We start from the raw sequence: 72089 nt of genomic DNA, 5'->3' as shown, positions 1-72089 counted from the left end.
TTGCCCAGAGTACAAGCAGTGTTGGACTCCAACTATAAGGCAGGTTTGACAGCCAACCCAAAAAAGTGTTGTCTGGGAATGGAAGAAGTAAAGTATCTTGGATACACCATTAGCAGAGTTTTCATAAAGCCACAGCTTAATAAAATTGAGGCAATAAAAAACTTGCCACAACCCCTGAATAAGAAGCAGATGAGAGCCTTCTTAGGGATTACTGGGTGTTATAGGAAGTTTCTACCCAATTTTTCCACCATTGCAGTCCCACTAACTGACCTTACCAAAGGCAAACAGAAAGTCATGGTGGAATGGGGTCCTGAATCAGAGAAGGCTTTCCAGGAGTTAAAAATAGTATTATGTATCCAACTAGTTCTGATGACCCCTGATTTTGACAGAGAGTTTGTTGTACAAACCAGTGTGTCAGATGTAGACATTGGAGCAGTCCTGTCCCAGAGCAAGGAAGGTGAGGAACACCCTATTTTTTACCTAAGCAGGAAATTAAATGTACATAAGAGAAACTATGCTACAGTTGATAAGGAAGCATTTGCCATAAAATGGGCATTGGAAACTCTCAGGTACTATTTGGTGGGAAGGAAATACAGGCTAATCACTGACCATGCCCCATTGAAGTGGATGTCAGAGATCAAGGACACCAATGGGAGAATAACAAGGTGGTTCTTGGCTATCAGAACTTAAAATTTTCAGTAGAACACAAGCCAGAAAGCCAGCTGGCAAATGCAGATGCTTTCTCACGCATTCATTGCTTGGGGGCTGCAGTTGTTCTGCCCCACAGTCGAAAGAAAGGGAAGGGGGTATGTTATAGAAGCACTGGAGCAGTTTTGAATGGCTTCTATGTCTTTTCCAGATTCCTGTCCTATGTGTTTTAAAACCCCCAGGAGAAGTCTGTTTGGAAAAACAGACTCGGCTTCTGAGAGTTAAACTCTCATGAGACTTGACGTCATCATCTCATTAGACTTTAACTGTTAGAGGCTGCTGAGGCTTCCACAGCATAGGGTAGATTCCCAGTGGCTCTGACTAGTGAAGATCCTCGGAGGCCGCTGTTTAGGGAACAGCTGAGCTGCCGAAGAAGACCAAAGTGGAGACAGCTAAATGCTGTTTTCTGATTTAATTTTTGTAACAGTTGCATGTCTGGGGACAGTGTGTGGGGGCCCCCTATGTGTGGGGGCCCTGAAACAACCACCCTAATGCCCCTCCTATAATCCAGCCCTGGCCATTAGTGAGAATTTACACAGAGGGGAAGGGAACATTGGCAGACTCGTTCCTCACACCATGACAAGCCACAGCACTGTACTGTAATGGGGCTGATGCTATCAACCACCAGCATCACATAAATGCTATTTTACAAGCAATGCCTGTAACAAAGAACTTTTTAATACCTCTTTCTAGGCTCATCAAGAGAAGAGTAAGTTCATACATATCTCATATTTACCAAGAATCTGCCTCCTGTATGTTGTTTAACTTGCTCACTGCTGCCTTTTCTATAATATTTATACAAGCAACTTTGTCTTCCTCAAAGGTATTTTAGCTTGTAGAAACCAAACCTTGTGTTATTGAGTCTCCCCACCCACCAAGTATCCTTACTGCTGGTGTGGGTGGTATTATTGTAATGTGCAGAGGTATTGATTTAACGTATAATGGGAGAGTTACCTTATTCTAAAATCTGACATATGCAAACCCCTTCCTCTAGAAATCTAGCTACCACCCTTCACAGCATTCTGCATCAGACCTTAGTGCATCTGGTTATTAATGTGTCTGAACTGCAGGCATGCCAGCCAGGAGGAGGTAAGAGTTGTTATTTTAATTTTACAAAAGTTAAGTTTAAGGGTAGATAAATGCATAATGGGGTAGTAGGGGCAGTAAGCTGTAACTTTTCCTTGAGCAGGGAGAAACCTTGCACTGGCCCTGAATGCTATGCTAATGTACGAGCATCTACACAGCCTTGGGTGAGACGAGTCAAAGTGTACTGCAGGCTTTGTAGTTGAATGCAAATTGGTACTGACATGCAGTATGGTGTGGTATGGAAAAGAATGCTGAACACAAATCAATGCCAGTGAAATACCTTGCAGGGTAGGTATTTATCTTAGCATCCTAAAACAGATGGTATGCATTTTAGGGGGTCTGGTTTCTTAATGTGGAAGATAGGGAAAATGGCTCCACTAACACATTGCTATACGATCCTTTATTCAAGAAGTGATTTGATAGAGGGAAAAATTCCCTTTTCCACTTAATGGGGGGTATCCACTTAGCGATTTAAACAAGCGATTGCACGATAATGATGTCGTTATCGTGCAATCGCTTGCAAATCGTGCATGCATCGAGCATACATCGGGCATGTTTTTGATGGAAGCGACCCACGATGCGCGTGCCCGTGGGTCACTTCAGTCATCTGACATCGCCTGTACATGCAGGTCAACCTGATGATCTCATCAGGTTCAGCATGTGCGGGGATGAGGAATGTGCCGGGACTGAACGAGTGAACATTTAGACCTAGCACATCACTAGCTATACAAATGACAGCACAATAGCAATGTCGCAATCGTGCTCTCGTTTGTATATCACTAAGTGGATACTCCCCATAAGGCTTCAAAGGATACTGAACAATGTCCGCTCGCAAGTGGGTTGATGTTCTGCACTGAGCATGCGCACGACGGAGGGAGCTCCGTCGTGCGCATGCGCCAGACGCGATGAGCGAAGGAAAGTCCTTCGCTCATTGTGTCTGATCAAAGGGGGCGTGCTGTCGATGTTGATTGACAGCACGCCCCCTTTGGTGGGCGTGCCGGGGGCGTGCCTCCCTGACGGGGGCGTTCCCACGGGAACGCCTCCCGTCAGAAGCCGGCCCACTGACATCACTAGTGATGTCAGTGGGAGTGATTTTGGCTCTGATAGAGCCAAAATCACTCCGGAGCTTGCGGTTGAAAACCTCAACCGCAGGCTCCGGCTCGCAGTTTCGATGGTCGCGATGGTCACGACCATCGCGGCCATCATACTGCACACTCGTATAGGCTGTGGGTGGTGACCCACAGCTATATGAGCGTCCAGGAGGATGCTCCATTTTTATGGAGAGCGGCCCTCATTCAGAGTGTGCGCTCTGCTCAGAGCGTACGGCTCTGAATGAGGGCCAATGTCGGATGGCTTCCTGCCTGATTGCAAATGGACTAAAACTGGCATGATTTCTTCCAACAAACAAATATACTGCTTATATGCAGCCCACAATGATAAAGGTACTTGATGTAACAGTTCCTTTCATATGCGAAGTTTGGTTTGTTTCAAATGACAACAAAAGAATTGGGAAATATTACATATTTTGCACAGTGGGTTTCTTAGCTTTGGGATAGCAAGAATTAGCCTATCTGCAGTTATCCCATCTGTGGTGCAATACACAGTATAATTTTCCCAAGCTAGCAAATCATGGCCAAAAAAGATTAGTGGGAGCATTAGATACTAATAAAAATACATGCTTATACTGCAATGGTCCTATTTGAAGATGACTGCCAGACAATATCAGCAATTGTATGTGTCCTGATTTACCCACAGCTTTAATGCTGTGTCCTGTGAATGTCTGTGAAGGTAGTGCAGTACATAGAACTGATTTGGCTGCTCTGTTGTCCACTGTCATTTACTCTGATAGTTAAGGTGCCCATCCAGACGATTTCATTGAGTGATTGAACGATAATGATATTGTTCAATTGTTCATAAATCATTTGCAAATCATTTACAAAAAGACATTTTAATGCATATCAAGAGAAAAAAGTATAGGAGTGCTGACCTCTCTTGGTCAACGCTCCTATACTGTTTTCTCTTGATTAGTTTATCTATTGGTGGGGTTTAGCACCTCACAGTAGGTAGCTGCAGTCCACATTTATTTTCTACAGTATTTTTATCAATATATTTGAAGCTATTGGTCATATTTAGTGCCAAAGTTTGTATTTTTTTACTTTGGATTGGTTATTTTAATGCATATAATTAAAAGAAGGATGTTACATTTACATCATAATACAGACATTTTATTGGTTAATGTATGGAAAAGGGAGTGAACATAAGAAACAATTAGTGGGCTTATGAGGGTGGTCTATGGGCATATGTAGGTAGCATCAGTGATGTCTGTGACCTTTGTGTGACTTGTGTCTAAGTTACATTGATAGATAAGGGTGGTGCTTGCTGTTCCTATACAATAAATGAGAACCAAGAAACTTGCTTGGCACCAGGCATCTTCCATAGTCCAGCAAATTAAATATATGTTTTTATCTCTAATGTGTTTAAAGCCAGCCATACACGGTGCGAGAGGACAGGGGATCCAACATCCGACATACCGGGCATGGATCGCACATTGCATCCCCTGATTGACTGGTTTTGCAGTACAACCCGGAGATGAGATGTACGAGCCATACAAGTAGCGATGTAGCAGCCAAATTGCACCAATCAGTCGGATCAGCTGCTTCATCACAACGTGTATGGGCACCTTTACTCTTTATCATTTTTGGTCAGCAATAATTAGCTGAAGATAATTTATTTTGAGCAGAAACATATCATTAATATGACAAGGTCATGCCTTAGGGTTGGAGTTGGTTGGAACAGACATGGAAGGCTGAAGTGGAGCCTAACGATGCATAATTGAATATGAGTGGCTTCTGCCAGAACTTCCTCATGCAATGATGGAAGATAGGAGGCAGTGGAACTGCTGAAGGTAATGAGCCTGAAGGTGAGTACAGTAGTGAACAACTTTATTAGACTGGAAATTGAATTGGAACTGTAGTGGGAGAATTGGATAGGTACCAATTTAGTAGAAATGATGATATGGAATTGTTGAAGCAGGATCAGATTGGAACCCATGTTGTGGAAACGATGAAACAGAATCAATGATATGGAATTGATGCAGCAGGATCGAATTGGAACAGTCGGATGGAACAGATGTTTAGAGTCAATCAGGTTGGAACTGATATTTGTAAATTGAAGAACTGGATCGGTTTGAAACCGATGTTGATAAATTGAAGTACTGGATCCGTTTGAGACCAAAGATAATTAATTGAAGTACTGCATCAATTTAAGACTGATGTTGATGAATTGAAGTATTGGATCAGATTGAAACCTAGATATCGGCTGGGACTGATAATTGGAGATATCAATTAAGACTGATGATTGGAGATATCGGCTGGGACAGATGTTTAGAGATAACGGCTTGGACTGATGGAGGTAGTTATGAACAAGTCTCTGTAGTACAATCAGACTGGAGTACTAGATGGAATTGGAGACTTGATAAACAGACTTGTAATTGGAATGATACGGACAGAAACCATTCAGATTCAGAGTACCTGGGAGCTTAGCACAGAGCTGTAACTCAGCAGAAATTACATTGTACTGGCAAAGTGGGCCAGTCAGGAAATGGAATTTGCAGGGGGGATCCCCAGAGATCAGCTGGTCTGGTAGGAGAGTCAGGTAACTAAATCCAACATGGCTGCACCCATACTGAGTTTTGGAGGGAACTCTGGTGTGAGAACTGAATGCTAGCATGCTGACTAAACACATTGAGTGCAGAGAGCAAGAACAGTGTAGACAGACCTCTGCATCATCTATAATTGATGTGTGGTCACAGCATGAGCGGACCCCAGTGCTAGCTGGACAAAAAAAACTGCAGAGGCAAAACATAGGAGAATATGGGAAAAATGAGTCAGGATCATGACAGAAAATTAGAAACATTTCAACTTAATTTTAACAACCCCCTCTGCCATCCCCCGATGCTCCCTATCTCTTCTATAGAAGTGCTCTCTCTTCCATCTTAGCTGTGGCTGCTATTATTCACTCCCTGCCAAGCTGCAGAAAACTCCTCAAAAATAAAAGATTCAAAACAGCGATCCATCTTCATCTGTTGCAGTCCAGATCTGGCTCCATGTCATCAATTGACTGTGGACTCTGGACCTGATTCACTAAGGATCGCTATTGCGATTGCAGCTGCAATCACACATGCAGTTCTGCTGCAAAAATATGCTAATGTCTGCAACTACTCATCTGCCATAGAGATGCCCACTACTGCTTTTGCACATCCGTAAGACCTCACAATCCTGCTTAAACATTGTAACATCGGACCATCACGCAGAATTACAGCAAGTCTGACTTTACTCAGAAATTGCAACTGTCATTGTATGCAGTGAGTACTCAAGTTGCATATACCATCACAGTAGCTAATTTAAGTAAGCCCAGGAAATGGTGGTCACATGGACAGACACACCTACATTTCTCCAACCTTTCTTCCACCACCACCCCAAGTGCTGACATCCCATCCGTCGATCTGTGATGGCTTTGTGTCTGCATAAATTATTGAAGTGCAATCATATGCTAACTGACACAGTGCACTGCAGTGCAATCATACACTAACTCACACAGCACACTGCAGTGCATGTTCATGTGCAGGGCTGGATTAAGGGGTGGTCGTCCCTGGGCCCCCACACACAGAGGGGCCCCCATTAGCAGCGGTGCAGCTGGTGGCTTCACCTACCGCTAGTGTAGTGTAGACCATGCATTGAGCGTGGCCAAACTACACAGTGACAAACACACAGCCACCACAGCAGCCGATGAGAGTCACAAATACTTTCAATGGCTGCTGCATCAAAAGAGGGAGCTGGATGGAGCTCACTTATGAGCTCCATCTTAAGGCTCCCCCTGGGTGATGATGGCAGTGATGTCATGGTGCTGACGTCTCTCCCATACTGCAGGAGAAGAGGAGCCGGAGCGGACAGCGGTGGTCACATCAGGAGCAGGCTTTCAGGTAAGCTGTGGTTTTTTTTGTGTGTAAGGGGCACTGCATAGGGGGGGCTGCTTCATGGGGGCACTGGGGGCAATGCATAGGACAACTACTGGCGGCACTGAATAGGGGTGGGCTACTACTGGGGGCAGTGTATAGGGGGGGACTACTTCTGGGGGAAAAGCATAAGGGGGGACTACTGGGGGCACTATATAAGGGGCACTGCATGGGGGGACTACTACTAGGTCTTGGGGCACTATATAAGGGGCACTACTGGGGGCACTGTATAGTGGGACCACTACTGGGGCATTATATAAGGGTCACTGCATAGGGGTGGGACACTACTGGGTCTGGGGACACTATATTAGGTGCACTAATGGGGGCACTGTATGGGGGACCACTACTGGGGCATTATATGAGGGGCACTGCATAGGGGGGACCACTACTGGGTCTGGGGCACTACATAAGGGGCACTTCTGGGGGCACTGCATAGTGGGACCACTACTGGGGCACTGCATACGGGGCATTACTAGAGGGGATGGAGGTATATAGGGGCCCCCACAAGTTTGTTGCCCAGGGGCCCCCACAGACCTTAATTCGGCCCTGTGCATGTACGCACCATTGGCTGATCTGCATACGCTGATGCAATTGCAATTTGCAGTAAATCAGGCCCTCTGTTCATTGTGTTACTGACTAATCCAGCCTCCCATTCTTGTCCCCTATACAGCTATGACCTAACATTAGTCCTCTGCCACCTCAACTGATGAAGATGGCAGGCTAGTTTCTTTTCATGGGGAAAAGTGCTCAGAACACTCTTTACATTTTGCAGGCTTGCTTCTTCCTACTATTCTTCCTGTCCCCTCTCTCCCAATAAGGAAGGACAAGAAGGGAACCTTTAAAATTACAACAACCGCCCATCTGATGCTCAGTCTCTTTTGCTTCAGACTATTTCTACACTTTGTTTGCTCTAAAACTATTATGGAAGGATCTCAGATGTTACCTCCATCATGCTCTTTGTCTTCAGATTCACTATGTTAGATGGAAGACCACCAGCAGTCCAACATGGGGGGAGATATGGATGAGACTGGAAGGGTTGCTGGTGTCTGGGGGTCGGGTATGCTGGGTCTGGGTGGGAAATAAGGTTAGAAGTGAGGATGGGTATTTGTGGTGAGTGAGGACACATTGTGACAGTAAATAATAATGGAGAAAGTGATAAGTTAAAGGGAGCAAATGCAGCAAAACTTAATACAATTCCAACACATTCAAAGTTGGTATTGTTGAGAGAGTAGTAGTGAGTACAGTAGATAGAGACAGTGCAATTAAATTAGATACATAGAACAGGGCAGGTAAGATTATACAGTAAGTACAATTACAATAGTGTATTGTTAAAGGGAAGATTCAGGATATGTTATGGGTGTAGAAAGAAAATATTAAGGTAACCAATGTTCAACATGCATAGACATAAGGGTGTTCTAAATATTTTTAAATTTAATTTTTTTGCAAATTTTAAAGGTATAGAGGACAATTGATATTGGTACAGAAAAACAAAAAGCAATCAGCAAGAGGATAATCAAGGTCATAAGTCAGGCAGGTACTGTAGGTCAGTAAGGAATGCTCAGGTATTTCAGCTTAAACAAAACCACTTAAAGATGGCAATTAGAAACAATTAAAGGTAAACAACAAAAAATAGGTGATTTCAATATAGTCTTAAGTATTCATTGTATATAGTAAAATCCTATGTAGGCTTGATTCCGAGATTTATGCAATGCCGATATTTAAGTGAATGTTAGTCATTGCGCATGAATGAATGCCGCACTGCACACGCTTGCTAATTGTATTGTAATTACGCTCATTCGGAAGATTCACTCGCAAACAGAGTAACAGGTAGTTTTTTGGGAGGTTGTAGGGGGGAAGGTTAGAAAAAGACAGGCATGTCTGACTGTTTAAATGCTGTTTCATGGGCGTGCATATATTATAATTAATTTACAATATGTAGAGTATATGCAGAACTGCATGAGATGATTGTTATAGATAACCCTAGAGCATCTTTGGGAATCACAAGAGAGACAAAGGAATGGTGTAATGCCCACATTCAAGACTGAGAGTTACATCCGGTGGCAAAAGGTCATGGTGCTTATCCCAGTGCAAAGAAACAAACTGCAGGTCACGTGGTAAAGACTGTGGACCTCATTCAGAGTCGGTCGTTGCGGCCGCTCAGTCGTACACAACCGATGTTCGCTAAACTGCGCATGTGTAAAATTTGCAATGCGCATGCGCAAACTAGCTATTACAATCAGAAATTGCTCTCTCCTTGAACACAGCCAGTTCATTAGTTTGAGTGACAGAATGAGCCGTTTGTGGCTGGTAACAGGGGATGGTGCTTGTGAACGGGGGTGTGGAAGTCCGAATGCAGGCGTGCCTGACTATGCGAGGGGAGTTTAATGGGAGTGCATAATTAACAAAGTAGTGTCATGGCACACGTGACATGGGTGGTTATTACACTAACTAGATCGTAGTGCTTAAGAGATGGTATGGTAAGCCTTTAGCTCTGCGATCAGCTCCGATGGGTCCCGATGGTCTCGATTAATCCTTATATCCCTGGAGATGACATGTGTTGCGATCGAGAAGGGGGCATGTATTTAGTCTTACGACCACTTCTTACCCTCGGTCGTTCAGCTAACAAACCCATCTTAGCGATGCAACTTACGATCGCTTCATTTGCTTATCCGGCCCCTTTCCCCTACATCCGAGCAGGCGCAACGACCGACTCTGAATGAGGTCCTGTATACCTTGCTATGGCGCACCATATATATATACTGACATCCTGAAGGACTGACCTACTGAATTAAGCATTTGTCACGCTGTTTTGGATTTCCATTGTGTCAGCTGCTAAAGAGACTCCTGCACTGCTTGCTGTCCACCTGGCTTATATATTGGCTACTTGATCTGGATCTCAGTGGCTACCTCGATTGCTAGATCGCAAGACTGTGCACACGCAGTAGCCGTAGTGTGCAGCATGATTTCAGGGACCTGTGATTTCATGCAGGTCCAGGTAAGGCAATAATAGCAGCTGACTCACCACACAGAGTGGCATTTCTGGTAGAACCTTGGAAACAGGATAGATATATCCTTAGCAGGATTTTCAGCTGCAAGTGACATTTTTTTCCCTAAACCATGGTGCCAAAAGCTGACTACTTTCACACAGAGACAATTCAATGAGTCTCAGCCAATATTATCCACACAAAACTATCCAGTTGTGAAATTTGTAGCAGGTGCTTGAGATAAGGCTACTACAAGTCCTTATTTATAAGTATGGATGTCTGATATCACATGTCTATATTCATTGTAATTTTATATGTGTATTTTATTGAAATATTTTTTTTCTGTATTTTTTTTTTTAAGTTTAGTTCTATTTGTCATTAAATGTACATTGTTTAAGATCAAGTTTTTGACCTTTTCAGTCTCTGCCATATTGCAATCCACATTTATGTAGAAGTGCAGAATCCATATGTATTGTTCAGTATAGGTATTTTTTATTTTCTGTGTAGTAGCACAAACTCACAGAGGGATTCTGCAGCTGTGAGCTAATTAATAAGCAACCCATAGTATTTATTTAAAGTGCATACAGACCTGGAGCAGTTTTTTCTGTTATGAGGAAACAAATGTAAGGCTTCACAGACCTTTGGGCCAAGTCAAAATTAAGAACTCCAACATTGGAACCATGTCTGTCTATTCAATTTAATAAGGGGGAATTATGAGAGGAGGCAAGGGACATAAACCTCCAGGACTTGTCTGCATGTTAGAAAAGAAAGAGTTAACAATAGACCCAATCTTGTGTTCTTAAATTGAAGCCCTCAGGGGCAGATGTATGAAGCTGTGGAAAGTGATACAGTGCAGAGTGATAGATGACCAACCAATACGCTACCACCTCTCATTTTTCAAACACAGCCTGTAACATTACAGTTGTGAGCTGATTGGTTGGTCGTTTATCACTCTGCACTTTATCACTTTCCAGAGCTTCATACATCTGCCCCTCAGTCTGCAGAAGTCTCACACTGGAAGCTTGCCAGAGGCAGACATGAAATGAGCATTCCTGTTAGAAAAGAGCTCCTCCTTTCTCTCTGTAAAGACTAACAACAGGGCCCACCAATCAGAGAGAGAGAGAGAGAACTAGAGAAGTGCAGCAGGAGAGAATTGTGGGGTAGTATGTGTGTATATATTTTGACTCTCTGGAGGTTGGGGTATCATCCCCTCTCAGTGTCATTGGGTAGCAGCCACTCTTTGTGCCCTTCTATAGCTGCCTTTACTGACCAGGTAGGGAGCAGGTATAGAGCAGCTTGAAAAGACTTTGCTGAACTCTGAGTGGACTTTATTGATATAACCCTGCTTGATGTCTTTAATGCATTGAATCAGAACTTGGCAGCTTTCATTTATCAATCACTAGAGTAAATTAAGTCCTATCATGTGGGGTTTTTGTTTTAAGTGGAGACCTTGACTGCACTATGGATCCACTTTTTGACACCTCACAGTGACTGTGCAGACTTTTACAATATAATGCACATGGGGGCTTGATTCAGAGTTTGCAACTAAATTATACAACCGGAGGCAATTTTTTTAAGGTGCCCAATGGAGCAGTTCAATTGTTGCTACATCTTAGCACAATAGCTGCTATCCCCGGCATTTCTGCTCACAGAAGGGTGCAAGCAAAAATGTGTGAGAAACCTGTGGTTAATGTGCCCTAACTGCAGTTTGGGAACCCTAACCAGGACTTTAGACAAGTTTAGCCATTTTAAATAGCTAAACCTAGCCTAATAAGACCTGAAGAGGGTGATAATTAATGAGCACCCAGAATACTTGAATTGCAAAACTGGGTGCTCATTAATTATCACTGCCACAGAACAATTGAATTGGCCCTGGAGGTGGATGCAAAAATGGCCATGGCTGAATATTTATACTAATGCTGTGACCAATTATGTTCGTACTGAGATGCTCACTTGCAGTGGCACTACTTCATCTCAACGCAACTTTAGATGCACTATCGCTGCACCCATGTTTTCAGCATCAAAGTTTGCACTAGTCCTATGACAGGTGCAATTTATCCATCTCAACATGGCATCATATGTCAGTGCTACTGTGTTTTGCAGTCAGTAACACACCCATGGCTGTTTAACCACCCCCATGTTATCTGCCAGGAGTATCGATTGAAATTCATGGCTTTTGAATTGTGTGACTGAACGCATGCACAGTACTTCCATCCTCCTCCATCTGAATTAATATCAGCATTGCATGCCACTAGCATGCACCTCTGAATATCCCAATATCTTACTAGATGTGGTTTCCCCAGCTATCTGAGGATGCCTGAGAGGCCTGGACCATTCTTTCACAACTCTGGAGCTAAATTAAACTATAAAGTCCTTCTGTAATGGTACCAGCCCTGGCCCAGATGGATCCTATATATCCTATTACAAAACTTTTAAAGGTACTGTAAACTTATGTATGCCTAGCTTAAAACATTCAGACCAGGTGGGTTTGTTCCTGGCCATGAGGCTTACTATAACACTACTATGATTAAGGATCTCATCCATAGTATTCCCAAGACAAGACCCATACCCTCTTTTTGTCTACAGACCCAGAAAAGGCCTATGATTGTGTGGATTGACAATTTCAGATGGGGGTGCTGGAGCACATGAGACTGGGTCCCTCATGCTTCAACAAGATTCTTACCCTTTATAAGTCACCGTCTGCTCAAATAAAGATAAATGGTACTCTGTCTGATCCAGTGTCCTTTGATAATTAAAATAGACAAAGTTGCCCTTTTTCCCCATTGTAATTTATATTGTGCATGAAAGCCTTGGCTAGGACAAATAGTCTTAAATATGACATAAAAGGGGTATGTTTGTGGGGGAGGAATTAAAGATGGCTGTATTTGCGGATGACTTGCTTGCTACCATCACAATCCGTATGGTGGAGTTCAAGACCTTTGGATACTTATAGGCTGAGAAACTTCAGAAGCGACCATAACCTTTTGAACAGCTATGTACCGGTAAAGCTCCTCCAAAATATATTATTTCTACCATAAACAAATTGCCTTAGGATGAGCTATATGTGTCGCCCTCAAATTACATAAAAGTATGGAAAAGGGAGCAGCTAGTTCTGTTGGACCAATCACTATCAGCTATTTAGACCCAATTTAAATTGATCTATGTAAGTGTTATAGAACACCTATCCAGCTACATAAATTTTAATGGAGTGTCTCTACATCCTACTAGAGATGTAATGCAGCACTGTTATCCATATTTGGTGGGAATGCACAAAGCTGTCATCCTTTTGGACTTCTGTGATATCCCGGTAAAAGAAAATCTGGGGGTGAGTATACCAACTACTTTCAACTCTTTTTAGAAATAACTGCTTAAACACTTGAATAATGCAGCCAGAATCTTGATTCTAACTTGCAGTAAATCTCCTCTATCCCAATCCATTAGGGCCTGGTTCAACTATATTGATTTTTTTTTCATGTCAATAGATTACCATATCATGTCAACAATAGATTCTCCGAGTTCCCTGCTACCTGGTTAGCATGGATGGAATTTAAATAGTTCCTTTCACGTGCTTCCCATTTTGGATGTTGAGCCAATGACTCATTGACCTCAGTGTTTATTCACAACTGCCAAATCATTCTCATTTTGGTGTGTATGTCGAGGTTACCTTGTGCAACCTGGTATTGTCCCTTATATCCCTTCTCCCTCCCCTGTCCTTTGCTCCTACCATTTTATTTTCTATTTTTTCTGTAATCTATTTTCTGTTCCTCTCAATTAATTATTTTACAGTGAAGTTACAGGTGCACTTGTAGTTTCACTGTAAAACACAATAGTTTTACATTATTTGCCCCCCCATTACCCCCATACCCACCGAACCAGGGGTATGGGGAAGAGCCCTGGGCTTCAGTGCAAGCCTGTGGTGCTCGGGAGGGGGTGGACCCTTCTTTGGGGGATCCCCAACTCTCCCGAGATCACTGGCTTGTGCTGACCGATTTGGGGTTCTAATGCTTTGGACCTGAAGCCCCGGTGATTGGGTCTCCAGGCTGTGGCGTTACACCCCGGTTGGTTGGGTCTGGTGCTGTTCTTAAATATATGGGGAGCCCCACATTTTCATCCCCCTATATTTAATGCCAGGACAGGTACCTGCAGCCTGGAGTTGTTTTCTAAATTATATTGGAACCGTACACATTTTGTTCCCCATATTTTTAGGGGACCTTATGTCATTTTTTTTGTAAATTTTTAACCCTTTTTTTACAGGTAAAAGACAACGGGATTTTTAGGGAAATATTACATGGACCCCCCTAAACATGTTTAGACAAAAGGTACCCTCATTTTTAACTCCTGAAGGAAGTCGGAGTTTCTAATAGCTACTGTAGGTGCATAAATGCGGCTTTGAATAAGGTGATGCAGAAGAGCATGTAGAAGTTTTTTAGGGCAAAACAACTATGCCCATCAAATTTGGGGTACTTGAAAATGGGGATCAGCATATTTTAAACTTGCTAAAGTGACTTAAAAAAATTGTGAAAAACCCACCTTCCGCAAGCACCTGCAATGAAAAAAACACCTGGGGCATACTTAGGGACCCCCCCAGAGTCAAATTCGCTAGTTTTAAACTTTGTTCCCCGAATTTTTTTTATGGACCCCAAATTCAAAGTTAATTTTTGTGGTACCCTTAAGTGTTTTTTCAAAATTTTTTGACACAGTTTACCTTTGGGGGACTGTCTGAAGGCTACACGGGGGTTCCCGCAACGTTGCACCCCAAAACCCCACTTCTGCACTTTTTAACGCCTGCCATTCATAGGCGATACTTTACCGACTATTACATTGCACTGACTTTCCGCCTAGGCGGAAAGTCTTTCAAATTGAATATGGGGTAAAACCAAAACAGGCGATAATGACATCATCGGCGGTAAATTACCACGGATCCGGACTTAATGCCTCAAACTGAACATGGAAATTTCTTATTGGGAAATTTCCATGTTTTGCCAGCTTTGGTGCTAGTTTTACTGTATTAGGTATGACTATTGTTTTTCATTGCTCCTTGCATTATATTGCACACTTCACTGGCTGTGTTTTTGTTTCTGTTTCTATATGGAAATTTCTAAATGAAGAATATATGCACTAAAACATACGTAATTACATACGTAATTGTAATGTAATGCTGAAGTCCTAGTACTGATCTATAAATCACACTCCTGTCAACAGTAATGTCTAACTAATACATATAAAATTTTATATTAATGAATATAATATATTATATACTTATATTTTTTTATCATACATATTGATAAATATTATGCGTACGTTTTATAATACTGTAGAATTGATGGTGCACTCACATTTGTCGTGTCCTGCAGAACTAAAATTTATTGAGCTCATGATGATACTGTGTCATTGCCTAAGTTATGTATGATTCTTTTAATTTATGCAGAAATGAATACTTAAACAAATTAATTATGTCACTAAACAGTCCTTCTCTGTAACTGGACATGATAACATACCCTTTTTAATTGATTTGAGATATAAGCTTTTGACTGGGTGTAATGGACGTGTACTGCAACCCCTACTTTTTAGTAGAGATGTGCACGGACCCTCGTGTTTTGGTTTTGGATCTAGATCTTCCCTGCTTTTGGATCTGGATTGGCTTTGCGAAAACCTTACCTCCATGTTTTGTTTTTTGGTTTTGTTTTTGGATCTGGATTTTTTCTTAAAAATCATAAAAACAGCTAAAGTCACATAAAATGGGCCTTTTTTGTTCCTACAGTATTATTAACCTCAATAACATTTTTTTCCACAAATTTCCAGTCAATTTTGACCACCTCACAGCTCACAATATATATGTTTTAATCTAGTTTAGGCCCAAAATTTGCACCAAGATAGCTGGCTGACTAAGCTAAGCTGCAGCAGAGGGTTGCACAAACACATGGCAGTTCAACTTCAAACATGGCACATCAGGAAACACTTTTATTATTCAAGAGAGGCCTGAGGGAGTTGGAGTATGTATGTAGTTGAAGGCAGGGCATGGACAGGAAGGGTTGATTGGTAGTAAATTTAATTTAGTCTTTTGAATCTGAAGAAAATTTATGAGGGAGAAGGGGAAGGGAAGAGGTATTTACAAAAAAAAAGTCCTTGCCACAGAAGAATCCTTGAGCATGGCTGCTGCTGCTGGGAGTTGATTTTCTCTTCCCAGAAGGGGACCAGGAAGATTGCTTTCCAAAAAATAACAATTTACTTAAATAATCATTTGCATACCTTCTATAAAGGCATTTCCCAACCTTTACAGGGACATAAAAAAAGCATAGTTAGTGGCCTCAAAATGCCACTTAACCAGCAGAGATATGTGGACAAGCATAAGATCTATGATTTACGGCAGGGTTAGCCAACCCTGGTCCTCGAGAGCTACCAACAGTGCATGTTTTTCAATTCTCCTTACAGAATTACAACTATAATAATTAACTCCACCTGTGGATCTTTCTAAATGTTTTGGTTAGTAATGAATACATCTGTACACCAGCTAGGTCATCTGGAAAATGTGAGCTCTCGAGGACCGAGGTTGGCTGCGCCTGATTTAAGGCCTTAATTTGTGTCTTTCTTGAGAATCCTGCACCTGCTTCTGTGGCTAGGAGTGGATTTTCATCCCAGAAGGGGACCATGATGAGTGCTTCCAAAAAACAATTGACTTAAATAATCCTTTGCAAACCTTCTCTAAAGGCATTTTCCAACCTGTACAGGGACATAAAAAAGCAGATTTAGTTAGTGGCCTTCAAACTGCCGTTGTTCCCACTGTCCACTTAACCATATCAGATATGTGAACAACCCGAACAGAGCATTAAATGCAACATTTCAGATTTAAGGTTTAAGTCTTATGTTGTGTCTTTCTTGGGAATTCTTTCTTGAGTGCCATGCCTGCTTGCTGGGAGTGGATTTTTTTCATCCCAGAAGGGGAAAAGGAACAGGAAGTGTGCTTTCCAAAAATAGATAAACCATTGCCTTAAATAATCCTTTGCAAACCTTCTGTTCTGTAAAGGAATTTTCCAACCTGTAGAGGGACATTAAAAAAACAGTTAGTTAGTTGCCATCAAATTGCTGTTGTTCCCACTGTCCACTTCTTAGATATGTGAACAAGCGAAATAGAGCATTAAATGCAACATTTCAGTTTAATGTTTAAGTTTTACGTTGTGTCTGGAGATCATTTAGTAAGCAGAAAAATAGCTCTGCCACAAGCGGCAGATAACTAAACTTACATACAAAGGTTTAATTGAAATAGATACAACACCAGATCAGATGTTTACCCTGGAGGATCTGTCTGATTCATCATGGTGCCCCCAAGACCAAGACTGTGCAAATTCTACCAAAAAAGAGACTGACAAAATGTCTAAACATAAGATTCACCTTCTGTATGTGAATTTTCTCATTTGCATGGGGAAAACCCAACCCTCAGATGAGATGGCTCTCAGCCAGTGGATAACATTGAAATCACCATTAAAAAATCACAATGGAAGTCTACAATGTGGAGAATCTTTCTTCACAGCCAGGAGAGGCCTCAGAAAACAGGATAAAAATGCTGAAGGTGCTGAACTTCAAGGGATTTCTCCATCATGTTCTGCAGTGTGGAAAGGTTTCATTCACATGTTTTCTATAAAGCAGTACAAAGTTACAGCCTTCAAAGTGTCTGGCTATTAGACCCACCTTTGAGAGGAATTACCAAAGATTATCACAAGCAAAGGATTCATCTGTCTGAAATCTGTCTGGGAATTCATGGATCGTATCTTGGCCCTGATTCAGAGCCGTTCATTAGAGGCAGTACGCTCGTTGCGTTCCGATGTTGACTAACCGCGCATGCGCCGGTGTTACACTGCGCATGTGCGTACGGCTGATTGCGAGTTTTTTTTGTGTCGTTCGTCAAATAGCGTACAGGAAGTTACATGTCAAATGTGATTGACAGAACAGGCCGTTTTTGGGCGTTGACGGGGGTGGAGATGGAAAAATGCAGGCGTGGCGAGGCGTTTTTGGGGCGTACATACATTAACAAATGCGAACGTCAAATGTGTTTGTACAAACTCATACGTCACTGGATGATCCTCTTTCCCTTCAAAATGCTCGCACAGCTTAGGGGCTGGATAACTCGACCACAGTGGCGATGGCCTTCTCCTCCGTCACGGCACTCCACGATGTTGCATTGATTAATCACGGCTTGTCAGAAACACAATTAGTGTTGGATTGAAAACCGGCTTGGTATGTGTTTGGAAAGCAGTTTTTTTGGATAGCACAAAACCGAACGCAGGTGGAAATCATAGCTGCTAATGTCAGGATTACACAATCAATTAGCGTACATTTGTGGGGGTGTATTTTGGCCGCAATGTGTTCGTTTTTGGACTATTGTAACAATAATGTCATCATGTTTAGGTTTGGTCCCTCATTTTGTGTTTGCAAGGTGTTTTTGACTCCTTAGGTAATGTTTAAAACGTTCCTTAACGAGCACTTTTTTTTCAATGTGTAATTTGTGTTTTTGAACGTTGTTGGCTTGTGGGCCCGGATTAAAAGTAACCCATTTTGTAAAGAATGTCACAATACAAAGTCGTACATTTCTGGAAAATGTATTTGTATCCACCCATAAAAAAAAAACATATTGAACTACAACATTTTGGGCAGTGTTCCTCAATGTTTATTAATTGTGTAAACAATAATTTTTGAATAAATGTAAAAATTAAAAACAATTCACAAGAAAGGAGAGGGAAGTTTTGGCCAGAAAGGAATATGAGGCAAGCACAGAAGGAGTGTGGGAAAAGTAGCCAATGGTGTCACCATTTTTTTGCCCGTTTGGCTGGGGGAGGGAGGGCGCCAGACCGGGTCCGGGATGTCATCGGGCTGGCCTGTCCAGAGGCAGATGTTGTGGCCTCTGGACTAGGCACAGGGCTAGGCACATTTGGAGGCTTGGCTGATGTTGTGCCAGAGGTGGAGGATCCTGATGTTCCGGCAGGAAGGGAGGTCGGCTCCACCATGTGCTGGCGAACGAGCTGCTCCAGGGCAGTGGCGATGCGGATGTTGGCCCTGGTATTTTCCGCCAGGGCCTGACCAATGGTCACATTGGCCGCAGCATTTTGCTCCAGGGCCTCAGCCACCCATACCAGACTGGCGTCCATCCTCTGCAGAATCTCCGTATGGAAATCCGATTTTAAATTGAGTTCTGTGAGGAAGGACACTGCCTGCGAGGGGGATTGCCCTGGACTGGTTTCTGCAGGGTCCTCAGCCGGATGTACTGGTTCCTCCCCTGCAGAGCCAGCAGAAATTCTGCGGCCAAGGCTCCCCTCTGGAGCAGACTCATCCACCTGTGTCTCTGTTGGAAAAATTAGAAAAGACTCACATTAGAATCTACATATTGGCACAATAACATTTCACAGTTGGTGACATCACAACATTTACCTGGGACAACATGAGGAGCCGCAAAGTCTGGCATGTCCGTATCCATGTTGGACACGCCAAACACCTCCACAGGCTGCACACACACCTGTGCCAGCTCTTCTAAATCTGTAAACTCCAATGACACAGGGGTGGGACCTCCACCTGTCCCCCTTGCATGCCTAGCCCTGTGTGCCATTTTTGTTTCAGCCGATATTTGAAGTCTTGCCATCTGTTGGTTAAATTGGAACCATTACTTTTTATTTGATTGGGTTTTTGGTTTTAGGGTGGTCAAGTGTTTACTTACCGCCGTTTGACATCCTGGGCTAGACGGACATAATCCCCCACCCTATTGACCTCCACGGCTACCTCTTCCCACATTCTCCACTTCTGGCTTGCACTCATATTCCTGTCTTCCTGTGGAAGGATGTCCACACACTTCTGAATCAAAACCTCCATCTCCTTTTCTTTTTGGCAGCTTTGCCCGGATTACTGGGCCCAGCAGCCTCTTCCATGTCATCCTCCTCACCTATTTGGGGTAATTTGAAGAAATCTCAACTTCCCAACTTGCACAATAATATGTTTAGAATTAATCATTGAGTCAAAATGCATGAAATACTTACCGCGGGACTGTTGTCCATTGTTTTCCTGGTCTGTATCCATGTGTGTTGTTCCAACTAGAAATACACCAGAATTGTGTTTTTGTCTCGTGACGTATTTATACATGCGTCCTTATTTTGCGGCCACATCATTGATTGTGCGTTCCTCTGATCCTTCCTTAATTTGGGCGGGAAACTAAACACTATTTATGGGTTGTGGCATTTCGACTCGAGGTGGCTTTTATTGAATGTTGGAGGTTACGTTGGTTGGAGTTGATTGTTGGCTGGTTTAGGAGATTGCGTTTATTGTTTTTTTGGGGGGTTAGCGGTTTTTCTTGGTTTTCAGTTCCTTTTTTTTCACTTTTGGTTTTTTGGCTCGTTTCCAGTTTTGGTAAGTTTGGGGAAGTATAACTTCGGGGCAATTTGTCTGTCATTGTGGTGTTGATTTTTCTCATATTTTTTTTCCGTCATTTCATCTCTCTAAGGTTTTTTTTTGGCTCTGCCCCAAAGACATTTTGGTCCGGTTTCTTTGATATTAGCTCTTGGTAAGTTCATGTGTTAAATTGTTTATGGAATGTTCTTGTTTGTCTGTACGCAACTTTGGTTGGCCTTCCACATGTGACGTTGTTTTTTGCCAAATCGAACTCTGTGTTTTTTGTTAATTTTTTTTTGCGCCGTTATTGTGCCCTGTATTTGCGATCTAATTAGCACATTTTTACTACTTGCTATTGTGCCCTGTATTTGCAATCTAATTAGCACATTTTTACTACTTGCTATTGTGCCCTGTATTTGCGATCTAATTAGCGCATTTTTACTACTTGCTATTGTGCCCTGTATTTGCGAAATAATTAGCACATTTTTACTACTTGCTATTGTGCACTGTATTTGCGATCTAATTAGCGCATTTTTACTACTTGCTATTGTGCCCTGTATTTGCAATCTAATTAGCACATTTTTACTACTTGCTATTGTGCCCTGTATTTGCGATCTAATTAGCGCATTTTTACTACTTGCTATTGTGCCCTGTATTTGCGAAATAATTAGCACATTTTTACTACTTGCTATTGTGCACTGTATTTGCGATCTAATTAGCGCATTTTTACTACTTGCTATTGTGCCCTGTATTTGCAAAATAATTAGCGCATTTTTACTACTTGCTATTGTGCCCTGTATTTGCGATCTAATTAGCGCATTTTTACTACTTGCTATTGTGCCCTGTATTGGCGAAATAATTAGCACATTTTTTCTACTTGCTATTGTGCCCTGTATTGGCGAACTAATTAGCACTTTGTGAAATGTGTATTCATCCCTTAATAATGTTTTTTGTCGCCTGGAGCTTTGGTTGATTACATTTTGTTTTGCTCTTGGGCCAAATGTGTGTGTGTCCCCTTTTATGTTTTGTGTTGCTTAAATTTGTGATAATGACATGGCCAGCATAAAATGATGACAATACCCCGGCATGTAAGCATCACTGGATGGTATTTGAAAGCAAAGTTACTTGTTTTTTATTGGGTGTTGTAAAAAGGCTGACCTTCCAATGTTGTCATTTCAGGTTGATTTGGGTCGGATTGTTCTGGCCCTGCTCCCGGAAGCCGACCAACCTCAATCTCGTCCCAGGCGTAGGCATCGTAGGCGTGCAAGGCCCCAGATATTTCGAACACATGTCACCCTTTTTGGAATGCCAGATGATGAGGTTTTAAGACAATACTGTCTTCCTCCAAAAATCATCATAGACACTCTCTCATTAATAGAGAGTGATCTTGAGCGGCAAATTGACAGTCCTACAGCAATTCCACCACTTACGCAATTAATGGCGGTGTTACATTTCTGTGCCTCAGGATCGTTCCAAACCACGGTGGGAATAGTGGCGGGCATCTCACAATCCTCCTTTTCCCGGATCCTGAGGGCAGTGATGGAGGAACTTTTCAAGCACCTCCATCATTTTATTAAAATGCCTTTGGATATGGGTGCCCTTAGTGTGGCCAAGGCCAATTTTTACCAAATAGCTGGCTTCCCACACATCATAGGGGTTGTGGATGGTACTCACATACCACTTCAGCCTCAAGCACGGCTGGAGGCAATATTTAGAAACCGTAAACACTATCACTCCCTCAATGTAATGGTGGTATGTGATGCCTCCCTCCAGATCCTGTCCCTGAATGCAAAATTACCAGGAAGTGCACATGACTCCTTCGTCATCCGGCAATCAGGGATATGGCACAAATTAACCAACCTACAAGCTGGTGATGCGTGGCTTCTGTGTAAGTGAATACCTTTAGTACATAAAAATGTTAAGCTTCATACAGAGTGAGCCTGATGTTGTCTTTTCGTTTTCACAGGAGACAGTGGCTACCCTTGCATGCCCTGGCTGCTCACTCCTTATTTGGCTCCCACAACAGGGCCACAAAGTGAGTATAATTCCACACTTACTGCCACCAGGCAAGTGGTGGAGCGCTGTATCGGCCTTTTAAAAGGCCGATTCAGATGCCTCCACCGCTCTGGTGGCGAACTCATGTATTTGCCGGATATGGTTTCGAAAATTGTGGTCCTGTGTGGGATATTTCACAACATCGCCATAAGGAGTGGTGTCCCAATGCAGCCAGAGGATGCCTTACCTGAGGATGGCCCCCCCGAGGTTGGTCGGAGGTCAGTATGTTGGGGGGCCATACGCGATGATGTGGTGTCCAGATTTTTTAGGTAATTATTTGCCAAAAACCAGTGTTGATACCTAATGTGGTTGGGTTTGTTTGAGAGCATCTAATTTTTTGCTAATTTGTTTCTCCCTCTTCTGTTTTTTGACATAATCTTTGGCACTCCAACGATGACTACTTCCTGCTACCCTTACAAAACCTGTATGTGGATATTTTGTGGCTATATTCTGGAACACTTATTGCCATGCCATATATGTGGAATCATGTTGGCATGGTCCTTCGTCAACCAGTTCTTGATTGTTTTTTGGGGGTTTTGTTTTTTGGTATGTGTTGTATTTGAGATTATCACTGTGTGTTTTGTTTGTGAGTGACCACTTTGAAATTTCTGTTATGTTGGTAATAAATGTTTTTAGAGTGAAATGTTGTCCCTTTTTTGTAACGTTACCACCAAGTGTAACCAGGTTCACACATGTAACATTTGACTAAGGGGTAATCCAGTACTGATGCCATTTGAGCAAAAATGATTCCTTTATTCTGGGTCCAAACCAACACCAAAATGAAGCCTGTACAATCCTTTTGCTTCGTAATATTGCCCTAAGCTGCTTGCACACCAACTAGGAACCTGGAAAATTTTGAAATATCTAATTGTGACTACACCAAAAAAGGGAAATCAGATTTGTTCTGTTAGGTGTTTCTTCTGGCTGTTTGACCCAAAAATACAACACACACTCTTATTGGCCCAAATGTGAAATCCATGCAGGAACACTATACTTATGTCAGGGTAAACAATATGTGGTTGGGACAAAACGAATGAGCCAGAACGTAACTTCAAACAAAACAATTTATTTACAGAATGTTGAACAAATAAAAAACTACTCCCTAAGGAGGACCGACATACGGTCAAGGACCACCAGCACCCCGATGATTTGGCTGTGCATCTGGGACACACATCCGGCTAAATTTGCACGAAGCCTCTGTTCCTCTGTGGGTGAGAAAAATTTGGGGATTAATACAACAATAGTGAAACCACATAAAAAAACAAATAAACCCCCCCCAAAAAAAAAAAAAAAACTGCATTAAAATTCATCACACTAAAATCAGTGTAGGGCAAAAATACAAGGCCTATGTCCAAATTCAGACAGGTGTGCTATGTGTATGTTGAAAACAGCAGTAACAGGTTTCGGCAAACGACCAAAACCACTTATTTTTGGGTTAAACAAACAAAAAACATCAAATTATAAACAAAAAACAAACAGTTTGTGTTGAAAAAAAAACAGGAAAAAAAAACATACCGGAAGACCCAACGCCAGCTACAGAAGGCCCTCTATCGTCCTCCTCGGAGGTGGGTCCATTCCCCAAAGATCGGGGTGGTGTAATGACCGACTCCGGGGAGGGGTCATTCGAAGAGGGGTGGTTGGAGGAGAGGGGGAATTGGGATGGAGGGAAAGGAGTCCAGAAAAATCTGGATGAGGGTGTAGGAAGGCTGGGGAGGAGGGGGGAATAGGGGATGGAGTGGAGTTGGAGTGTTGGCTGGGGGTGGGGAAGAGTGGCCGTGCTCGCCGTCTGGCGGGACGCTGATGGCGTAGTCTTCGCTTGGCCTCTAAAAGATGGTAAACAAATTGTGGTTAGATCCAACACAAATCCGCAAACAAAATCAATTTCAAATGCACCCCCAAACTCAAAAAAAAATAAAAAAAATAGAATGAATAAATATGAAAGACGGGGAAAACATGGCCATGCAGATATGAGGAGAATGAATAAATATGAAAGACAGGGAAAACATGGCCATGCAGATATGAGGAGAATTAATAAATATGAAAGACATGGAAAACATGGCCATGCAGATATGAGGAGAATTAATAAATATGAAAGACAGGGAAAACATGGCCATGCAGATATGAGGAGAATGAATAAATATGAAAGACAGGGAAAACATGGCCATGCAGATATGAGGAGAATGAATAAATATGAAAGACAGGGAAAACATGGCCATGCAGATATGAGGAGAATGAATAAATATGAAAGACAGGGAAAACATGGCCATGCAGATATGAGGAGAATGAATAAATATGAAAGACAGGGAAAACATGGCCATGCAGATATGAGGAGAATGAATAAATATGAAAGACAGGGAAAACATGGCCATGCAGATATGAGGAGAATGAATAAATATGAAAGACAGGGAAAACATGGCCATGCAGATATGAGGAGAATGAATAAATATGAAAGACAGGGAAAACATGGCCATGCAGATATGAGGAAAATGAATAAATATGAAAGACACGGAAAACATGGCCATGCAGTTAGGGCCACAAAGACAAACATGAAAACCACAATCAATTAAACTTACTCGCAGCGATCTGCATGCGAAAGCATGCCAGCAAGCGGGGCGTCCGCCGTTGCAGGTCCGACCACCTGCGCTCCAGCTGCCCGATATGGCGGCGTGAGCCGAAGGAGCGCAGGCGGGCCCGAACCTCCGCATATGCGGATCGCTTCTCCCAGTTGGTGATGGGTGGAGGCTGGCTGGTTATCCGCCGATCCATCACCTCCGTAAGCACCAGCAGCTCGCACCTGGTGAATGCGGAGGCTCTCATGATGGCAATGGAGTTTTTCCAAAAAATCATTTTTGATAAAGTGCTCAAAAATTTTCTGATTGGCTAATGTATTTAGGATATTAACAGGAGCAATTCGATTGTTTAGTGTATGAGTCATGTGTTCGACAGGGCCAGAAATCTGAGGAGACTTTTGATAGGCTTAATGCAGTGACATGCGTAAGCAAATTTACATTAAAAAATGAACTCCATGAAATATGCGGGGCTAAAAACAAATAGACCAATTATTTAATAGGGGTTAACATGTATTTTGACAAATAAAAGCGAATGTTTAAGCCGTACGTATTCTGCGGGTAAACACAAACACGGACATAAATAAAGTTTACTGCATTGTGTAAACAAAAAAAAAAAAACCAATTAAGCTAATTGATATATTGATTGGCATGTTACGATTGAGGGAGGTAGGCAGAATAAACGAGCAGTTAATCGAAATGTCTCAGGCCAACTTCCGGGTAGTACTTGTGTGTGCGTTCCCTTCAAACCACTTCGGGGATGTACGCTCGCTATTTGGCACGCTCGTTAGTTAGAGGAGGGGTCGCCTGAGTTTGGGGAGGATGTTTTGATGCGAACGAAAATACGAGCGTGTGCCTGAATTTAAATATTTCTTTACGTTCGCCCAACGTACGAACGGCCACTTGCGTCCGGGTCTGAATGAGGGCCCTAGTCTGAATGCACAAGACATTCAGAAATTCTGTGTTCTGTAGCCGACTTTGGGCCTGATTCAGACCCACTCGCGAGCGGCTGTACGCTCGCAAGTGGGTCGATGGTCTGCACTGAGCATGCGCACGACGGAGGGAGCTCCGTCGTGCGCATGCGCCAGACACGACGAGCGAAGGACTTTCCTTCGCTCGTTGTGTCCGATCAAAGGGGGCGTGCTGTCAATGTTGATTGACAGCACGCCCCCTTTGGTGGGCGTGCCGGGGGCGTGCCTCCCTGACGGGGGCGTTCCCACGGGAACGCCTCCCGTCAGAAGCCGGCCCACTGACATCACTAGTGATGTCAGTGGGAGTGATTTTGGCTCTGATAGAGCCAAAATCACTCCGGAGCTTGCGGTTGAAAACCTCAACCGCAGGCTCCGGCTCGCAATTTCGATGGTCGCGATGGTCACGACCATCGCGGCCATCAAAATGCACGCTCGTATAGCCTGTGGGTGGTGACCCACAGCTATACGAGCGTCCAGGAGGACGCTCCATGAAAAAGGAGCCCGGCCCTCATGCAGAGCGTGCGCTCTGCTCAGAGCGTACGGCTCTGAATGAGGGCCTTTATTCCTACCTGAATCACAAACTGAAATACGGAATAGTGAGCACAGACAACATGGAAGCCTTTGTTATACCGCTGCCTGCATGCCAACCAATACCTCCCAGACTACACCCACTGGGGGGACCAAGTCTTGGTAATGACCATCCCCATCTGTTGTTAGGCCTTCTTCTTCCAAACCATCCATCCTGGACTTCCTGTCCAAAAAGGGTGAGCAGGGTACAGAAAGAGGAGCTGGATGTCACCGATGACATTTTTATTCATCTATAATAGATGATATATAGAGATAAGAACTTCAGATGTTGGAACAGGGACTCCCACCTATTTGGCTTCCCTCCAGACAACAGAGCTCTGTTCCTCAGTAAGTGTCTATGTCTGAGCTGATAGGTAGTCTCTGTCTGTTGGTAAACACCCTTCAGGAGATGTTAACCCAAAATAACAACAACTATAACAAATAATGCGTCCACTGATAACCAGCCTGATCCCTTAACAGCAACATACCCCATATGGCCAACTCATAACATGACACCCAGTTTGCAGCCTACTCTTCTTTATGACACTAATTTAGTCACTATGGTTGATCAATCAGCCATGACTGGTCCACCCAATTTTCAGCCTTCTACATTCTAACATCATAATAACACACTATAACACACTAGACTTATAATCTTTGCATTTGTTTATGTATTTGAGTAGAACAGTTTTAGAATTTAGGATGTCCACTCTATAGAGGTTTGTAAATACATATAGGCTTTAGTTTTTTAGAGCATATAACTTTATAAGCTGTTAGGATAACATTTCTGCTATATTTAAGATGAAACAAAACAACTTTTTGAAACCCAATAACTTTATTCAAGCCCCTTGACAGATAGCAGCACAGCACCCCTGCACAGCTACACCGATGACAAGTGTGGCTAACATGCAATCAAAAACTATTGTTTATTTTTTTGGGTAGCAGCCCTTTGACAGACAGGAGCACAGCACCCCTGTGCACCTACGCTGATGACAGGTGTGGCTAATGCACACAAAAAAAAAATATTTAGTATTTTGAGCAACAGCCCCTCAACAGACAGCAGCACAGCGCCCCTGCGCAGCTACGCCAATGACAGTGACAGCCAGGTGTGGCTGACACGCACACAAAAAAAATGTTTATTTATTATTTTGGGCTGCCGCCCCTCGACAGACAGCAGCACAGCAACTGTGCACAGCTACGCCAATTACAGTGACAGCCAGGTGTGGCTGACACCTTGACACGCACACAAAAAAATTAGATTTTTTATTTTTGTCCAGCAGCCCCTTGACAGAGAGCAGCACAGCATCTCTGCACAGCTATGCCGACGACAGTGACAGCGAGGTGCGGCTGATACGCACACACAAAAAAAGTTTAATTATTTTTTGGGTAGCAGCCCATCGACAGACAGGAGCACAGCACCACTGCACACCAACGCCAATTACAGTAGCAGCCAGGTGTGGCTGACATGCACACAAAAATTGTTTTATTATTTTAGGCAGCAGCCCCTCGACAGACAGCTACACTGATGACAGTGACAGCCAGGTGTGGCTGATACGCACACAATAAAAATGTTTATTTATTATTTTGGGCAGCAGCCCCTTGACAGACAGCAGCACAGCATCTCTGCACAGCTATGCTGATGACAGTGACAGCCAGGTGTGGCTGACACGCACACACAAAAAAATGTTTAATTATTTTTTGGGCAGCAGCCTGTCGACGGACAGGAGCACAGCACCCCTGCACACCAACGCCAATGACAGTGGCAGCCAGTGGTGGCTGACATGCACACAAATTTTTTTATAATTTTAGGCAGCAGCCCCTCGACAGACAGCTGCACAGCTACACCGATGACAGTGACAGCCAGGTATGACTGACACCATGACATGCACACAAAAAAATGTGTTTTTATTTTTGGCCAGCAGCCCCTCGACAGACAGCAGCACAGCACCCCTGCGCACCTTTGCCAAAGATAGGTGTGGCTAACATGCCACACAAAAAAAATTGTTGTTTTTTTTTTATTTAATACTGGGGTGAACCCTTGAAAAGAGGCAGCAGCCCCTTAACATACAGCAGCACACCACCTCTGCACTAATGACAAGTGCGGTTAACACTATTTTTTTTTTTTCACACTGGGGGTGGGTGAAGAGCACCTCTGAAGGACAGAGCACCCCCTGGACAACACAGTGCTACAGCCAGACAGCCCCTATGGACAGGGTAAGTTTAACAGCAAGCCTCTATGGACAAGACAATGACAGCCAGACAGCCACTCTATAGAAGGCAACAGCCAGCCCTTATGGACAACAGTAGCCAGCCCCTAACACAACAGCACAGCACAGCTCCCAGCTCCCTCCCTCTTCACTCTCCACAGCCGAATGATAACTGGCAGCAAATCGCGGGACCTGTATATAATCCAAAACCCGAGAGAATCCGACAGTGGGATGATGACGTTTTGCCTTATTTTCAGATCTGAGTCAAGCGGGAAACCGAGCCGACTCGTATCTCCCTCGGATCTTCGTAATTCGGGTGGGTTTGGTTCTCAGGGAACCGAACCCTCTCATCTCTATTTTTTAGCTCTTCCCTCAATGGAGGTTATTCATTAGGATGTTAATATTATTAGCCATAAATGAGAGTTATTAGTTTAAAGTCAGTGGGTGGTGCTAATAACAGTGGGGTTCATTCAGACCCACTCGCGAGCGCAGGACGCTCGCAAGCGTGTCGATGTTACCCCAATGCGCATGCGCACAACGGAGGGAGCTCCATCATGCGCATGCGCGAGACCCGGACAGCCTCCCATTCTTGTCCCCTATACAGCTATGACCTAAAATTGGTCCTCTGCCACCTCAGCTGGTGAAGATGGCAGGCTAGTTTATTTTCATGGGGAAAAGTGCTCAGAACACTCTGTACATTTTGCAGGCTTGCTTCTTCCTACTATTGTTCCTGTCCCCTCTCTCCCAATAAGGAAGGACAAGAAGGGAACCTTTAAATTGACAAAACCGCCCGTCTGATGCTCCGTCTCTTTTGCTTGAGACTATTTCTACACTCTGGGTCTCATTCAGACCCGCTAGCGAGCGCAGGACACTCGCAAGTGGGTTGATGTTACCCAAATGCGCATGCGCACGATGGAGGGAGCTCCATAATGTGCATGCGCGAAACCCGGCTAGCGACAGCCAAGCTGTCACTCTGTGTCTCGCACCAAAGGGGGCATGCTGTCGATGGTGACTGACAGCCCGCCTCCTTTGGTGGGCATGCCAGGGGCGTGGCTGCCAGACGGAGGTGTTCCCATGGGAACGCCTACCGTCTGGGTCTGGCCCGACTGACATCACTAGTGATGTCAGTGGGAGTGATTTTGGCTCTGATAGAGCCAAAATCACTCCAGGGCTTGCAGTCACCGAGACCCTACTGCAAGGTCTCGTCGCAAGCCCGATGGTCACGATGGTCTTGACCATCGCAACCATCTTTTTGGCCGCTCGCATATGCTGTGGGTGGCGGCCAGGAGGCCGCTCTATTTTTAAGTAGGAAGGCACTGATTCAGAGCGAGCGCTCTGGTCAGAGCATCCGGCTCTGTATCAGGCCCAGTGTACTTTATGATGGTCCCACACAGCACCATATGTATCTGCACCTGGCAGACTTTAGCAAACTATGCATGTGTTATATCATTTATACACATCTTTGCATAGCTTCAGCCAATTTTAACTTGGATACATAAAAGCCACACAGTGAGTGAAATGGAAATGTTGGGTGGCAACTGTGTATTTGCATGGAAGAGAACAATCTTTTGGGAGTGGCATTGGCGTGTAGATAGATTTGCATCTAAAGCAGGGTACACACTCCAGAGATGTGCTGTCCCAGCAATTAAAATTATGAATTGGGTGAAATTGGTGGTACACACAATATGATGGTTGCTATCCGTTGTGGACCACAACATTGTGCAATATATTGTATATTGTGTATCCAGCTTTATTCTGAGGTATGCATATGCCTATTTCAATAGAATCTCTTGCAATTAGCATAAGGTAGAAGTGATGATGGCTGTGTGTGGGGTGGTGTGATGCGTACACATGAAGACATGCGTGGAGCAACATTAGCATTCAGGTAACAAAATATCCGCATTTTGAATGTGGGCGCATACTGACCTGTGTGTGATGCAGAATCAGGATCAGTATCTTCAGTCACTGTTTTTTTTTTTCATTTGCTTTCTCAGTAAAGAATGGCCACTTCCCTGGAAGCAGTGATATATATTTATGTGGACTAAAATAATTATAGAGGATCCAATTCTAATTGTATCCACCTATACTCAATAAACATTTCTTTATTTTAGATCACCTGCTGCTCTCCCCCACCAATAGCAGCCACTTTCCTTATTTTCCCTCACTCAACTGTCTGTTTTAACTGCTTCTCTAAACTTCTATAACATTTTTCCTTGAGTGCTCTTAGGGGGTGTAATTCTTTTGCCCATTTAATTACACTCCTCTCTGGTTCTCCTTTGAGTGCTAAACCTTCTTTCCCTTTCAAATGTCTACACCAGGTAACTATAAAAACCAAAGCAATTTTACTTGCAGTCCAGTCAGTGGTATGGATCACATAGTGGACACAGAACTACCATCTCTATGGTAACTGCATACGTAGTTTAATACAGAAGATGCCTTAAAGATACACTGCATGACAGATGCAGCTAATTTCACTGCAAGAAAAATGTTATTTTACAGTGTGTAAAAAACGACCATTTTTAAATATATTAATTAAGTCTGGGCCTGAATCAGAGGTGGATGGAATTACAACTGGCACAAATAAGCAATGTTTTAATTCTGATCATCTGTCCATGACACGCTGTGCATGTATCCTGATAGTTACCACAGGGGATCACATCGGAATTGCATAAAGATCCATGCAATTTCGATATACATTCCTGAGCAGTGACTGGGGGTGGCTAATAGTGGTGGGGGTGTTGGAGGTTTGGCGGTGTCACTGAAGTCCATGTTTCAAAGGTCATGTTTCAACAGTCATTCTGAGTAACCATTGGCACATTCTTTCCGTGTCTGACGGGCGTCTCGATGGGATGCCAATCCGCAATGGCATTAGCATAAGGATGCAGTAGAGGTTATTGATATTGTTACACCTGCAACTGCAAATGCGTCCCCCTCTGAATCACGGTCTGTGCGTGTAGATAACCCTTTGAAACCTTATTTGTACTTGGTAGGTACTGTCTAATAAAAAAACACTACTAAAAAGTGTCTATCTGGTTTATTGAAGCAGTTTATTTTAGCTTGCACCTAAATTCAGCCTATGGAAATCCCCCTTTTAGATATCCTGCATTTGCCATCGTGGGAGTTTAGGAAAAAATAATAGTAAGAAAAAATGAGTAGCTCTGCAAATACAATTACACTTGTCATTATCAAGCTTTTAGATCATATATAATGTACTGTATTACACATTTTGTGCATTTTGCAAAAATGCAGCAACACAAAAAAATGCATTATATTAGCTTGTGCCTCCACAAAAAAAGTCTACCTTTACAGTATACACAATTGCAAAATAGGAACAAACATAGGCAGGAGGCACACATCTGTATAATAAACAGAGAGATCATAGCTGAGCTGCTTTATTGTCCTCCAAGGTGAGGAAAGTACAGTACACAGCATAGCATCTCAGGGACCACTCTGCTCTCTTCCTCAGATGCTCCGTGTGTACTACAATGTCAGAATAAATAGTGCAGAAACTGCTGAAATAATGAAATACACCAGCTGTGTTTAAAGCAAAATGATGACACCTGTGATCATAAAATATGGAAGTGAAACTAAAGCACTAACAGTTTCACCTATCAATCTATAAACCATATTTTAAATGTACATGCAATATAAATATAACAAGCATCTGAAACATAAATTCTTGTGTATAAAATATAAACGTATGTGCACAGCTAAATGTGGCTCTTTGTTTACTACAGAAAACTATTAAGCATATCCATTGTTCAAAGTAAATTACAAATGTATTAATTAATAAAACAAACAATGGAAAATGCATGCTATAGCAGCATATGAAAAAAATGCACAAAAGAAATGTCAAATTTAAATCTTTATTGACCCCTTAAATCTACACGGATTGTAATTGAACTATACTTATATAGTAATGCAGACTTCTGTGTGGATAAGCCTTTGGACAACTTGCATCAGCTATAGGAGTGGGAAATGTGGTACATAGGGTTTTTTAGTAATTTTACCATAAAATAGTTCACACCAGCCTGTGTGCCTTCACACTTGACTTCTGAGTCAGACCTGTGAACTTCCAGCATTCTGGTAATTATTCTTCTCCTATCCATAACCCCAATCACCAGCCCTCCCTTTAGGGCCTAACCCTAACCTCCCCACACAGTCTTATCCTAACACTCCCACCCGCAGCTTAACCCTAATGTCAACCTTCTGTCATTGTCAAAAGACAATAAAATAAACACCTGCACTATAGGTACATAAATAGACACAAAAATATCAATAACACTGATGGACAATGGAATTAAAACTATATAAATGTTTAATACATGAAAATTGATATATTACTCTAAATAAGCATAAAAGGTGCTAAAAATAGTTAAAGGGCAAAATGCATTTAAATGACACTATAATTGTCCACTTGGATCCGCTCCTAGTGAGAAAGTAGTAAGAGCCTTTAGTGATTAGGACTTGCTCTCGTTCTCAAGGTATAATATAATTAAGCAGCAGAACTTTACCAATGATGGAAATGTAGTCCTGGGGGGGGAATCTTCTGGCATCCAGCACATAAAGCTTTTGTGTTGAAGCATAAGTACTGAAGGAATCCACTAAAGCTGCATCGCTGTTCCAATGCTGAGATAAATAAGTCCAATAAATGTCCAATAGGTCACTGGAGTCCGGATCAAGATATTAACTCAATGTGTTTCCCTGAGCAATGGTCACTCAGCTTCATCAGGAGTAAATGTTATGGGTCTAAAATAGCCCTTAATATACCCACTAATTGACTGGAAAATGCAGAGCACTTGTGACATTAAAGATACATGAAAAGTTGTCCATCAGTGAAAATACTACACATATTAATTGAAAAAAGGAGGCAATCTCATTAGATCCACTTAAGAAGCATAATAATATAACATATTTATTGAAAATCATAGCTAATCAAGTACTTACAGTGACATTGGGGAATGTAATTTCTTTAAATCTCTGGCATTCAGGTCACATGATTGTTAGTGACCACCTGTCTGGGAGTGATTTGTTTATATAGAGACATGTAATTGAAAATGTGTCTCCACCATGGGAAATGTAGTTTTTCCAGACCTCCAGTAGTCCGATCACATGATCCATAATGATCACATGTCTGGAGGCACTGTATGAAAACAGAGTCACGTCATAAAAGGACCTGTCCCCACATGGTGAGCTCAAGTCACATACCAAAAGAAAAACACGTTTTATAGAGCTTCGATCACATGTGTTCTAATATCATTAGTCGGAGATCCCCATATGTCACTATAAGAAATGACTATGCATAGAAAATCCTATCTAAATGTTGGCTTAAATCTATAGAGATAATTACATAATACACTCAATGTACGGAGGATGGATCAAAGCATTGGTTGGACATACATACTGAAAAGGCTAAATAATAAAAATACAATATATGTAATAAATAAAATAATGATGAATACATAAGTAATTAATAAATAAAACATAATACATAATAAAACAATTTATGAAAAAATAACCATAATCATGAAAATTGCAATATAGTGATGATGCTGTTGCTTGAATAATGTTAGAAAACCATAACAATTGGGACTACACATATGCTGTACAGATGTTCATTATCAGCTAATTACAGAATTAAGTTGCATAGATTAATTTAGACCGTCGGGATGTAGAGAGTTAAAGTTCAACATCCAGAAAATGAAAAAGTTCAACATCCTGAAAACGTCTCTACAGCATAATTTGTTGAATCTATTGCCTCCTCAGAGTGTTGGGGCAATAACTTCCAATCCTATCATTTTAAGGCACGTTGGGTCCCCGAAGGGCTCTGATGGTGTGCCCCACATAAAATAAACCACAGTCACATGATAATAATGAAATTATATATTTGGAGTCACAATTCATGAATGAATTTAATTTATATCTCTCCCCTGAAAATGGTATGTCAATCTCTATATATCTCCAAATATATCATTTATTGTCTTTTACTATTGCATTGTAGTGGGCCTAACAACCCCATACACCTGCAGCATCAGGTTAGCGTGTTAGATCTGTGTATATTTTAGTGTCTCTTCTGACATTGTCTACAGTACATTACACATGTCAATATTCTGACAATGTTGACGTGTTGCCAGTTTAGTCATTTTAGCAATGTCAACATCATAACTTTTGACATTGTGGTGTCAACAGTTATGAATGTCAACATTGTAAATGTCAACTTAATGACTACATCTCCACCAAAGCATCACATTATACACATACAAAAAACATTGCATCAGTATTTACTGCATTGAAAAAAATAAACACTGGTTTCATAAAAACAGAACATATTTTACCAATCACAAGAAAGTAATACATTAAATTACACTATCTAAAAATGTCACAACAATGATTACATTTCAAGCCTTCCTACTTGATACAAGAGCAAAAATGGATAAGAGACCACACCCGATTAGCTGAAAGTCTATTACATAGACAAACAACCAGCAAGTAACAATTTTTTGTGTTTGGGAGCTCCAGTGAGTAGTTCAATTATAAAAGAAAAATAATTTGATTGGCAGAATTTTAATTATTTATAAAAATAAATGGAAACATTATTTATAATAAATAAAGTACATTAATTTTGTAATACAATAAATGGGAAACATTTGTTTTTTAGTACAATAAAGGGGGATATATTTATTTATTTATTTATTAATGTATAATGCCACTTTTTTCCATATAGTTTTGGGCTAAAGGGGAGGGCAGTAATAGCTATTTCCTCTAAACCACCAGCAATATGACATTTAAACATTGCCAAAAAAAACAAATTAGTTGTTGGCCTAAATGCAATTTCTACCCACTATTCACTTAACAGATATGTGGACAAGCAATACTAGTCAAAGGGACGATTAAATGACTGTGATAGCCCACTGGGTGGGTGTGTCACCTTTAGCTGCAGTATCACACAACTCCAACTCATTCACAGGCAGGCTACTCTCTTTATCACCAGTTTCACTAAGAGGCACACTGGTGTCATCCTTTTAGAAAAACTCTGAGATGTCATAGCAAAATGGCTTACCGCACTTCTCATTAGGATTTGTAGTTTCCGATAATGCATGTAACATTGCGAGAGCATTACAACTGGGTGAATTTGAACACATCCCAAGTTTTGCCAAAACAATAAACTTGGAAGATGCTGTCTTTTACCAGAAAAAAATTTGGAAATTTTCGACGTTCAGCAAACACATGTAGGAGATTTCAGTGGGTGCAAGAACCGTTCAGTTTGCCATGCCTGCAACTGAAGCAAGAGGTAGTGGCCTGGTGTAATTCCACCCTTTATATGCTTCAGTGAAGGGAGGAACAGTAATAAGCCATTCAAATTTACACAACATGCCATGACATAGGGAAAGGAGGGAGAATGTACTTTAGTCCAGCACAAAGGAAAATACTCTCTGCAAGCTATTGCAACATTTGAAATAGTAACTAATGAAATGTGTTCAGACACTGCCAGCTTGAGTCAGGTGATTCCCTTACTAAAACTACTGGAAAAACAGCTAATTAAACTGATGGATGAGATAAAATGCAGTGATTCTGCTAAGTATGTTAGAATTGTAGAACAAGTTCTTTATTCACTTCACGAGGACCAAAGGGTTGTCAAGATCTTGAAATAGAATAACTACATTTTGGCAACCATGCTTGATCCTAGGTTTAAGTCATACATAATGTCTTTTTTGCCAACTGGCATTGATTTTAAGAGATGGAAAAAGCTTCTTGCCTGCAAGTTGTCAGCTCAAATGGCACATGACACAACAATGTTTCCTGTTTTAGTTTTTCAGGCAAATGCTGCTGCCAGGAAAAAAAACTGACATTTTCCAAGAGACACACCGGGGATGTTGATGATGATTTTACTTGGCATTTTGACATCTGGTCAGGCTTAAAAGAATTGACCACAATTATTGATACCTCTACCTTGATTCAATCTTTTACACTAAGCAATGGAATGGTGGATGATTATTTTAATGACATTGTAAAAATGAGCATGACACCCAGTCCTTTGGATTACTGGGGAGAAGAAAAGGCTATTTGGGGCCCCTTGCAAAAACTAGCTTTGATGTATTTAAGTTGCCCATCCATCAGTGTATACTTGGAAAGACTGTTTAGCACACCCAGGAACCTTGTGAACAATTGGCGCAAGAGGCTACTTCTACAAAATGTGGAAAACCTTACAGTATGTTCATAAAAATTAACTACAAATTCTATGAGAAAGAACCAAATGCAACAAAGTACAGAAGCTTCAGTAATGGTGGATTCCAGTGGGGATGAGCTAATATTGTGTAATGATGTTAAAACCGATGAGGGTGAGATAGATGAGAATTACATCCTCCCAGAGTAGAGATGATTAACGATGCTGTAAGCTGCCTTAAGTCCATTGGTAGCTTGTTTTTTGGGGGGGGCTAAAGCAAACCAATCACTTTAGTCAGAAAGGTGGCAGAACCCTGTTGCTGAACTGCTTGGTTTGTTAAACTGTGCTTGTCCTTTTTAATATACAACATAAGGGTGGGCACAAGAACAATTCCATCTTGCAGCCCTTTACTTTTCATTATGGGCTTTATTTTTGGGGGGCATTGATGACCGTCTATTTTGCATAGACATTTTTATTGGTAATTGCTCTAATACTTGTATTCTTTTATGCCATTTTCTGCAAAACAAGACCACATCTCAAATTAAGTTTTCTTAATTGATCAATCACAATCAATCAATTGTTTACCTATCTTCTAATACATAGTCATGCTACCTCCACCTCCATTTGCTTGTATTGCCCTTGGGCCTCTGATCTTTTTCTTGATTAATGAAAACATTCTATGTATGGGGTCATATAATTTATTAATTTGCCATCCTGTCTGTCACTGCAATGTTTCATGGATGTGCAATATTCTTTTAATCTGCCTTGCGTTTGTGCTGCTGCTCTGTTGCTTAGTTTAGCCTGCCAGCTTTTGGCCAATATTGGTGAACAATATTGTGAGCTGTGAGGCGGTCAAAATTGACAGGAAATGACTGGAAATTAAAGTTATTGAGGTTAATTATACTGTATGAACAATATCAGGCCCACATTACATAACTTTAGCTGTTTTTATACATTTTAAAAATAAATCCAGATACAGAACCAAACATATGAGGGTGGCTTTGCAAAACCAAAACACAAAGATGAATCCAGACTGAAAACCGAAACCAAAACACGGGGGTACATGCAAATCTCTAGTTCTAAATCATTGTATTGTTTTGGTTTTGTATAAAAAAAAACTTAAGTGTTTTGTTTTGGTTTTGGATTTCTTTAAAGCTTGCTAAAAACAGCTAAAATCATGTAACTTGGACCTGTTTTTATTTGTACAGAAGTAATAACATCAATAACATTAATTTCAAGTCAATTTTGAACACCTCACAGCACCTGATATCATGAGGGAGGGACATAAATGCAATCCAAAATATGCAAAATATATTTTCTAGATGCGAGTTCTGAACCTGTTGAGGAGACCTGATTTAGAACTCTGGGCCTGATTTAGCAAGGATCGCAACTGCTAATACATACTCAATCAGCTGATTGTTGCGTACTGTGTATGCATGTGCATCGCAGTGTGCGTTAGCAAGCCAGCCACTGTGATTGGGACTGTGCTCGCAGTGACTGTGCAGACCCATCACAGAGTGATTAACAGGAAGTGTTTGAGCGCCGTAGCATTGGCATGTATAAATTATTCACTGTGATTCCTTACACAGCCTGAGTACCCATAGTGTGCAAGGAAGTTAGCAATTTATGAGTAAGGTCAGAGCTTGTGCAAGTGTGCATGAGGCTGCGATGGTACCGATAGTTTTGCAGTCTTGCTAAGGATTACGGATGTGTGTAAGGTAAAGTCGGCTTCCTTATGTTGTGCTGTGGCAGCATAGTGATTGCAATGGATTAGCATACTATTGCATGAAACTGTGTGCATAATCGCTATTGTAGTCGCAGTTGTGATCCTTGCTGAATCAGGCCCTCTGTTCTCCTTTGAACCCCAAAATGATCTGAGTCAGGACTCTGTTTGACTCAGAACCTCACAGTTCAAGAGTGTTCAGTTTCCAGATAAACCAAACTGCTCATCTCTAATATAAATTGGTGTGAAGCAGTCATATGCAACTTCATAACATTTCCACATACAACTGTAGTAGTGTAAAAGGGTGAAAGCATGTTATTCACATGAGATCAAATCTCAGAGCGAGTATGTCAATGGAATTGCAGGTTATACATATTTGTGAGTATGTGCAATTTACCCTTCTTTTAAGGCATATATTTTGCACTTAGGATAGCTCTGGTGCAAATGGACACTGTTAATGATTGTGACTATTTCTGGGAAGTGAATATCACTACATGATGTGTGTACCCAGCAATTGCATGATGTGATGGAGCAATACTTTGCGCTGTCCATGTATCCATCCATGCAACATTTAGCAGCATGGCTTCATTCATTGCATCATCCCATTTGTTGTGCAGCACAGCAGATGGGACAGTACGATGACTGACCCACAGACAGGCACTATCAGGCAGAGCCGTAACTAGACTTTTTGGTGCCCTGTGCCAGAAAGAGCATTGGTGCCCCCCTCATTATTCAAAGGGACATAATGCACCCAAAAAATGGCCATGGCCTCATGGGGAAGGGCCAGGGAAGAGATAGGGGAGGCCAGGAGATGCTGGGGATGAAATAAGAGGAAGCTACAAACAAGAATGATAATAAACAGAAATTTGACAGGCCCAAACAGTGCTCCCCTGACCTGTGGAGGCCTGTGCGATGGAACCGACCGCACTACCCTAGCTATGTCCCTGCTATCAGGGGTACACACTATGTGATCCACACAATATATTGTTCCAATCCACGTCAGACCAATACATCATGCAATGGATTGGTTAGTGTGTACCCAGCTTAAGAAACCAAGCATGCAGATAGGAGTAATCTGACCGCTGAGATGAATTCAACTCTGAGTCAGCCCAATTTTATTTGTTACTAGAGATGGAAGAGCATGGACAACAGGTAGAGATCTGTATTTAATTGTAGTACTGAATCTTTTACTAAGGACACCAATTTAGTCAACTATAAAGTCTTTCTAAACACATTTTTTGGCATGGAAACATTTTGATTTGTTACGTTGTAACATTGTTAGAAACTTACCACCTGGTAACTTAGAAAGAATATGACCTTTGCATGTAAGTAACTACAGGACACTTGTAAACAGTCAGTCAGCATGGAAATGATAGGCTTTTTAGACAAAATTAAAGTATAATAATCTTACCCTTCTTTAAAACCCACTCACAGAGAAGTGAATATCACTCTAGCCATAGGGCAAACAGTGAAAACTCTGTGAAAATGTCATCACTCAAAACTATTACACATAATAGTATTAAAAAAAGAAAGGAAAAGAAAACTCTTTTGGCTGGGGGCACAAACTTAATGTAATCTATTAAAACAAAGTTTATTACATAATCTTCAACTTACGTACATAAAAGACATAACACCATATATAGACAGACAAATTACACAAAGGTTGTATATTTAAGTATCACACTGTTAATTAAACTATTGTTGGACAAATGTATCGTGTTCTGGTCACTTAGTAGTCATCTAAAATGCTTATTGTGATCCAGAATATGTCCTCCAAGTATGAACTGCCATGTTCATATGTCAAGGCAAAAAATATTTCTAAAAAACATATAGGATGAAGTATCTGTTGGGAATATCACCAGACTGCCCCCTAATAGTATGGGGTAATATCTGTCAATGATTTGGATTGCCGAAAAGAAAGAAGGAAAGAAAGAATAGTGGGTATAAAAGAATTGCACACTTTGAGGAGTGAACTACTGCTGTTAATTCATCTGCATGCATCAAATGATATTAATGAGTGTTAACCTTCTCAGTGTCAGTTATAACAGTCAGAAAATTAAGATGAGTAATAGTCATACTGAAAAGAAAGAATCAAGAATGCCATGCATCTGCTTTCAAATCTCTATGCTTCAGCGTTATCGTGCAGAGGAGATAATGATGAGAGTACATATATTGACAATAATTGATCCCTTTTAATAGATGCATCTGCTTTCGGTCCTACTGTGCCCGGCTCCTGCGGGCCAGTACCGATGAGAGTGCGAAGAAAGATAGTAAAATTCGGCTAAAGTCTGTAGTATTCCACATACATATTAAATAAAGTAATGTACAAATACATATGTGTACGTTTAGATACTTCAAAAAATATTGTTCCGTTCCAACATGCCATCTACCCAATAAGTAATTAAAGACATTTGCTAATGATATAATGCTCCATCCTCTATCATAGTATTCTCTCTAGTTTTATGTCTAAACTCCTAGCCAATGATATGTGCTGTGAGTGTTTATCCTGCTATCTATCCTGTGACTAGTGTCTTTCCCTTTACATAAAGTAGTAGGTGAGAGCTCATGCCTTGTCTTGTACAACTCAGAGTAAATATAGTCACAGCACACCTGAGGATCTAGACAGCATTAGGTATGATAGAAAAACTCTAACACTATCGTTTGCTGGTAGATAGTGGTCGGGTTGATTTAATCGATGTTTCTCCTTTGACAATACCTAGAAAAAATCATCATGATAGACATTCCCCCATTAATTGGGTATTTCAACAATCGATGGTAGTAATGTTGTACTAGGTATCACTCAATATTATACACCTGTTGTCACTGGCTTGAATATACGTTTCCCAATGAATTTGAAAGTATCATCACATTAGACATTTCCTTTGTGAAGGGTGTGGCAACAATTAATGGTAATAACGCTGTCTCAGATATCACTCAATATTAATCAACAGTTGTCACTAGCTTAAATACAGGTTTCCTTTGTTAGTAAAGTGAAAGACACTAGTCACAGGATAGATAGCAGGATAAACACTCACAGCACATATCATTGGCTAGGAGTTTAGACGAAGCCCGCATTTGATTGGACAGGCGAAACGCGTTGGACACGCACCCAGGAAGAAGCGCTACCCGGAAGAAGGGATCTGACGGTGACACAGGCGTGCACGCTCGCTGCCGGCTCTCCCTCACCTACAGCGGCCACTGACACTTGCGGTCTGGCTGCTGCATTGCGGGACCCACTGAAAACGGGTCTCCAACTTTACCAACAGGACTCGGTGAGTGACCAGACGGAGGCAACAGCATATCCCACAGACATCAACATTAAGGTAGGAGGTGCGCGCACCACCCCATTTATGCAGACAATCTGGAAAGTCCCACTTTAACTTCCAGACAACGGAGGAAGTTTAAAGTAAAGACTGGAGACTTTAATACCTGACTGTATTCAATTTGAGAAACCTGCATTTTTCACCATCCATGTATTCACCTGCAATGGTGATTTTCAATGACTGAGGGTACTCAAAACAGCTTTTGAATCATTTTTACGAACTCAAATAACTCAAAGGGATTATTACATGTGATGTTGCTGTTCACACATTGATGCCATCATTTGGAAAACATTGTACTGCCTTTCATTCCTGAGGCTCCTATATGTTTATGTTTATGTTTATTTCTAACACATGACCACATTTTATCTCATTTTATTATGATCCCATGTATCTAGAAATAAGCTGAAGTACTCATTTATTAGAAAATTTATGGACCTATTTCTTATTGTTTTTTTATTGTTTTTTACATGTGTATTGCCTTACTTTTTACCATTCTTAATATTTTTAATCATTAAAACCATTTATTCCTATTTTGCACCTCGTATGCATCACAAGTACTATTACTCATCTTAATTTTCTGACTGTTATAACTGACACTGAGAAGGTTAACACTCATTAATATCATTCGATGCATGCAGATGAATTAACAGCAGTAGTTCACTCCTCAAAGTGTGCAATTATTTTATACCCACTATTCTTTCTTTCCTTCTTTCTTTTCGGCAATCCAAATCATTGACAGATATTACCCCATACTATTAGGGGGCAGTCTGGTGATATTCCCAACAGATACTTCATCCTATATGTTTTTTAGAAATATTTTTTGCCTTGACATATGAACATGGCAGTTCATACTTGGAGGACATATTCTGGATCACAATAAGCATTTTAGATGACTACTAAGTGACCAGAACACGATACATTTGTCCAACAATAGTTTAATTAACAGTGTGATACTTAAATATACAACCTTTGTGTAATTTGTCTGTCTATATATGGTGTTATGTCTTTTATGTACGTAAGTTGAAGATTATGTAATAAACTTTGTTTTAATAGATTACATTAAGTTTGTGCCCCCAGCCAAAAGAGTTTTCTTTTCCCTTCTTTTTTTGATTCCATTGTATTATAACTCTAGGGGAGCACCGCCAATCGTGTATATATATAAGTTGATGGCATTAGAATTAGTGACATTTCCAACTACAATTTGAGATTGATCACTCACTGCCACACAACTGTAAACATTTGGCAATACTAATTTGAATTTCTCAGCCTGTGCGGGGACACTCTTCTCGTTTCTTGAATACATAATATTATTAGTCAACGTGTTATGTAAGTCTAGAAGACTAATATACAATTTTTAATCTACATTTATTTCTTGAATATTTTCTAATATTTTCAATACACTAAAATATCTACTTTTTCTTATTGTACATTTTAACAGAACTTCAATCTTTTGATGGGCACTGAGTCTTCAAACTAGAACTTTTGAAACACTCAGTAAACTCTGATTTGCTAGATGTGTTCTTGGTTCTGTATTTTTATCATAAACAGAGACTGTATATTGCATGCATAGAGTGAGCATGTATGACACAGTCACCTACTGTTTTGGAAATATCGGCTAACTGCAGATATCCCAGCTTTGGGAAATAACAAGAAACTGGTGGTGCTGGTCAGGATCAATTTCTGTTGGACACTAAGGCCCGTTTTTAGTTGGACACAGCCAGAATCAACTTAAGATTTTACAAAGATAGCGAATGCATCTAAACTTGCAAAGGTGGTCAGTGCATGCCTCAAATGAAGCATCTGCAGCTGGAAGGAGTTCTGTATGAGTTATATCTCAGGCAGACTTAACCATCAATAAACATTTATAGGCAACAACTGGGCAGTTTGTGTAAATTCACTAAACAGATGGGCCTCATGGGAGTATTAAGGGAGAGTCGTAGGCATTGGAGTATCTATAATGGGTGCATTGGAGCACAAACAGCACACCTAGCACTTATACAGGGGCAGAACTATGGGAGACAATGGAGGTGCCTGCCACCGGTTGCCAGCACTGAAGGGGCACCTGTTCCAGTTCACCCCATTTATGTCTGTAAATATGTACCCAAAATGTACCGTCACTGCTGCTCAATACATGGCACCTCTTTGGGGCACCTGAGACGCTACCATAACCATATACTAGAGAAGGGCTCTGTGTCAGACCATCATTTGCTGCTTACATCTATCTATATGGCCTGTCCCTGCTCATTGGTGTTGCTGCTCCTCAGCAGCTTCTTATGCAAGTGAGAAATGTTTGAAAAAAGGTGGTTTTGGGGATATCCTGCAAATTTACTTTGGTAAACAATTTTAATAGAAACATAGTCACATATTTGGGGGTGGGGAAGGGGCACCAAATGATAACTTGCCTCCGGGTGTCTGGGATGAACTTAGGGCCTGATTCAGACCTGGTCGATAGATGCGTACGCTCGCACTGAGCGAATGCAAATTTTCCAAACTAACGTCATGGGATGCGATCGTTCAGCAAGGCATAAGCACACCCACTTTGATTGTGTGAGCGATCGTTATGCGTATGCAGACACCCCTTAGCGTATGTAGAGATGCCCACTGGCACACGTCATCTCCCGGAAGTGTATGAAAACATTGGTACATCGAGGACCATCGGATGCAAATGCAATGCTTGTGGTAGCCTTACCCTACCGCAAGCTCTGCGAGCATTTCAGTGTAAAAAAAGCCAAGTGACGTTTACTATGATGCTGCCTGTTAATTATGCATGCCTCTGAAACGGCATTGAAACACTCAGGCATGCCTGCATTCGCATCGCCAACCCCCCGTTTTTACTGGACTGCCCCTGTTGCCACCCACAAATGGCCTCTCCTGTCACTCATTACACTGGGCTGTCTTTACAGGGCAAGTGAGTGGTATGCGATCGCAGTGAGTAGTTCACGCACATGCAGAATGAAGTGTGCGCATGCACTTACTCAGAACATCGGACCGCTTGGGAGCACACGCATATAGTGAACGGGTCTGAATCATGCCCTTAGGCCACTGCACCCATATAATTACATTTACTTCTCTGGAGACCTGCAATAGCCAGTGTTGCAGTCAGAAATCAATGGGAAAATGGCACTGCAGCCATTTTCAAGGAGATCTACACATGCACAATAGAGAAGTCTCCACGAACATAGGGGGTGATTCAGCAGAGGATAAAATTACAAAGCCACAGGCAAACAGTTTTGCATTTCCATACTTTCTAAAATGCAGCAGGAGTCTGACACCACCTACTGTATCTGCAATGTCAGTGCTGCGACCAAGGTCACAGACTGGGATCCCCATTGCAACCATCGGTCGCAATGTTGGACAGTGATGGCCTGCTGTGTAAGCCTCAGCTTGCGCAGGCTGGCCAGCATACGAGGTCAGGATATGGCATCCATGGACACAGATCCTGGACATGCCTCTCTTGGAAAACAAAGGTGATGCCAAGACACATCCTCATTTCAGGGCCGTCCCCAGCTCACACACCTCCTTGTAAATGCCTCTACCTGTCAATTAGACAGAGGCATATGGGGGCCTGCCTATGATCACACAGGACCCGTTCAGCACATGCACAGAATTGGTCCTGCGCACGAGCAGATTCTCGATAACAGCCCCTGATAATAGGTGTGTAGCCTGAGACCCGCAATAGCCAGTGTTGCAGTCAGAACTCAATGGGAAAATGGTACTGCAGCCATTTTCAAGGAGAATGCACAATAGAGAAGTACCAGGGAGAGGTGACAGGCAGTGGGTGACAGGGAGAGGGAAGAGGCAGTGGGTTTCTGTGAAGAGGGTGAGAGGTGACAGGGAGAAGCAGTGGGTGACAGAGAGGGGGAGAGGGTGACAGGGATAGTTGACAGGCAATGGGTGAAAGGGAGAGGGGATAGGCAGTGGGTGACAGGGAAAGGGTGATAGGGAGAGGTGACTGGCAGTAGTGACATGGAAAAACAATGGGTGAGAGGGAGATGTGACAGGCAGTGGGTGACCATGAGAAAGAGGGGCAATGGTTGACAGGGAGAGGGTGAAAGAGAGAGGTGACTGGCAGTGGGTGACATGTAGATGCAGTGGGTGCCCAAGACATTATACCACACTGTAGTGCCCCCTACATTATGTCACATTTTAGGGCCTCACACATTATGCCACACTATAGTGCCCACACATTATGTCACCTGTAGTCCCCACACCTTATGCCACACTGTAGTGTCCACACATTATGCCACACTGTAGTGCCCACACATTATACCACTGCAGTGCCAGCACATTATGCTATGTGTAGTGCCCACACATTATGCTACACTGTAGTCCCCACACATTATGCCATACTGTAGTCCCCACACATTATACCACTGCAGTGCCAACACATTATGCCACCTGTAAAGCCCACACATTATGCCACACTGTAGAGCCCACACTTTAAGCCACTTCTAGTGCCCGCACAATCCCACATTATGCCACCTCTATTGCCCACATATTATGCCACCTCTAGTGCCCATACATTATGCTACCTCTAGTGCCCACACATTATGCTACACTGTAGTCCTCACACATTATGCCACCTGTAGTGCCCACACATTATGCCACACTGTATTGCCCACACATTATGTTACACTGTTGTCCCCACACATTATGCCACACTGTAGTCTCTACACATTATACCACTGCAGTGCCCACATATTATGCTACCTGTAGTGCCCACGAATTATGCCACCTTTAGTGCCCACAGATTTAGCTACCTCTAGTCCCCACACATTATGCCACCTCTAGTGCCCACATATTATGCCACACTGTAGTCCTCACACATTATACCACCTGTAGTATCCAAACATTAAGCCACATCTAGTGCTCACACAATCACACATTATACCACCTGTAGTGCTCACACATTATGCCACACTGTAGTGCCTACACATTATGTTACACTGTAGTCCTCACACGTTATGCCACACTGTAGTCCCCACACATTATACCACTGCAGTGCCCACACATTATGCTACCTGTAGTGCTCACACATTATGCCACCTTTCGTGCCCAGACATTAAGCCACCTCTAGTGCCCACACAATCTCACATTATGCCACCTCTAGTGCCCACACATTATGCCACCTCTAGTGCCCACACATTATGCTACACTGTAGTCCCCACACATTATGCCACCTTTAGTGCCCACACATTATGCCATGTCTAGTGGCCACACATTATGCTACACTGCAGTTCCTACACATTATGCCACCTGTAGTACCCACACATTATGCCATGTCTAGTGCCCACACACTATGCTACACTGTAATCCCCACACATTATGCCACCTATAGTGCCCACACATTATGCCACACTGTAGTCCTCACACATTATGCCACCTGTAGTATCCACACATTAAGCCACCTCTAGTGCTTGCACAATCACACATTATGCCACCTCTAGTGACCACACTTTATGCCATGTCTTTTGCCCACAAATTATACTACTCTGTAGCTCCCACACATTATGCCACCTGGAGTGCCCACACATTACTCCACACTGTAGTCCCCACACATTATGCCACCTATAGTGCCCACACATTATGCCACACTGTAGTCCTCACACATCATGCCACCTGTAGTGTCCACACATTAAGCCACCTCTAGTGCTCACACAATCACACATTATGCCACCTGTAGTGCCCACATATTATGCCACCTCTAGTGGCCACACAATATGCCATGTATTTTGCCCACACATACTACACTGTAGTCCCCACACATTATGCAACCTGTAGTGCACACACATTATGCCACCTGTAGAGCCCACACATTATGCCATACTGTAGTCCCCACACATTATGCCACCTGTAGTACCCACACAATGTACTCACCAGCAGAATCCTCAGGCAGTCAGCAGAACAGCTGTCACAGCCTCAAAATGAGTCACACCCATGAGGCTACACTGCTGCTAAACTCCAGGTAAGAGGAGCATGTGATGGGCTCTTCCAATCAGAGCTCAGCACATTCTCCTCTGACCCCACTGCAGAGACTACTGGGATCTACTATCCAGTAGTGCACTGCATTGCTGAGCCTGGCTGCACTGTGCCCTGGTCCTATCTGCATGTAGCTGTTGGCCAGCTCAGTCACAGACTTGATGACTGCCCGGCAAGCAGCTACACTGCAGCCTGCTATTTACAAATGGAGCCAGGCAGTGTGATGCCTATATTGCAGCGGGCACTGCCCTGGGCTGATTACAATATGCTTGGGATTGTGTGAAATGCACATCAATTTTTATATGTTGACATCGGTCAAGGTACTGTACTATAAATGTTTCTAGTGGTAAAAGTTGGGATGTTCTTATCCACTATAACTACTCGTACTGTAGTCATATTTGCCAACTGTGTCGCAATGGCTGGGAGGCTTGCGAAAACTGTGTGGCACTCCAGGCCTTCCGCAAGAGAGGGCAAGTCTTCCGGTATGGCCACCAGCCCTTCCCCCTCACACTTAAATGGCACTCTGGAATGGTCCAATGCCATGATTCATACTAAATCACGTCCATAGTGGACCCATCACCTGCTTTACAATGCCAGAAATCTCAACATTATATAGTGGGGTCAGGACCGCGCTCATGCTCCAAGTCTGTCCAAGTATTTTAGTTTTCTGGAATTGCTGAATTAGAAGACACATCCTACCATGTCTTGCATTGCTGATATCTACTAGCTGCTGAAGCAGCAGCTAATGAATGAAGCTAAAATAATTAGCACATTAAAGAAGACAGGATTGGACAATAAGATAATGACTTCCTCTTATTGTCTGGTTTAGCAGTTGTACGTTCACTTGCCAGATTCATCCCAGGTTACTGTGCAGTGTGAAAGGGACAGGTTGAAATAAGCCCGGTCGAGCAACCCAGCATTTCAACAATGGGGACCCGAGAAGGGTTGAACGTGTGTTCAACCTGACTTGTGGTGCAGTGTGAATGGGTAAATTGGGTCGATGTGACCCAAGTCCTGCTCAATGCATAGGAAGAGCTGGCACTTGGAGATAAGATCATCTCCAAGTGCCGGATCACCACATGATGGCGGTGACATCTAATGCCTGGTCGGGCAGCCTGTCTGAAAGGTGTCTCAGCCAGGTTGCACCTGGGATGGGTGCATGAACAATATCCTGGGTGCGACCCAAAATACAGATGTGAAAGGGGTATTAATGAACACTTTAGTAGTGTGATCCTGGGGGCATGGGACTTCTGTAATTATTTATTAATCTGGCCCTGGTTCCAGTCATGCCCTACATTGTATATAACATTGGCAGTTGAAATTAATTTGCTGCTCAACAGGTTTTTCATGTACTTTAGTTTATAAAATACAGTATACTGGCAGCTAATTTTGAGTCAGATACTTGAGACAAGTGATTAGCTTCAGTGTCATCTTGCTGTTTGATTACTTGTTGTTTGCAAAACACATTATGATTAATAAAAAGAGGCAAAGTAAGATTGCTGATCCTGCGCTCACATAATGCATTTTCTCACCTTCAATCTGTCCACTAGAATTAAAGAAGCCTGTATCTCAATTCATCTAAGACCTTCATACATGCTCAAGATTATTTATGACAGATTGCTTTCATAGTGATCCAATTCAAGTTTAATTCCATAACACATCTGCTAATGCAAATTGGAATATGTACTGACAGTTCCATAATATTTTCAGGTAATGAATTGGAAGGAGTAGTTGAGTAAACACCGCCTACCTGAATATGTTTATCTGCAGCAGATGGCAGTATCTCCCAGGAAATGATCAGGGACATGGGATGAGCTCAGTATTTGATCTAGTGGCTATAATGAAGATTTGTTGCAGACAACAACAGATAGTCTGGAACTTAATTTAACAGCAATTATTAGCAGTGAACCGTGGCTTGGTAGTATAGCTTGGCACAGAACGCATCTAATTTCACCTGCTCTTCAAGATCATATATTTCTGTCTACATTTACCCAAACGAACTATTGACATGCAAACCCATTAAAAAGGACACATGTGATCCTTATAAATGTGACCGTTACATTAATACAAGTAATCCACATCTGTATTGCACTTAACACTCACAAGAGATCAAGGTAACTGCTGGCCATGTAAAATTAATTATGATTCCTAAACATATAATAGCACAATAATTAGCAACTAGCATCTGCTGCACTATCTTTGTCCCTTCTAATATATTTGGTTTGCAGTGCACCCAATGTCATGTATCAATAAAATTTCAAACTAAGTTTACATCACTGTATTTTTCATTTGGAATAAGCTGCTTTCGCTGCTGGCATAAGATGCTAGATGATCAGGCATCTCTCTCTCTCTCTAGTTTATTGCTATTGATGTAGGAGGCGTGCCATGAATAAAGGGAGAGTTACAGTGGTCTTGGATGTTTTACTAGCAAATGCACACAAAGCAAAAAGCAAGACTACCAGAGTAATGTTTGAGTTGCAGCTTTTATTTCAAGTATGTTACTCCACAACAAGAGCTTCATGACTGAGATAATTACTTATTATTCAGCTTTCCCAGCTGCTGGCTCATGTAGTCACTGCTTCCAATCTATACTCTGGTATCATATGCAGCAAATGCTGGAAAAATGGTTATTTACAAAGAAGTACTGTAAAATGTCAGGCGTCTTTGCCAAGTAGGTCTTTTGACAGGGCAGCATAGAAAAGTCTTAATTTCAATTATTTAGGTTATGTTTTATTGAGGTGCCAAGTTAGTGTCTCGTAGTGAATTTTAAATAAGGCTGTTTTTTAGTTTTTTTATGCCTTGTTTTTTCACTTAAAAAATACAGTGGTGTGCTGCTATTTGGCTATTAATGATGTGTATTATGTGTTTTCTTATGATAAGCCTATGTTTAGCAAAAGGTTAAAAACTAGAATACTGATTTAAAATGAATACACTGTTCAGTCTATAACAGAAAATGATACACACCGGGTGAGACCATGATAGAGCACCCCACTTGCACTACCCTCCCCAATAAGTGCAACAAGCAGGCAAAGCAGATGTGCTACCCTACAAAAATAAGCTTCTTTGACCGACTGCTCATTTGCTATGGAAGCATCTCTGCAGTGCGATCATGTCAGTCGTGTTCTTTTATAGAAGAACATAGTGCATAGATTACTAAAAAGAAACATGCTGAATATCACCTGTTTAGTAATAGTCACCATCAATGTGTTCCTGCACTTGGCTTATACTAGTTAAAAGGTAGTCCTCTTACAATGTATATTCACTTACCTGCCAGTCTGCATGGACTATAGTATTTATGTGAACATGAGCATACTATTTTTTCCCCATATGAAAATACTCCTTCACACCCCACAGGGGTGTATCTAGGGGTCCGAACACCCCTGGCAAAGTAAGAGACTGGCACCCCCATATTTTCGGAGTAATTGCACGCTGTTGGTAAAGCTGAAAAAATAAAAAAAATTAAAATAGAGATTCATTTAATAAAATAAAAGTATCCACCTTCAGTCACTAGTTTCTGCCTAGGGGTGGGCACACTGACCGATGTCAGTAGCTGCCCTGCCCCAGGGTGCCCCTGTCTGCAAGCCACCCCCCAGTTGTCACAAGCAGCAGACTGAGCTGCCCAGTCTGTCTCACTGTTAGTGTGTGTCACTCAAAGTTGTGATCCTGGTGGACGGCGTCAGAGACTGTAACAGCTTTTGCCAGGATCACTGCTGTTCGATGTGCACAAATTTTAAGTAATACACACTGAGGGCTCCCGATCCCATACTGTGCTCTCCTTCTCCCCTCCACATCCCATACTGTGCTCTCCTTCTCCCCTCCACATCCCATACTGTGCTCTCCTTCTCCCCTCCACATCCCATACTGTGCTCTCCTACTCCACTCCACATCCCATACTGTGCTCTCCTACTCCCCTCCACATCCCATACTGTGCTCTCATTCTCCCCTGCACATCCCATACTGTGCTCTCCTTCTCCCCTCTACATCCCATACTGTGCTCTCCTTCTCCCCTCCACATTCCATACTGTGCTCTCATTCTCCCCTCCACATCCCATACTGTGCTCTCCTTCTCCCCTCCACATCTCATACTGTGCTCTCCTTCTCCTCTCCACATCCCATACTGTGCTCTCCTTCTCCCCTCCACATCCCATACTGTGCTCTCCTTCTCCCCTCCACATCCAATACTATGCTCTCCTTCTCCCCTCTACATCCCATACTGTGCTCTCCTTCTCCCCTCCACACCACATACTGTGCTCTCCTTCTCCCCTCCTCATCCCATACTGTGCTCTCCTTCTCCCCTCCACATCCCATATTGTGCTCTTCTTCTCCCCTCCACATCCCACACTGTGCTCCCCTTCCCCCATTCCTACACTGTGCTTACCTCCACATGCCAGTCTGTGCTCCCCTTCACACACTGCGCATCCCTTCTCCATAAAGCCCCCACACTGTGCTCCCATTACCCCTCCACATCCCACACTGTGCTCCCCTTCCCTCTCCACATCCCACACTGTGCTCCTCTTCCCCCTCCACATCCCACACTGTGCTCCCCTTCCCCCTCCACATCCCACACTGTGCTCCCCTTCCCCCCTCCATATCACACATACTGTGGCTCCCCTTTTTCATCCAGCCCCCACTCTGCTCCCCCTCCCCCTCCACATCTCACACTATGTTCCCCTCTTCCATCCAGCCCCCACACTGTGCTCCTATTCTCCCTCCATATCCCAAATACTGTGCTCCTCTTCCCCTTCACACTGAGCTCCCCTTCCCCTATCCCACTGTGTGTGCTCCCTTGTTTCCCTTCCCACACTATATTCTGTGTTCCCCCTCCACATTGATACCACGTTTTCTGTTTAAAAGGACCAGATGCCCCCCGAGCAGTAGTTACTTTAAGTAACTTACTGATAATGCTGGTAAGGTGCTCCCTGCTGTCTTCTTATAGGAGTGCTGCTCACTGGCTCCTCTGTCTCTGTTAGTGACAGGCCAGCCCACTGCCAGATATCGCGTGGCAGCGGTAGAATCTGCAGTGCAGGGAGCTGGGAATCCAGAAGGTTTCGTGGTACACAGCAGAGGGCGGCTGCCGGCTGTGTTGAAGCTGTATCGTGGTGCACAGCAGAGGGCGGATGCCGGCTGTGTTGAAGCTGCTGTTCCTTTATCCAGTTGGCGGGCCTGCATAAGTAGGGGCTGGGCTGTCTGACTCCTTAGTCAGGTGGTCTGTCACACACAGCCAGTGTTTGTGGTCCGGGGCTCTGTACTGCAACCAGCGTCTCCACCATCACTAAATAAGTCCCTAGCCGCCGGTAAGCATTAGTGGCTGCTCGGGCCCAGACCACACACCAGTCATGATTGGAGACCCTGATTTCTAGCCCTTGGCCATGTGTGGCACCACTGGTTGGCGCCCCTCCTCAGGGTGCCATCCTCGCCAATGGTTAGATACGCCCCTGACACCCCAATACTTCCTCTCTGGTTGTAGTTGTACAGATGTTTTCAAGCGTGCATACGACATCTAGCTAGTTGCGTCTCATATGCATGCATCAAGGCGCATTGTAATGTATTCAGCTGCATCATAATGTATTATAGGGGTGTCTTTAGGTGGAGTAGCGCCTTGTGCAATCATTGTTAGTGCCCCCACTCCCCTCTTGGGGACGGCAAGGGGTGGGGCCTGATTTTTACATAGAACACGCCCCTGGATGACACCATATTGGGGGGTGCCCATATGACATGCCTCCATTTTTATGTCATACTATGGGGGAGTTCAGCACTCCATCAGCAGCTGGGCTGCCCCCAGCCATCTCCCTTCACTGAGTGGAGGCCACATGCATGCTCACGGCATCCATTAAGCTTCAACTTCACTGCTGCTCTCTGCTTATCAAAGCAGAGGTGTTGCGGTGCCTGTGTGTACCCAACCTCCTGACCGCCCAAGGGACACTTTGGCCCATTTGTGGAACATCGAGATAGTGCCCAAAAAATGGGCCTGTCCTGCAAAAATCAGGACAGTTGGGAGGACTGCACCTCTTTGGCGTGGAACCCCTGTTCAGCCACACTGGTCAAACAGCACAAACAGCCCTGATGTTTTCAGTCACAGCACAGTGTACTGAGATGCTGAAGAGTGTAATATTGGTTTCTGTCCACCAGATGTTGGTTTTGCTAATTGTCATTGTGCATGCAAGGCATAACTGCAGTACAAAGCACTGAAAGGCGGGCCAATAACCTACTGTACTGAATAGTGTAAAGTGTCAAGAGATCCGCTGCTCATGGAAGAATAAGCTATAAATGTATAGATGTAAAGTACAGCAAACCACTTGAATAGCTGTGCACAGGGAGGTTATCCTGTATAAAAGTCGCAAACTTCACAGCAGTCTTTAATAGAATGAAATGCTCTCATGATGAGACTTGTACTAAAGATAAATGCTGACACATCTTCGAACAGCTTACTATACAGTATCTTTTTGCTTGCAACATTGTTATTCAAAGTGTGAGCTTCCTAAAGGTGCCCATACACAGTGCGATAGGCACCTTGCGCTGCGACTTGCAATTTGACGGCCACCATATCGGGCAGTGCCCACACATGGAGTGATTGGGTGGCTGTCTGCCCGATATTCCGGCACCCACTCCCCCACTCGCATAGTGCTGCATGGGATTGTACATCGCATCCCAAGATCATATGAACATGCAGTAAGATCTGGAGGTGCGACGTACGACCCCATGGGAGTGCGCACTGTCCAATATCATGCCCACACATGGCACGATATAGCAGCAATATCTATGGGAACCTTTACACTGCATAAGCCCCTATGCAATAACAGTGAGAATAATGAGGACCATCAGAAATGGGGTATCCGGTTGCCTGATCAACCTCAGTAAGATCGACAATACATACATTGACTCCATCAAGGTTGACAGGTACTATAGGTCGACAAACTATTGATCGACCGCACCTCTATATTGACAAACACAAGATCGTCACAGACATTAGATCAACACTACATATGTTTGTAACATAGCATACCGACAATATGAATATCGACAACACACATGATGGACATAATAAAAGATCAAAACTAAATAGGTCATCAGTTCATAGATCAACATATAAAAGATTGACGAATCCAAGTTCGACACCAAATAGTTCAACAGTTAATAAATCGACAGATTAAAGATCGACGGTTAATCGATCGACAGATAAAAGTCGACTTGTCCAAGATCGATGCAAACTAGGTCAACAGTTGATACAGTATTTCGATAGATAAAAGATCGACACGTTACTTTTAGACTATAAAAAGGTATATATATATATCCTACACGCTGCCTGCTTATAGCGCATCCCCTGCTACTTTAAACCATGGAACTACAGGTCCCAGCCAGCCCTTTCATCCATGCTAGCCCCAACATACACATTGCAGGCCTTGTCCCTAATAGGTCTCAATAGGAGCTATTTAGCATCTTTGAGAAAGTGGTGAAGAATAGCATTTAGCAACTTTTTGGGGGCAAAATTTGTATTCTCATCAAATTTGGAGGTACATGAAAATGAGTGCAAGCATAGTTCAAAATCACTAAAATCAAGCTTTAAAGTGCACCAAAAAATGCACCTTCAGCAAGCACCTGCAATAAAAAAAACCCTTCCCCGTACTTGCAGACCCCCCCCCCCAAAAGCTATTTCTCTAGATGGCAGCATCTTAAGCTAGACAGCAGCCTGGACGCCTGGACCTGGGCGCATCTTCTCCCCGACAATACCAAGCCGCCTAGCTTTAGACGCTGCCCGGCAGCATCTAAAGCTAGATGGCAGCCTGGACCTCGGTGCATCTTCTCCCTGGCAATAACAAGTCATCTCCATACCTCTGCACCCCAAAACCCCAATTCTGCACTTTTCTCAGCCAGGTATTCATAGACAAAACTTTTTCGCCTATTACATTGCATTGGAGTCCCAGCAGTGTCTTAAGTAGAGATGTGCGCCGACCCCTGTGTTTTGTTTTTGGTTTTGGATCTGGATTGGTTTTGCCAAAACCTCACCTCCATGTTTTGTTTTCGTGTTCTGGTTTTGGATCTGGATTTTTTATTAAAACATCATAAAAACAGCTAAAATCACATAAAATGGTCCTGTTTTTGTTCCTACAGTATAACTAACCTCAATAACATTTATTGCCAGTAATTTCCAGTCAAATTTGACCACCTCACAATATTATTTGCTTCATCTAGTTAAGGCCAAAAGGTTGCATCCAGCTAGCTGGCTGACTAAATTAAGTGACACAGTGGGCAGCACTAACATGTGGCAGTTCAGTTTCTAATTTCCAACATGGATAGAGTGTGTTATACAGTGTGGGTTGGATACACCAATGGTGCACTTACTGTGACAGCAGTGTCAGCAGAGCGGGGTTGCTGACGGTGTCCTCAGTACATGCAATGGCAGTGCTGCGGTGCTGGCAATGTCCTCAATGAAGGGTACCCATGAAGTTGGCAGTGCGGGGGTGCCAGCGATGTCTTTAGTGCAGGTTTGCTGTCTGTGTCAGCAGTACGGGGGTGCCAGCGATGTCTTAGAGCAGGTTTGCTGGCTGTGAGGGCAGTGCGGGGGTGCCAGTGGTGTCTTTAGTGCAGATTTGCTGGCTGTGTTGGCAGTGCAGGGGTGCCAGCGGTGTCTTAGTGCAGGTTTGCTGGCTGTGTCGGCAGTGCAGGGGTGCCAGTGGTGTTCTCCTTGCAGGCTTGCTGACTGTGTTAGCAGTGAAGGGGTGTTCTCAATGCAGGGTGCCGGTGGTGATGGCAGAGCGGGGGTGCCAGTGGTGTCCGCAGTGCAGTTTTGCTGACTGTGTTGACAGTGCAGGGGTGCTGGAGGTGTGCTCAGTGTGGGAGTGTCAGCAGTGTGGGGGTCGCTGACTGTGTTCTCAGTACATTGGGCAGCAGTGCAGGAGTGTTGGCAGTGGTGGTGTCGGCAGCGGGGCATGCTGCCAGTGGGGGTGTCGGTAGTGTCTGCAACGGGGGTATCAGGTGGCGGGGGATGATGGGCGCCATCTTCTTTGATTCTTTTGTGCTGTTTTCAATGTGCTTAACGCTGATTGGCTGAGAGCCATGACAGACGGCTTTCTCAGTCAATCAGCATTAAGCCCGCTGAAAACAAAACCTCGCGACAAAGGCGTCGTGAGGTTTTGCCTCGGGTCAGGGATCTCTTTGATTTGTCTTAGATCCGAACCCGCTCATCTCTAGTCTTAAGCTAGATGGCAGCCTGGACACCTGGACCTGGGCACATCTTCTCCCCGGCAATAACAAGCCATCTAGCTTACGATGCTGCCCATACCCCTGAATAGCCCTGCTGAAGTTGTGTCCGATCTAATGATCCACACCCCAGAAATGGATGTGTGCAGCACCTGAATAGTTGGCCTCTGTGGCTAAGTTGTATGCTGAATGCTTAGCATGGTCTTAATCTGGGGTTTCAATTCCTGTTGATGGTATAACAGGAGTATAGGAGAATATATGTGTATTTGATTTTGTTATCAATATTAAATTACAGCGTATACAGTATTTATAAAATGCTAATTTTAGATTGCTCTGCAAGTGCACTATTGACATTCAATGAATAATTAAAACAAAATTGATGCACTCTGATGCACATCACTGCAAAAATAAAAATTACAGTAAGTTTAGTAAATAAGTATAGTATGCAGCGGCAGTTATTAAAACAAATACAGTATGCAAATGTCATAGCTTTATACAAATGCATGCTACTGCGACAGTCGCATACTTTATTATATTTTACTTGGTTTTTGAGTAAAAGTAGCAAACTTGACTGCTAATATGTCACAAATACAGCAGGCTTATTTAAAGCACAAGCTTCACATACTGGACAGGCCTCTATGCAATAAACAGCATTAAAAAGCAGGGTCTCAGAAAGGAAGATGTGCAAGTGCAAAAGTGTTAAAATGTAAAAAAAAATTAGGTGTATTCACCCCCAAAGAATTACCAGTCCCTGGACCTATGAGCCCGGTCTGATATTGGAAAATCAGGGGAAATCAGTGGGGGTTCACCCTATTTTCCTTAAAACAGCACCTAACTCAACCAGCTGGAAGGACTTACACTACAGCAGGGAGACACAAAGGGCCTGATTCAGAGCCGGACGCTATTTGCGGTCGTTCGTTCTGAAAAAAGGGGTGGCTATTCAAATGAACCGATCGCTCTCTGCGGTCTGTTCACGCCTCTATGTCTGAACGAGCGAACAAAACTTGCGGTCGTTTTTTTGGAAACTACGCCCCCTGGCCACACGCATCCTACGTCATGTCCGCTATTTATTAGATTAATCGAGTAAATCGACCAGCGTATGAACTGCTCACTATTCTTGTGGTTGGTTTTTCCTACCGCAATCTTGCGAGCAATTCTGACTATAAAATAAGCCAGTGACATGGTCAATGACGCTGCTGTATTAATTATGCACACCCATAAAACGCCCGTTTTGACCTTTAAGCACGCCTGCGTTCAGATCTCCACTCCCCGTTTTCAAGCACCTTCCCCTGTTACCACCCACATAAGCCTCATCCTGTCACTCAAATTACCAGGCATTCGCTATATAGGGAAAAAACGATTTTCGGCCGCACTGACTGGTTCGCGCATGCGTATTAAAATCCGTATGCATGCGCAGTTGGGCAAACATCGCTCGGAACGAACGAGCGGCCGCTTATGAGCGTCTCTGAATCAGGCCCAAAGTGTGGGGTCCCCCTTCCCTAATGTTAACCAGTGCCAGACTGGTGAGCCTAGGGCTGGCAAACCTTGGAAAGAGGAGGCCCCCCTCCTGAGCATTAACCAGCCATGGGCTGAAAGCCCCAGGTTCTTTCCTGCATCCCTGGAGGTGGTGGATGCATGGGTAATGGTTTAAATGAATGGTTAATATTGTTTTTCACAGTGGGACTACAGGTACCAGTGAGCCTGCCCTGCGGCACTTGTAGATCTACAAGTGCCAGCAGGCTGCTTGAACCAGTACTCCCACTGTAAGGAAAATATTACATAAACAGGACACTGACTGTTTTATTATTTTATAACATATGCATATAACTGTTGGTTTACACTGAAAGCGTGAACAAAAATAAATAAACCTGAGTATGCGTCTGACCTAAGCTGCATCTTTGTGACAATGACAGTAGCGTGTGTCTACAAATCTCATTATTGATAGCAATAATGGCAGAGAGGCAGTGTGCCTAGTCTAAGAAGGAGCTGCTTATTTTTGTGAAACACAGGGACAGGCCGTTGCAAAACAATAGGGCCTAGCAGCAGGCTTATTATTATGATGCCCAGAGCAAAATCCAGGCAACAGTGGACCAAGCCACTACAATCCGGTCACTCGAGAGGTGATGTAGTGCCCTGACACAGCACACCTGGGGCTGCAGTACATACAAGGGGGGGTTCTGCTGTGTCACTGTCATGTCAATCAAGGGGCTGCAGTACATAAAATGGGGGTGCTGCTGTGTCACTGTTGTCATGTCAATCAAAGGGCTGCAGTACATAAAGGGCTGCTGCTATGTTGTCTATAAAGGGCCTGGAGCTGCAGTATATAAAGGGGTGCCTCAGTACATAAAGGGGTGCTGCTGACATCAAGGGGCTAGGGCTGCAGTAGATAAAGGGGTGCTGTGTCATCCAGGGGTGCTCTGTCAATCCAGGGGTGCTCTTCCCCAGTGTAAAAAAAATAAAAATTAATTAAAATGAATAACCATCATTCCACAAAAAAGTTATATTTTTTTGTGTGCTAACTATGCTATTATTGTTCAGTGACACTGCCAGCCAGACCACATTTTATCATCAAAGTATTGTGACACTATAAGTCGTTGCGCAGTGTGTTATTCTTATTCATAAAAAATCTTGTGACACTGCAAGTGGTAGCACTTTGTTTTAATCATAAAAAATCTTGTAACATTGTAAGTGGTAGCACAGTGTGTTATATTTTTCTTATTCAGAAAAAATCTTGTGACATAGTAAGTGGTAGTGCAGTGTTTTACTCCTAAAAAATCTCGTGTCAATGTAAGTGGGAGCCAGTGTTTTTATAAAAAAAATTCTTGTGACACTGTAAGTGGAATCACAGTGTTTTACTCATAAAAATCTTGTGATACTGTAAGTAGTAGCGCAGTGTGTTATTATTTTCTTAATCATAAAAAATCTTGTGACACTAAGTGGTAGTGCAGTGTTTTACTTCTAAAAAATATCATGACATTGTAAGTAGTAGCACATTGTTTTACTCATAAAAATTGTTGTGACACTAAGTGGTAGCGCTGTGTTTTACTAAAAAAAATCTTGTGACAATGTAAGTGGTTGCGCAGTGCTTTACTCATAAAAAATCTTGTGACAATGTAAGTGGTAGCGCAGTGTGTTATTCTTTTCTAACTCATAAAAAAATCTTGTGACACTATAATTGGTAGCACAGTGTATTAATCATAAAAAAATCTTGTGACACTGTAAGTGGATCGCAGTGTTTTACTCATAAAAAATCATGTGATACTGTAAGTGGTAGCACTGTGTGTTATTATTTTCTTATTCATAAAAATATTGTGACACTAAGTGGTGGTAGTGTTTTACTATTAAAAAATCTTGTGACACTAAGTGGTATCGCAGTGTTTTACTTATAAAAAATATAATGACATTATAAGTGGTAGCACACTGTTTTACTCATAAAAACTGTTGTGACACTGTAAGTGGTAGCGCTGTGTTTTATTCATGAAAAATCTTGTGACACTATGTGGTAGTGCAGTGTGTTATTCTTTTCTTATTCATAAAAATATGTTATGACACTGTTAGTGGTAGCACAGTGTTTTACTCATAAAAATTATTGTGACACTGTAAGTGGTAGCTCAGTATTTTACTTCTAAAAAATATCATGACAATGTAAGTGGTAGCGCATAGTTTTACTAAAAAAAAAATCTTGAGACACTGTAAGTGGTAGTGCAGTCTTCTACTCATGAAAATATTGTGACAAAATGTGGTAGTGCAGTGTGCTATTCTTTTCTTCATAAAAAAATCATGTGACACTGTAATTGGCAGTGCAGTGTTTTACTTATAAAAAATATCATGTCAATGTAAGTGGTAGCACATTGTTTTACTAATAAAAATTATAATGACACTGTAAGTGGTAGCACTGTGTTTTACTCATGAAAAATCTTGTGACACTATGTGGTAGTGCAGTGTTTTTATTCATAAAAAATCTTTTTATGACACTGTAAGTGATAGTGCATGTTTTATTCTTTTCATACTCATAAAAAAATCTTGTGACACTGTAAGTGCTAGCATAGTGTTTTACTCATAAAAAATCTTGTGACACTGTAAGTGGTAGCACAGTGTTTTACTCATAAAAAATTTTGTGACACTGTATGTGATAGTGCATGTTTTATTATTTTCATACTCATAAAAAATCTTGTGACACTGTAAGTGGTAGCATAGTGTTTTACTCATAAAAAATCTTGTGACACTAAGTGGTAGCACAGTGTTTTACTCATAAAAAATCTTGTGACACTGTAAGTAATAGTGCATGTGTTATTCTTTTCATACTCATAAAAAATATTGTGACACTGCAGGTCATTGATACTGCAGTGTAATATTTAAAATGCTACAAATTGACATGTGTGCTATACCCCACTTCATTTGTGTTTGATGATATGAAGAGCGATCGGTTGAGGGGAGCACAGTAACCACATACTATGGCTAGAGCTGCTGCCATTCCCACCAGTCATGATGATACTAGTCAGTCTATGTCATCTACTAAAGCCGATGCCCAAGGCCATACAGGGCTTAACTCAAGGCATCTAAAATTGAGGAACCAATTGTTTACATTGGTAAAGAAAAAAACATCAAAGGGAAATTTAGCAGCAAAAAGACATACAATTGGCAATATGCCTTTCACCACATGAAGTGGCAAGGAAAGGCTAATATTTATGACTGGTGGTTCTGCCTCTTATGATGATGTAAGTTCTTCTCCTGGTAGATGTTTCAAACAATGAAAATCGTTAAGGCACAGGAGTCAAATGTGTACTCATAAATGTTTCAAATACCTGAGGAGAGTCTAAGGGGTGTATTTACTAAAGATATAGTTTTTAGAAGTAGAGAAATTACCCATAGCAACAAATTATTATTATTATTATTATTATTATTATTATTATTATTATTATTATTATTATTATCATTTATTATTATTATCATTTATTTATATGGCTCCACAAGTTTTCTGCAGCGCCTTACAAAGCACATAAACAATTTGTAGACAAGCGACTTACAGAACAATACAATACAGGACCAGGACATAGATAATATATATTGCTACATTAGTGACCATAACACCTAGATAAGCAACAGAGTATAAGCTGCCAAGTGTTAGGTGCCCTAGTGGTGAGTAAGAAGTAGATGAAACTAAAGTAGGGAGAAGTACAAGAGTTTAGAGGGCCCTGCTCATAAGAGCTTACATTTAAGGGGAGGGGAAGACAAACAGGGGTGACACAGATGGGGAGGAAGGTGTATGTATCAGGGAGTTAGAATGACAGCTGGAAGGCTTTGATGAAATAATGGGTTTTGAGAGCCCTTTTGAAGGATTGCAAAGAGGTGGAGAGTCTGATGGGGAGTGGGAGAGAGTTCCAGAGGTGGGGAGCAGTGTGGGCAAAATCTTGGAGGCACGAGTGGGAGGAAGTAATCAGCTGGCATGAAAGGCGGCGTGCATTAGTTGAATGAAGAGAGCAGAGGGGAGAGTGAAGGGAGATGAGATCAGAGATGTATATTGGGGAAGATTGGGTGAGGGCTTTGTAAGTGAGTCTGAGAACCTTAAATTGGGTTCTAAAAGGGAAGGGGAGCAAGTGGAGGGCTTGTAGGAGAGGGGAGGCAGATGTGGAGCATTTGGAGAGGAATATAAGCCATGCAGCAGCATTAAGGATAGACTGGAGAGGAGAGACATGGGATTTGGGAGGCCAAATTGGAGGAGGTTACAGTAGTCCAATTTGGAGATTACCAGTGAATGTAGGAGGGTTTTTCTAGCATCCTGGGTGAGATAGGGTCTGATCTTAAAAATATTTTTGAGATGGAAACGACAGGACTGTGAAAGGTTCTGGATATGTGGTTTGAAGGAGAGGAATGAGTCCAGGATAACTCCAAGACAGCGCACTTTGGGGCTAGATGAGATAGTTATACCGTCAATTGATAAAGAAATAGTGGGAGGTGAGGTTATGTGGGAGGGTGGGAAGACGATCAGCTCTGTCTTAGACATATTAAGTTTAAGAAATCGCTGGGACATCCAGGAAGAGATGGCAGAGAGGCAGTTGGACATAGGAATCAGAAGAGAGGGGGAGTGATCAGGGGAGGAAATGTAGATTTGAGTATCATCAGCATAGAGATGATAATGGAGGTCAAAAGAGCTGATGAGTTCACCTAGAGAGGAAGTATAGAGGAAGAATAGAAGAGGTCCAAGAACAGAACCTTGAGGAACACCTACTGTAAGAGGCTGTGGGGGGGAAGAGGAGTCATGAGAGGAAACTGAGAAAGATCGGTCAGAGAGGTAAGATGACAGCCAGGAGAGGGCAATGTCACGTAGACCAAGGGAGTGAAGGATATGCAGCAGGAGAGGGTGGTCCACAGTGTCAAAAGCAGCAGAGAGATCAAGGAGAATGAGAAGAGAGTAGTGGCCCTTGGATTTGGCAGCAAGGAGGTCGCTGCTGACTTTCGTGAGGGCAGATTCAGTGGAGTGGAGAGAATGGAAGCTGGACTGAAAAGGGTCAAGGAGGGAGTGGGAGGAAAGAAAAATAGTAAGGCATTTGTAGACAATCCACTGAAGGAGTTTGGAGGCCAAAGGGAGGAGAGAGATGGCTTGGTAGTTAGAAAGAAGGTTAGGATCAAGTGTTTTTTTAAGAATAGGTGAGACAAGGGCATGCTTGAATGCAGAAGTAACAGTGCCTGATGAGAGGGAGAGGTTAATGAGGTGGGCAAGATGGGAGCAGGCAGAAAGAGAGAGGAAGTGGAGGAGGCAGGAGGGGATAGGATCAAGGGGGAGGTGGAAGCAGGGGAGGACCTGATGAGGGCCATGACTTCCTCTCCAGATACAGGGGAGAAGGATGTTAGAGTTGGTAAAGTTGATCTGGGAAAGGAGAAGGTGGAGAGCTGGTGGACTGGTTGGATATTATGTCCTGACGTATGGAATCAATTTTAGATGTAAAGTAGGTAGCAAAGTCAAGAGCAGAGAGCAAGGAGGGGAGACGAGGAGGGGGTGGGCAAAGGAGGAAGTTGAAAGTGGTGAAGAGACGCTGGGGATTAGAGGACTGAGAGGAGATTAGGATCTTGAAATATGACTGTTTAGAGAGGGAGAGAGCAGCACTATAAGATGAGAGCATAAATTTGAAATGGAGAAAATCTGCCATAGAGTGTGATCTTCTTCACTGCCGCTCGGTGGTTCGTGAACACTTTTGCAGGTATCTGGTGCATTTGGAATGCCAGGGTTGAGGAGTAGATCTGTGAGTGTGAGTAGTGATCGCCGGAGCAGCAGAGTCCATAGCAGAAGTAAGGGAGGTATTGTATAGGGAAGTGGCTTGGTCAGGACAGGAGAGAGACAGGATAGGGGAGAGAAGAGAGTCAAGCAGGGAAGATAAGGAAACTGTGTCGATAGCATCAATGTTACGCTAAGTGATGGTTTCTTTTGGAGGTAGAGAAGGGGAAGGAGAGATTGACAGGTTAAAAGAAAGAAGGTGATGGTCAGAAAGTGGGAAAGGGGAATTGGAGTGATCAGAAATATCACATCGGTGAGTGAAGATCAGATCAAGCAAATGGCCACTCACATGAGAGGGTGATGAGGTCCATTGGGAGAGACCAAGTGAAGATGTGAGGGTGAGGAGTTTGGAGGTAGAGGATTCTGTGGGGATATCAATTGGAATATTGAAGTCACCTAGGATAATGGAGGGAAGGTCTGATTAAAGAAAGTGAGGGAGCCAGGAAGCAAAGTTGTCAAGGAACTTGGAGGGAGGGCCAGGGGGATGGTAAATGACAGCTACTCTGAGGTGTACTGGGTGGAAGAGGCGTAAAGGACAGACTTCAAATGTAGAGAATGTAAGGGATGGTTCAGAGGGAATGGGTTGGTATGAGTAACCAGGGGATAGGAGGACCACAACACCACCACCATGGCGACCCCCAGGTCGTTGGGTGTGGGAAAAGGTGAGGCCCCCAGACGAGATAGCTGCAGGAGAAGTGGTGTCAGATGGTAAAATCCAGGTTTCAGTAATGGCTAGGAGATTCAGAGAGTTGGAGATGAAAAGGTCATGGTTTGGGACAGTTTATTACAGACTGACCTGGCATTCCAGAGGGCACAGGATAGAGGGACAGAGTTTTTTTTAGAGATTTGGATGAGATTATCAGGGTTGCTATAGTGTGGAGGTGTGATTAGTTTGTGGGACCAAGATGAATAGAGTGCAGCGATGGTGCGGTCTCCATTGCTAGGGGGGTAGCCAGCAGAAGGTGGGCAGGAAGGGAGATTAATGCTATATGGATGGATGTGGGGTGAAGTGACATGGAGAGGGGGGTGGGAAGAGGGATTAGTAGTGAGGTTGTAGGACCCCGGTGGAGTATAAGAGAATGAAAGTGGAGTAATGGGAGAAGATGGGGAGGAAGGTAAATAGAGGAGAGGAGATAAGGGGAAGAGGAAGTGGAGGAGACAAGGGGGAAAGGATAAAAGTGGAAGCAAGGGTCAGAACAAAAGATTAGGTAGACACTGTGTGAGGGTGGGAGTTGAAGAAAACATGGTAATAGTAAGGATGATGTGAATAAGGGAAGAAAAAGTTGAAAGTAGGAATGAAGAAAGAATGTAAGAGGGCAGATTTCCAGAAATGCAAGTAAGAGTACAGTGTGGGAAAAGTGTGTATGTAAAACAATAGTTTATTATTGAGTATAATAAAAGTGGAGATTTGGTGGAAGCAGAAATGAAATAATAAAATAGACAGTGGTTGGAGCTAGATGAAATAAGACTTAGAAACAGAGCTAAGGTAAAAGTACATGATCATAGAGGTAAACTGACATAACACAGATATGTATGCATCAGGATTATATGTAAAGCACAGAGCCAGCAGCAATAGTAGGAAGGGAAGCACCAGGTTTATGTAGCCACCAGACAGGGAGTTCAGTGATGAAAGTCCTGGTTATGTGGTCCACAGGAGCTAGTAGTATGGAGAATGTGAATTCATAATTGTTCATTCCACTTTGTCCAAGTAATGTTTGGCTTGCTGTTTGATTGTAGCTCAGTGGGTTTCCCTCTGTTTCACTTCTGTTTAACCCTGCAGGTGAGAGAGAAGGATGCGTCAGTTCACAAGCAGTAGCAGCTGTAGATATATTAGTAATGCTGATATAATGTCAATAATCGATTTAAAATTTAATTGCCACTTTTAAATCAGGCACTTATAATATAGGGCACCAGCCAAAGGCTAACCAGCCTTACTATGAACCTTACATAGACCAATTAGATTCAAGCTATTATCTTCTAGAAAGTGCTAGTTAAATGTTAAGTAGAATTTGAGTGGTTGCTATGGGCATAATTTCCACTTCTAAAATCTCTCATTTTAGTAAATATACCCCTAAGTGTGTCAGCGGGTGCCATGTGTGAGCCTGACCTTTCCAAAACTGTAAATTGTAGCGCAGTGTTTTACTCATAAAAAATCTTGTAACACTGTAAGTGGTAAGTGCAGTGTTTTACTCATAAAAAATTGGCAATATGCCTTTCACCTCATGAAGTCACAAGAAAAGGCTAATATTTATGACTGGTGGTACTGCCTCTTATGATGATGTAAGCCCTTCTCCAGGTAGATGTTTACAAAAATGAAAATCGTTAAGGCATAGGAACCAACTGTGCACTCAGAAATGTCACAAATCCCTGAGGAAAGTCTAAGGGGTATGTTTTCTAAAGTGAGAGTTTTGGAAGTAGAGATGTTGCCCATAGCAACCAATCAGATTATAGCTATTATCATCTAGAAGGTGCTAGTTAATGATAGGTAGAATCTGATTGGTTGCTATGGGCATCATTTCCACTTCTAAAAACTCTCACTTTAGTGAATATACCCCTAATTGTGTCAGCAGGTTCATTTGTGTGAGCCTGACCTTTCCAAAACTGTACTTTTGAGGAGCCTCCTTCCACAACTTGTGCAGCCTCTGCAATTGTGGGGGATGAGCAGCACAAGTCAACATGCTGACATAGAAATTGAGGATGCTTCTGTGGAAGTGCACCAGGATGAGGAGGATATTTGTGTAGATGATCCTAATAAGGATGTTGTTGATAAGGATGTTGTTTATGTAAATCAGGTTCAAGTGTTGCCCATGATAAGGAAAAACCCATTGTCATGGCTGGGCATAAAACAAAAAAATCCACTTCCTTTGTGAGGAATAATTTTTACCCAAATCTGGACAACAACTGTCAAGCCATCTGTACCTGTTGTCATGCCAGAGTAAGTAGAGCTAGTGACCCTAACCATATAGGAACCTCCACACTGTTACATCAACTACAGTGCATCCATCAAAAGTGTTTGCAAAATTCAGAAACTTTGGCTAAAAAAGTAATAACAAGCAGTCTAGCGTCAGCTAGCTCTCTTCTTTCTTCTAGATCTAAGAATCTTCACCACCAAAACCTTCATCAATAATATCTGCAAACATGATCTGATGTAGTCCTGCATCCAATTTGATAAGGCTAACTCAGTCCTCCCCTATCCTTGATGCCTCAGAAGAATCCTTGAGCATTATGCCTTCTGTTGCTGCTGGGAGTGGATCTATATCCCAGAAGAAAACCAGGAAGACTAATCATAGTAGTTCTAAAAACAATTGACTGTTAAACAATCCTTTGCATGGGGAAGCAAGTATGACAGCAGTCACCCAGTTGCACAGTGGATCACTGATGCTATTACATCTATGCTGGTATTAGATGTGCATCCAAAATCTGCCATTAGTGCAGTGGGTTTAGACAGTTAATTTAGGTCATCTGTCCCTGCTACCAAATCCCATCTAGGTTTCACTTCACTAGAAAAGCAATTCCCAGCCTGTACAGGGATGGCAAAAAGACTTAATTAGAGTCATCCAAAATGCTGTTGTAACCACTGTCCACTTAACCACAGATATATGGACAAGTAGAACAGGGCAAATGCAAGAATACATGACTGTAATAGCCCACTGGGTGGGTGTATTGCCCTCAGTAGCACCACCAGCAGCAGCATCAAAGAAAAAGCAGCTTATTCAGAGGCAGGCTACTCTGTGTATATCCAATTTTACTAAGAGGAATACTGCTGACAACCTCTTAGATAATCTCAGGGAATTAATTGCAAAATGGCTTACCCCACTTGGACTCGCTAGGTGAATTCCAACACGTCCCATGTTTTCCTCACACTATTAACTTGCTGGTGCAATTTTTTTTTTTAATAATTAAAGGGCCATGCAGTAGATGCTCTCTGTGGCACCAACAATTTCTACCCATTTTCGCCATTCAGCGGTGCATGTACAAGATTGCAGCACCTGCAAGAAATTATGAATTTGTTCTGTCACCAGCTGAAGCAAGAGGTATTTGTGAGGTGGAACTCCACTATTTATATGCTTCAATGGATGGAGGAACAGCAAAAAGCTATCCAAAGCTACACACGAAGTATGACATAAGTAGGAGAGGGTGACTATACCTTACTCAAGCTCAGTGGAAAATACTTTACGTGTTGTGAAAAGTGCTGAAACCCTTTGAAGTGGTCACCTGTGAAGTAAATTCAGACACTGTCAGCTTTAATCTGGTTATTCCCCTAATTAGACTGTTGGAAAAGCAGCTTGAGAAAGAAAGAGGAACTGAAACGAAGCGACTCTGCTAAGCATGTTGGAGTTGTAGATCAAGTCCTTTATTCACTTCACCAGGATCCAAGGGTTGTTAAGATCTTCCAATTGGAGCAATACATTTTGGCAACCGTGGTTGATCCTAGATTTAAGTCATACATTGTGTCTTTCTTCCCAATGGATACAGATCTGAAGAGATTCAAATATCTGTTTGTAAGAAATTTGTCAGCTCAAGGAGCATATGATGCAGAGAGAGCTCATCCTTCTGTTTCTCCAGCAAGTGCGGCCACCAGGAAAAAAACTAAACTTTCCCAAAAAAAGACCCACTGGTGATGCAGATGAGTCAACACAACCAAGTTGTGACATATGGTCATGTCTCAAAAAATTGACTACAATTAATGAGACCTCTACTGTGACTCAATCTGATATGGTTAACACTCAAAGAATGGTTAAGGACTATCTTAATAATAGCATCCAAATAGGCATGTCAGACAGTCTGTTTCATTACTGGAAGGAAAAAAAGGCATTATGGAGGCCCTTGCATAAACTGGGTTTGCTTTACTTGAGCTGCCCACCCTCTAGTGTGTACTCAGAAAGAGTTTTCAGCACAGTCGGGAACCTTGTCAGTGATCGGCATAGGAGGCTACTTCCTCTAAATGTGGAAAAGATGATGTTCATCAAAATGTACTACAAATTTCATGAGAAAGACATTTACCACCAATTATATACACAAATTACAGAGGCATCTCAGGCTGTAATTGTGAATTCCAGCAGGAAAGAATTAATATTGTTTGAAGATTATGAACACACTGATGAGGGTGAGGAATGAGATGATGATGGCAAAAAACATCTTGTCTCTGTAAAAACAGTTTGTGCACAGAGAGATCAATGCCAGCAATGTTAACTGCTCATTGGTAGCTTGTTTTTTATGGGCCCAAACAAACCAATCGCTTCAACCACAATTGGAAGTCCCTGTAGCTGAAGTGATTGATTTGTTAAACTGTGCATGTTCTGTATACAACATAAGGGTGGATGGAATGGCCCAAGGACAATTCCATCTTGCACCTCTTTTCTTTGCATTATGTGCTGTTTGGGGCATTGATGTCTCACATTTTTTATTTTATAGTTTATGAAACTGCCATCCTGTCTGCCACTGCTATATTGCAGAAGTTTAATAGATGTCCTATAATTGTTTGGTGCTTACTTTTGTTTTAGAGTTTTATACTTTATTTCAACTAAAATCACAAATACTGTTAGTATACTTGCAAAATACTCATATTCCATTTTTCAATCTTGATTTGTAGATACCAACCTGGTGGGCTTGGGTTTCCTTGATCATAACAGCCATATTTGGTCAGATGCAACTCAAACACCAAATGGAATGGCGATTTTGTGATGGTATCTGGAGATGTTCTCTCTCATCCCCTCCCAGCCTTCCCATCCATAATCCCAAAAGCACAATGATAACAGATGTTAAGTACCAGACTTTAAAAATGCCTCTGCCCCGTTCTTGTTCAGAGCTTACATTTTGTGTGCTGCCACAGAGAGCTTCTCCTGCATGCCCCTTTCATTTAAAAAAAAAAAAATACCGGACCACCACAAGAGCTCAACTGGGGCAAAAACTGTTGTGAATCACTCAAATATTCTTTGAAAATGTCTCCCCACCTCCCTCCCTCCCTCATAAATTTGCTTTGGAATCCAAAACTTAAAAAAATGTTACTATTAATCAACCCTTCTTTTCCTTGCCTTTAACTAAATACATACTCCATCTCCCTCATGCCTCTTGATTAATGAAAACATATGTTGCCTTATATGCCATTTTTGATTTTGAACTGCCATGTGTTTGTGCAGCCCACTGCTGCTGCTTAGATTAGTCAGCCAGCTATCTTGGTGCAAATTATGGGCCTAAACTGGATGAAAACAATATTGTGATCTGTGAGGTAGTCAAAATTGTCTGGAAACAAGTGGAAATTAATGTTATTGAGGTTAATAATACCATAGGAACAAAAACAGGGCCAAATTATGTTAATTTAGCTGTTTTTATGATTATTTAGAAAAAAATATAGATCCAAAACCAAAACACGCAAGGATGGTTTTGCAAAAAAAATAAATCAGATCAAAACACAAAGAAGATTCAGATCCAAATCAAAACATGGGGGTTGGCACACAATCCTAATTCTACTACACTACTGTATTGGTATTCATGTGTAATACAGTATTTCTGTATACAGTAATTGTATTGTTATTGAGGTTTCAGCTAAAAACTTGTACTGTAGTGCCTTTTAATCTGTGAGATTAATCCATAGCCAAGGATAGAGGTGGGGCAAAAATTTAATGCAGTGGTCAGAGCAGGGCCGCAACTAGGGGGGCTAGGGGGGCAAATGACCTGGGTGCCAGATCTGAGGGGGGGCCGGATTAAGTGGGGGAGCACATGGGAGAAGTACCCTCAGGCCTCCCACTGCTGCAGGGAAGGTGAGTGAGCTGCGATCATTGTGTATGTACACAAGGCTGCTACCTTCCATCTACCACTGCTGCTGAGCTGCTGCTTTCCATCTTGGGCCTCACTCTCTGCTGCATTGAAGGTGAGTGAGCTGCGATCGCCGTGTATGTGTGCATGGTTGCTACCTTCCATCTGCCACTGCTGCCGGGCTGCTACCTTCATTCTCCAGTCTCCCTCTCTGCTACAGGGAAGGTGAGTGAGCTACGATCACCATGTGTATGTGTGTGCATGGCAGCTGCCTTCCATCTTCCACTGCTGTTGGGATGCAATAGAACAAAGGACCTAGGGCCTGATTCAGAGCTGGACGCAAACAGCCATTCACCCACAGTTGGTATGACCGTCCAAATGTCAAACCAAGTGCTCGCACGTGTGGTCGCTTGTAGTGAGTCTTCCGCGCCATATTTCCCCAACCCCTCCTCTAGCTAACGAGGGTCTGAAATAGCAAGCACACTACACGTTTTTTGTTGAAGTGTTCGCTCGCACAAGTACTACCGGAAGTAGGCCTGTCATTTGTCCATTGCCTTGTTTCTTGTTCGGCAAACATCCGTGAATCGATTGGTGCCAATCATTACCTTAATTTACTTAATTGTTGGTCAAATGTTTTCAATCTTGTTTCTATTTTGAATGTCAATAAACTTTATTGTTTGTTTTGTGTTCATTTTGGTTCGTAGTTTCCATCCGCTTTTAACGGCAAACTTGTTTATTTTAAATCCAAATGCTGTTAGTGCGTTTTTTGGGGGGTTTTATTTAGGTTTATAATATTGAAAATTTGTTTTTATTTTTTTCCGGATTGTTGCTAACACATCAAAATGCAGCAAGCCAATCCTAAGTCACAATATATTTTTATGGGTTGTTCACATGACTCACACATTAACCAATAGAATTGTTCATGTTATTTATGAAAGTACATTAGCCAATCAAAATTTAGCGGTACCTGTAATAAAACAGATTTGTCTTAAAAAAAAAACATTGCCATCATGAGAGCAAGTGCTTTTACACGGCGTGAGCTGCTGGTGCTCACAGATGTTATGGATCACCGATAATGGACAGGCTGCCCCCCATCACCAACATGGTCAAGCATCAGGCATACGTGGAGGTGCAGTGCAGGCTGTG

The sequence above is a fragment of the Taudactylus pleione genome, unplaced genomic scaffold, assembly GCF_031769625.1.
Source record: "Taudactylus pleione unplaced genomic scaffold, aTauple2 ptg001314l, whole genome shotgun sequence".
Lineage (NCBI taxonomy): Eukaryota > Metazoa > Chordata > Amphibia > Anura > Myobatrachidae > Taudactylus > Taudactylus pleione.
Note: the sequence above shows the minus strand (reverse complement) of the source record.